This window comes from Homalodisca vitripennis, chromosome 3 (assembly GCF_021130785.1).
Source record: "Homalodisca vitripennis isolate AUS2020 chromosome 3, UT_GWSS_2.1, whole genome shotgun sequence".
NCBI lineage: Eukaryota > Metazoa > Arthropoda > Insecta > Hemiptera > Cicadellidae > Homalodisca > Homalodisca vitripennis.
In genome coordinates, this window is record NC_060209.1 from 192,416,790 (window position 1) to 192,488,878 (window position 72,089).

Consider the following 72,089-nt stretch of genomic DNA (forward strand, 5'->3'; position numbering starts at 1 on the left):
ATTGACGTATTGCTAATATTCAGTTTGAGAAGCTCGCATTAGGTTTATTTTCGGTGACTGTAACACTTGCTGCAACACTCTGTGGTGGTTTTCATTTGTACAGGCAGTAGTTTGACGACCTGAAAAGCCCTTTCACTGTGTCAAAACACTACCTGTTCTTCAAAATTTTTCAACAGCACTAACAATCACAGCATTACCAGGCGGGTTTTTGAGGAAAAGTTCCTGAAAACGTAATACAGTGTATGACAAGCTTGGCCCACCCGCACGTCCAATTCCGTATGAGCGAAAATAATGTTCTACGATAAAAACTTTCTCTACCGTTGTTGGCACCATGTTAGCTAAAACTAACCTCAAATGAGAAAGAAGTAATGAACACGAAGCCGTGGCAACAACTGACAATTGAACAGCTGATCGAGAAGGCAACTACAGCTGATTCAGTTTCAGTACTGTTTATTATGGCTAATACTGTATTTAAAATTGGCTGACCTGTCAGTTTTATACCCATTGTGTAGACCCCAGTTAATTATTTTTCTCAATTTTCGATTCGGCATAGTGTCACCTGTAACGTACAGAGCAAGATGTGCATAAAATAAAATCCAAAACCTAACCTAAAAAAGAATGTTCTATTATAATTTCTTTTACAATAACTGATTTTAGGTTTTTCCCTTTAGCATTCATCTCTGCTAAACAACCCCTTTTAATGATGCACATCTTGAGCTAGGCGTACGGTAAAATCTCCTAGTAGACCATTCTAGATTAGATTCAAATTCAGATTTTATTCACCGTTAAATAATATCTCGTATTACAATAGGTTTCGTCATTGGTACATAAAAGTACTAAAACTATGTTAAAATATCTAAACAATCAGAAATTAAAAATTCATCAGTAGTGTAAAAGGCTTTAGATATAAGCCACTTAGAAATATAAATTTTAAACTTATTAATAGACTGATTCTTAACTAACATTGGTAACTTGTTAAACATCTTTAACTGTTGGTAGCTAAAGCTCTTATGGCTTTTATCAAGTCTTGTTCTAGGCAAGACCAAGTTAGGCTTATACCTAGTGTCATATTCATGTATTGAACTCTGACTGTCAAATTTATTTATATTTTCTCTAACATGAATTAAATTGTTATAAATATATAGGGAAGCAAGGGTCATAATATTCAGGTTTGTAAAACTGACTCGACAGGAATCATTGTAACCAAGTCCAGCTATAATTCTTACTGCTTTTTTCTGCCATAGAAAGAGTTTTTTTGCAGAACTTGAACTAGCCCATAGTCTTATTCCATGAATTAAATGAGTATTATAAAGGCCAAAATATGTCATTAACAGTACATCTAGACTTACAATAGGTTTTAACTTACGCAACAGGTAGTTTATTCTTGCTAATTTCCTACAAATATTATTTACATGTACATCCCACGTTAATGTGGTGTCAATATGTATACCTAAAAGTTTCACACGTTTGGCAAAGTAACTATCAATAGACAGATTTTTATTTAAAGAAAAGATTATGTTTTCTGTTTTGCTTTCATTAATAACTAAACTATTAGCTAAAAACCAAGTTTTTGACAATTCAATTGCATTAGATAATTTATCTTTAACCTTATCTGCATTGTTACCCGAACAGAGTAACGTTGTGTTATCAGCGTATAATACAGAGAAGGTAGGTACATTAAAACTAAAATCATTCACAGAGACTAGAAAAAGGAAAGGTCCAAATACTGAGCCCTGAGGTACACCAGGAGAGACATTTAGAAATTCAGATTTACATTTATTTACTACTACCATCTGTTTTCTATCGGAGAGGTAGCTTTGGATTAGTTCCAGTTCTAAGCCCGTAACTCCATAAAATTTAAACTTATCAAATAAAATAGTATGATTGACTAGATCAAAGGCTTTACTTAAATCTAATAAACTAGACCCAACAGTTTTTTTATTTTCTAACTCACTTAAAATATACTCAACAATAGTTTCCAGACCAAGAGAGGTGGAATGCTTAGGCCTAAAACCATACTGATGTCTGTACATTAGATTATTGGCAATAAAATAATCATACAATTGAGTCATGAAACATGATTCTATTATTTTACTAAACACAGGAATGATGGCAATGGGGCGATAATTTTCCGCAAGGCGATTATCCCCCTTCTTAAAAATAGGTGTTATCTTAGGAAATTTTAAACAAGTTGGAAACTGACCCTGGAACATAACTAGATTAATTAAAAATGTAAGTGGTTCTATAATTGATTCAATGATGTTCTTAATTAAATAATTTGAAAGCCCATTGGCATCCTCACTACGAGGTTACTAAGTTTAACAACAATATTTTAACCGTTTTAACAGCTACAATTTTCCACCTAAAACTATGAGAAACATTTGCATTAGACAAATTACGCACTAAATCCATATAATGTATCTTATTATTAACATTAGTTTGGTTACAGGAATTCATATTAACAGGTACATTGACAAAATAATTATTTAACTCGGTCGGGGAAATGGGTATTTTACATTTTCCATTGACTAGGTTCCCATTTACTGTGTTGTGAACAATTTTCCAGGCAGCTTTGCATTTATTATGCGAGTTCTTAATAAATAAATTGTTTGCAGCTAATTTAGCATCATGTATTGATTGGTAATACAATTTTCGAAACTTCTTAAAAACTACTTTGTCCACACATGGACGAGGTTGATTTCCACTTATCATACAACACTAACATATAAGAACGCATTAATTTTAATTCCTGTGTGTACCAATTAGTCGACATCTTAGATTTAGCATTATTTTTACAAGTAACAATAGCACAATACATATTGAAATTTTGAAAACTTTCGAAAATATGTGGGCATAAATATTGCCAATAATTTTTTGTTGTATGGTTTTGTGTATGTATTTTGCATTAGTTTATTGAACACTTTTGTTCGAATTACAGTTGTCCCCACCTAGAAACTTTTAACTGGTTAAGACTGTCTAACGAACTTATCCAAGATAAGTGTTGCCTTTGTACAAAGTAAAATCTACATATTTACCTAATCGTAGTAGATATAGATTATGGGGGTTATAATTGTAGAATATCCTAAAAATGTCTCCAGGAAATTCCGTCACAAGGGTGAGGTATATTTCTATGACGTTTAATAAAAATTTAACAATAGATCTTCTTTTTTTTAATTCATCACAATAACTGTAAAATAATTAGACAAAACATGAACGAACACTGAAAAAGCAGTATGTACATCAGTTAAACTATATGTTCCAATCAATAAAACTAAGGCTTTGGCTTAAATCACTAATCCTGTCATTATTCATTAGACGTTTATGATATGATAATGGAAGAAGGCCTATCATTATCTTTTATATTATTTAAAGTAGGCTTACTATTACAAGATGTGGTTAAAAATCCACCCACATGCCAGCATGGTCAGAAATAATATCCTGACCTAATAAGAAACATTTCGTCCACTCTTTATTAACATTTTGTGAAAACATTATCCAGGCATGCCTGATTACGTGTAGGTTTTGTATTTACAGGGTACAGATCCAAAGATCTAAAAATATTTAAGAAATAATTAACTTGTGGATTTTCTGATTTATATAGGTCAACATTGAAGTCACCTGAAAGCCCAAAGTATTTAAAAGGCCTAGATAAGAGATGGATAGCCTAAGTAATTTTTCTAAGCAGTCAATAAAATTATTAAAATCTGTGTTGGGTGTGCGATACACACTTAAGACAATAAATCTATAATCTACTAATATTACTGCTGATGCCTCACAAATATAATCTACACAGTAACTCTTAATATTTAATAATTCAAAAGAAATGCCAGTTCTGACTAAAACTGAAGTACCGCCATGCACCCGAGGAGGCTGTCGGCAGTAGCTCGCACCAACGATAAATCCCTCCGGAACATACAATGATACTTCATCATCCGCAAGCCAATGTTCCGTAAGACATATAACATGGGATTGACTGCCTTTTAAGATTAACTCCAGATGATCAACTTTATTTCTTAATGATTGAATATTTATTGAGAAAACTGTAAGTGGGCCTAGGCCTAGTCCCTCATTATGTTTACTATAATTAGGTTTATGGGAAGCTACAGTATCACTTATGAGACTCCTTCTATGAGTTGAGGGTTGGAGTTTAAAACTTCCTTGTGGGAGTTTAAGTTTCTCTTGGTCACAAATTTAGACACAAACACTGTACTGGGCCAAAAGTCAGGTGAAAAAATAGCTTTAAAACAACTTGCAGGTACACCTACCTTGAAGGAGGCATGTAGCTCTGGGCGCTTTGCATTCAGACATTCCACTATGTAATTACCATTAATTTTCGTGTTTAGGTAAGACTTTAGTTCTTCACAGGGTCTCTTGTTATCATTATTATTATGATTCTTTCGGAAATTATAATCCTGCCTTCTGTGTCTTCTTGTTTTAACTTCCGTAAAGTTAGATCCACTACCATCGTCTTCATCACCTACAACATTCTTGTGGTACTGTTGGTCGATCATATTCATGTTCCGCTGGTCCGCATCAGAATATTGATCCAGATCCGGTTCACAGACTGACACTGGTAATGGGGAACTGGTTCGTTCCTCTCTGGAATGCTTGTTGGAACGTTCCTCCTGTACACTGGAATAAAGAATTGGTGTATTGGAATAACTTGATGTAGATCTTGTTACTCTCAACGATTGGCGAGTCACGTCTTTAGGAGAACCGGCTATTGCCGAGGTGAAATGCTGATTGTTAAAAACAGAATTTGTACGATTATTACTTACAATAACACAATCCATTTCCTTAGAAATGTCGTTTTTATTACTATTTATAACTTTATTAGCATAGGAAACAATTCCCTTGTCATTTACTAAAAGGTCCCCAATGGCTTCAGTAAGGTTAGCCACAGAAAATTTTACACTTCCTATTTCATTTTTCAAAATATCATACAACTCACTTAACTGTCTTAAACTATTTGTTAATTCAAAAACTTGGTCAGTCAAAATTGTAATATGTTCAGAGCAGTTTAGTTCGTTATTTTCCTCTAATAAATCAGTTTGAATGGCCGTAGAACTCACGTTAACCTCCAAATGTCGGCACTTTTGTTGCACTCCCAAAATGCTTTGTTTACAAAAAGTCTTGGAAACACTTGTATTCTTGATTAGTTATACCGACACAATCCGAATGGTACCATACATGGCATTTACCTTCACATAGAATAGCTTTACAGTTTTTTGGGACATTTCTTCCACATGTACCACACTTGAACTTACTACCAGACGCCATCTTCAAACCGTTATGAGCACAGAACTTGCTCTACGTAGATGTTGTAATGTTTGTTACATCGGTGTACGTATACAGTAATTATGTTACTTTTATGGTCACAACCGTTTTAAAATATTATGCATTCAGCCATTAATACTCCATTAGACAAACGATAACAAATAATTTCTCTTTTAACTCTCAATTCCTCTTTTTGAGATATGCGTAATTTACTTTGTTTAGGGTAGTTCATTTTACAATAATTTTATTTTAAAATTTTTAGAACTACGTTATATAAAGCTTTACCGTGCACTTGAAGCAGAGGTTTTGCTAAACCTCTCCATTGATTTGCTAAACCTTTTCATCGTGGCCAAATGGTTACAAACTTTCGGATATGACTTTATTCCAGTGTGAAGTTTTCTGGCACCAAGCACTCTGGAATGCCTGTAGTATCCGCCGGACGCAAGTCTATTACAGGTTATGTGTATGGTTGCAGATTTGTTACAGAATGAGTTTCGTTTGGAATTTTCTTTCATTCGCAGATTGTTTTACTATGCTTTGCCTGGAACATCGCTCTCCCTCAATTTAGTTAGTAATTTCAGACCGAAAACAATGAACTCCTTTGAGGAGTTCAGAGATGTATGCGGTTCGACCATCTCCGATGGAGTTGGAAAATATTATGTGCATTTCAAATATAATCTAGCTTCTCGTGAAAATAAAGATATAGCCTGTCCAGTAACCAATGTTAAAACTTAAAATTGCCGCGAATTATTGCAAGTAATATTAAACTTGTCTGCTGCTGTTTTTGACTGAAAAGGTGGCCTGAAAATAAGTCCTTACACCACATCATTGGCCAGTTTAAATTTTCTTAATAAAACTAAATAAAAGTTACAATTATATTCATGATAACACTTATCTATTAGATGATTAGGTTACCAACAGGACTATTGGTATCGTATCTATGAATTACCAGAAGGTTCGTATCATGTCTGGTAATTGTTTATTACAATTCACTTTCAACCATATACGAGTTGTTATTATACTTCATATTAGATATTAAAGTAAAAGTGTAGTGATTTATACGTTCTCCGTATATATGAGAATTATCTTCGTTGAGCTATTTCTTTGTAAATAAAACCTAGAAATACATTGGCTAAAGCAAATCTCTATTTAAAATCATAATCGGCGAGATGGATTTTTATGAAACGAGCTAAAACTACAGTTTTTTTAAAAGGGCAAAATAATCAATTAAATATAATCTGCATAGTTTAAAACTAAGTCTTTCGTAAATAAACTGTACAACATTAACTTGCTGAGAATTCTAAAATACGACAAATCAATATGGTCTGATGTAAACTAAATCAAATATAACCATCTATCTACTGATGCACTCGTAACGTCAGGCTAGTCCATTACCGAGTATGTAAAACGTAACACTGTAACAGTTCCTTGCTTGGATTTTACCGCTTATTTATTTCCTGCAGCAGATATCTTAGCAGTTGGACACGAATTGGATTCGTATTTCCGCTCGAATTAATCTCATAATAAGATAAACTTGGATCGGGAATGTTGGAGTAGCGACCCAGTTGCAGACCTAGCAGCAGCAGCAGCAGTCTACTCCCTGCTCTACTCTTGATGTAATCGTTAGTCTCTAGAGCTCTCGTTGGTTTGTCTCCTTCACTCTTTCCTCATCTTCATTAACTGATCTTCCACCACTCACGCGTGTTCCTCCTTTCATTTTAATTCATTGCATTTTTCTTATTAACAGATTATTTATAAAACAAAACATAGGACACTTGTGTTTTTAGGGATTTTATCTTGGTTGATAAATTTAACTTGTTTCATCTAAAAATCCATCTCGCTAACTTCGATTTTAAATTGAGATTTGATTTATTTAGCTAACGTATTTATACATTTAATTTGCAGGGAAGTAGCTGAAAGAAGAAATGCCCAATATAAATCAAGAACTTTTAAAATCACTATATATATATATATATATATATATATATATATATATATATATATATTTGCAAATGAGAATCTTCTAATAAGAAGAAGTTTTAATAACGGTCAACAACAACTATGCTACTACTATATCAAGTTTTACTCATTTCACTTGGCTAATTATGATCCAAGATTATTTGCAACTGGGACCCTTAAAGTTTTGATGATGTTCAACTACACCATGAAATTACTATATCAAGTTCTATTCATAGCCAGCAACTAATTATGATCCCAGATTACTTGCAGCTGAGACCCTTAAAGTTTCGATAACGTTCAACTACAACCATGAAATTAATATATCAAGTTCAAGATTCATAGCCATCAACTAACTATGATCCAATATTACTTGCAGCTGAGACCCTTAAAGTTTTGATGACGTTCAACTACAACCATGAAATTACTATAGCAAGTTCTATTCATAGCCCTCAACTAATTATGATCCAAGATTACTTGCACCTGAGACCCTTCAAGTTTCGATAACGTTCAACTACAACCATGAAATTACTATATCAAGTTCTATTCATAGCCCTCAACTAGTAATGATCTCAGATTACTTGCAGCTGAGACCCTTAAAGTTTCGATAACGTTCAACTACAACCATGAAATTACTATATCAAGTTCTATTCATAGCCCTCAACTAATTATGATCCAAGATTACTTGCACCTGAGACCCTTAAAGTTTCGATAACGTTCAACTACAACCATGAAATTAATATATCAAGTTCTATTCATAGCCATCAACTAATTATGATCTAATATTACTTGCAGCTGAGACCCTTAAAGTTTTGATGGCGCTCTACAACTCTCATTACCCGTAGACGTCTAGGGTAAGTACTCTATGTATAAACGGTTTGATCAAGTGTTATTATTTCCTCTATGTATAAACGGTTTGATCAAGTGTTATTATTTCTTTTATCCAGTTGTTTCCATCGAAGATCTTGAAGTAAGTAGGTAATTTGCTTACGAACGTCACTTTTTTATATTTTAACTACGATCATTTCTGAAAACTTAATCCGCAAAGTGCCTCTACTTAACTTCATTAGTACGAATCACGCAAAAGAAATTACAATATTGAAAAAAGTGCCAATATCTCACGTAAGTTGTTTAGTTTCGTTTTTTACCAGGTTATAAAATCAATGAACTGTGCTTTAACAATATATTTGTATGTGTTTTTGTCTTTTACCTATAGTATTATTTGGTGCAGTGCGAAATATAATTCAATTTAAGAGGCTCTTTGCACTCAAACATGAAAAACTTGGATCTAATATTAAAAGTATTTAGAATTAGTATGCCAAAGTTGGAGAGGCCGAAGTTTAGTCAATATTCAAGGACGCCAAAAGTATTTCACATCAGGTAGGTTATTTATACTGGAAAGTCCAAAAAGCTGTTTATTACATACATATATTTCCAGTATCTGATAATACAAATTGGTGAAGTTTACTTTAAAACAAAGATTTAAGCTTCCAGTATGAACAGTGACTGTATTTTTTGTTTCATATAAGTTCAAAACAGAGTATGGAGTTTCTTTTACTACAACTGTGTTTATCATTTCATTGTTTGAGCGATTGTCAATAATTATTGCCAAGTGATGTGATAATTCGAAGAGCACTGTGCCAAATTACCCAGAGCATTTTGTTATATTTTTGATCACTGTAAAACTTAATTTGCTAAATATTTTGGTATTGGAGTTGTAAAACCTGTATAATCATAATGACCATAAGTGGATTGTTTATGTTTTTATAGAAATGCAACTATATGATGTCATTTCCCAGAAAAATGTATTCTAGATATAAAAAATATCACCCGCTTTGAGGTAGATTCTAGACCTAGAAAACATGCAAATAAATAATACACTGAATTGTAGTAATGTGAATGTACACAAAGAAATACGAATACCATAACATAGCAGTAATGTAAGTATATACAGAGTACTGAAGTACGACGTAACGAAATAATATAACTATAAAACAAGTACATACAGAAATGATTCAATAACATTGCAGTAATACGAATACATACAAAGTATACAGAATTGCAGTAATACGAGTGCACAGCAAGAAATACGAATAATACCATGGCATTGCAGTAATGCAAGTACATACAGAGTACTAATGAACGAAGTTATGAAATAAATTCACTGTAAAATAAGTACATACATAAATATAATACAATAACTTTGCATTAATACGAATACATACAAAGTTCACTGAATTGCAGTAATACGAATACATACAAAGTACACAGAATTGCAGTAATACGAGTGCACAGCAAGAAATACGAATAATACCATGGCATTGCAGTAATGCAAGTACATACAGAGTACTAATGAACGAAGTTATGAAATAAATTCACTGTAAAATAAGTACATACATAAATATAATACTATAACTTTGCATTAATACGAATACATACAAAGTTCACTGAATTGCAGTAATACGAGTGCACAGCAAGAAATACGAATAATACCATGACATTGCAGTAATGCAAGTACATACAGAGTACTAATGAACGAAGTTATGAAATAAATTCACTGTAAAATAAGTACATACATACATAAATATAATACAAATACATACAAAGTACACAGAATTGCAGTAATACGAGTGCATAGCAAGAAATACGAATAATACCATGGCATTGCAGTAATGCAAGTACATACAGAGTACTAATGAACGAAGTTATGAAATAAATTCACTGTAAAATAAGTACATACATAAAATATAATACAAATACATACAAAGTACACTGAATTGCAGTAATACGAGTGCATAGCAAGAAATACGAATAATACCATGGCATTGCAGTAATGCAAGTACATACAGAGTACTAATGAACGAAGTTATGAAATAAATTCACTGTAAAATAAGTACATACATAAATATAATACAATAACTTTGCATTAATACGAATACATACAAAGTTAACTGAATTACAGTAATACGAATACATACAAAGTACACAGAATTGCAGTAATACGAGTGCATAGCAAGAAATACGAATAATACCATGGCATTGCAGTAATGCAAGTACATACAGAGTACTAATGAACGAAGTTATGAAATAAATTCACTGTAAAATAAGTACATACATAAATATAATACAAATACATACAAAGTACACTGAATTGCAGTAATACGAGTGCATAGCAAGAAATACGAATAATACCATGGCATTGCAGTAATGCAAGTACATACAGAGTACTAATGAACGAAGTTATGAAATAAATTCACTGTAAAATAAGTACATACATAAATATAATACAATAATTAATACGAATTCATACAAAAACTTCACAGTACATACAGTAATACAAATACATACAAAGTACACAGAATTGCAGTAATACGAGTGCATAGCAAGAAATACGAATAATACCATGGCATTGCAGTAATGCAAGTACATACAGAGTACTAATGAACGAAGTTATGAAATAAATTCACTGTAAAATAAGTACATACATAAATATAATACAATAACTTTGCATTAATACAATACATACAAAGTTCACTGAATTGCAGTAATACGAGTGCACAGCAAGAAATACGAATAATACCATGGCATTGCAGTAATGCAAGTACATACAGAGTACTGAAGTACGAAGTAACGAAATACTATAACTGTAAAACAAGTACATACATAAATATAATACAAATACATACAAAGTACACTGAATTGCAGTAATACGAGTGCATAGCAAGAAATACGAATAATACCATGGCATTGCAGTAATGCAAGTATATACAGAGTACTGAAGTACGACGTAACGAAATACTATAACTGTAAAACAAGTACATACAGAAATAATTCATTAACATTGCAGTAATGCAAGTATATACAGAGTACTGAAGTACGACGTAACGAAATACTATAACTGTAAAACAAGTACATACATAAATAATTCATTAACATTGCAGTAATGCAAGTATATACAGAGTACTGAAGTACGACGTAACGAAATACTATAACTGTAAAACAAGTACATACAGAAATAATTCATTAACATTGCAGTAATGCAAGTATATACAGAGTACTGAAGTACGACGTAACGAAATACTATAACTGTAAAACAAGTACATACAGAAATAATTCAATAACATTGCAGTAATGAAAGTATATACAGAGTACTGAAGTACGACGTAACGAAATACTATAACTGTAAAACAAGTTCATACAGAAATAATTCATTAACATTGCAGTAATGCAAGTATATACAGAGTACTGAAGTACGACGTAACGAAATACTATAACTGTAAAACAAGTACATACAGAAATAATTCAATAACATTGCAGTAATGCAAGTATATACAGAGTACTGAAGTACGACGTAACGAAATACTATAACTGTAAAACAAGTACATACAGAAATAATTCATTAACATTGCAGTAATGCAAGTATATACAGAGTACTGAAGTACGACGTAACGAAATACTATAACTGTAAAACAAGTACATACAGAAATAATTCATTAACATTGCAGTAATGCAAGTATATACAGAGTACTGAAGTACGACGTAAAGATATAATATAACTGTAAAACAAGTACGTACAGAAATTATTCAATAATATTGCAGTAATACAAATACTTACAGAGAACACTGAATTGCTGTAATACTACTCACACAAATAAAAAACTAAATAATACAAAACAATTGTATTTACACTAAGATACGCAAAAGAAGAAATCCAATCAAAATTTTAATAAAACAATAATATACGAAGTATTAACTTAATAGGAGTAATATAACAGTTTCAATAACACGATAAGATACAAAGTAATAAACATAATACAAAAACTTTGAAGTAATACAAATATATACAGAGTAATACGAAGTAATACATTAAAAGTTTTCATAACATACAAAGTAATAAACATAAACATTGCAGTAGACTATGCTCCATACGGAGCAAAAAATTGTTTAACTACTATATTTTAATCCCTTTTAAACCATTGATTGTAAGGAAGTGATTTTTTTCCATTTGCCGTTGAACCCAGTAGAGGTCAACTAACCGAGAGATATCCATGTAACTTCTCCTGCAACATTCCTGTAATGATCCCCTGATCCTGTGTTCCAGAGGGCGGCTGATGGCGGAGGTGTCCGCCTCGCGCCCCAGGGACTCCGCCTTTACTTCTACTGCGCCGTCACCACCGCCTCCACTAACCGAGAGTCAATAGTCAAGTATTTATTGCGGAGATTTGTATAGCAAACGTCAAGTATCTAATAGTTTTGACACACATGCTACATCTAACTCTCATTCTTACATACATTTTGACACTCACTCTGCTCCATTCATCGCCAATTTTTTACCCACCTCAATTCGAGAGTAAGTCTTCTAATTGTGCGGTCTCCCAGTTATACGCCATAAATTCGTTCACGCTATAAAAAGCATTGGACACTAAACAGCGTTTCAAAATAGTTTTAAATATTTTATCCGTAGGCGAATTTTTAATTTCATTTGGCAAGCTGTTGATGAGATGAACTCCTGCCTGTGAGGGCAAACGTTCGTGAACTACCGTCCTGTATGTCCTGGTTCGTTAGTTTTCTCTGCCTCTTGTCTCGTACGAGTGAACATCCCGTCCGTTGGTCAAGGTGCATTTAAGCATACAGTATGACGTTGTTTCTAAAATGTAGATACTTGGCAGAGTCAACAGCTGCAATCTTTTGAAAACTGGCCTGCACGACTCTCTTAATTTTAATTTTGCAATGATGTGTATCGCTCGTTTTTGAAGCTAGAACGCTCTTAAAAATTGGTTACTTGAACATGCACCCCACAGCACTAGTCCACAGGTGAGATGTGGATAGATCAAGCCATAATAAGCCGTCATCATAACCTGAATAGGGCAGTATTTAGCTAGAGATCTCAGCACATAAATGCCTTCTAATTTTGAGCAAACGTAATCGATATGACAATTCCATGTCAAACCTTGATCAAAGTAAATTCCAAGGAATTTCGAGGAACAGACCTCTTCTAATATGGCCTCATCCAACACGATGGCCGGGCCATATTCGCAGACTGTCGAGCGCAAATATTTAGAACATTGGATTTTGAAGAATTTGTTTTTAGATTGAGGCTGTGAAAATATTGCACACAACTGTTTACTGCAACAAAGGTGTTTTGTTCTAAAACTGATTTTGTTGTATCATTAAAACATAGAGTCGTATCATACGCATACTGCACGATTCTTCCGTGTGGTAGTGATGATTCTATGTCATTGACATAGAGCAGGAACAGAATAAGGCTGAGAATTGATCCTTAACTGTCTGTGGTTAATTCAGCGACTTCAGACCACTATGGTCAAGAAGCTATAATCATCGGGAAGAAATTCAAACGCGAGCCCAAAATTGTTAAAACAGTAAGAGGCCAGAAAATATCGCCATCCTCAATGCTTCACTTGCAAAAGAAAAGTGGGAATTTTTAATTTTTTCTAAATCTGTAGAGCAGCTGTTTAAAATTTTCGACAATTGTCTTAATTTTCATCTTAATTTAGGCTGCCCTGTAAAACTGTCAAAGTTTGTCATAAAAACATGAAAAATAATTGGATTACCAAAGGCATCCTGATTTTGAGAGAAAATCTTAAATTTTTCTCCGAAATTAACAGAAATACAAAAGACAATAACTTTAAAGATTTTTTCCGGAACTATAAAAAGATTTATAGAAAAGTTATTCAAGCTGCAAAATCATATGATACATTAAATTCGATAAAGTCTTCCAGCAATCTTTCAAAAACCATTTGGGGCATTATTAAAAATAAAGTCAAAGATTCGAAAAAAGTCCAAAATAAAATTGGGGATCGAATTGTGGGTGATGAGATTGAGGTGGCAAATGAATTTAACAAGTTTTTTGCAAATGTAGCCTGTGAGCAGGCCCCTCGTCCGTCATCACATCAAGTGAAACCCACTCAAAGACGAAGTCCAGTAACCTCAATGGTCTTGACACCTGTCGTTGAGGAAGAGGTGGATAGAATCATTCAGCAGCCACAGATCTCAAGTTGTCAATGACATAGAGCAGGAACAGAATAAGGCTGAGAATTGATCCTTAAGGGACTCCATAAATAATTTTCATTGAATTATAAACAAGGTTTGAAATTTGGACAACTTGAGATCTGTGGCTTAAAAATGAACTAAGCCACAAGAGAGGCACGCCTCGGATGCCATAGGACCCCAATTTGTATGATTGTATTTGTTAAGAAACTGAAGAATTCATAAAAAAAGGCTTTTCGAATATTTTGCTTATTACAGGCAAAATCGAGACAGGCCGATAACTATTGATGAGTGTGGGGTCGTGTTTTTTGAAAATTGGGATTACTTTTGAGATTTTTCGGAGCGAGGGGAAAATTCCTGTGCGAAATGACAGATTAACTAATACAGTCAAGGGCCTCACAATATGCTTAGAGCATTGCTTGATGAGCCACATTGACATTAAATTAGTATAATTGGACTTTTTCGATGGAAGCTGCTGAATGATTCTATCAACCTCTTCCTCAACGACAGGTGTCAAGACCATTGAGGTTACTGGACTTCGTCTTTGAGTGGGTTTCACTTGATGTGATGACGGACGAGGGGCCTGCTCACAGGCTACATTTGCAAAAAAACTTGTTAAATTCATTTGCCACCTCAATCTCATCACCCACAATTCGATCCCCAATTTTATTTTGGACTTTTTTCGAATCTTTGACTTTATTTTTAATAATGCCCCAAATGGTTTTTGAAAGATTGCTGGAAGACTTTATCGAATTTAATGTATCATATGATTTTGCAGCTTGAATAACTTTTCTATAAATCTTTTTATAGTTCCGGAAAAAATCTTTAAAGTTATTGTCTTTTGTATTTCTGTTAATTTCGGAGAAAAATTTAAGATTTTCTCTCAAAATCAGGATGCCTTTGGTAATCCAATTATTTTTCATGTTTTTATGACAAACTTTGACAGTTTTATAGGGCAGCCTAAATTAAGATGAAAATTAAGACAATTGTCGAAAATTTTAAACAGCTGCTCTACAGATTTAGTAGAATTTAAAAATTCCCACTTTTCTTTTGCAAGTGAAGCATTGAGGATGGCGATATTTTCTGGCCTTGTGTCTCTTACTGTTTTAACAATTTTGGGCTCGCGTTTGAATTTCTTCCCGATGATTATAGCTTCTTGACCATAGTGGTCTGAAATCGCTGTATTAACCACAGACACTGCGACATTGGGAAGGTTGGAAATGGTATTATCGATAGCCGATTGTGACGTTGCTGTTATTCTTGTGGGGTTTTTATTCATAATTCAAGATCAAAAGACCTTAGCAAGTCGGCTAAACGTTTGGTGGATTGGTGGTTGTTGTCCAAAGCGTTAGTATTGAAAACGCCCATTACGACGAAGTCAAGGTCATGGTGAGTCAGGTCTATCAACAAGGATTCTAATTTTGAAAAAAAATGTCTTCGTTTCCACTGGGAGACCTATAGATGCCGATGACGACCAATTTTGAATTTTGGGGCTTGAAGTTTAATTCCGGCTGCTTCAAAACGTTTATCGTCCGTTTCTCTTATCGTATAGGTAACTGAAGTCAAACTTTGTTTAAACAAAATTGCAACATCCCCACCTTTAGAATCATGACGGCAATATGAGTTGGCCAATTTAAAATTTTGAATTTTGTATAGCTCAATGTTTTTATTGTTAAAACCGTTTTCGGTTACAACAAGTAGATCTGTCTTTAGATCTTCACACATGAGCTGGATTTCTTCCAATTTATTCGTTGCGAATAGGGCGTTTTGGTGGAGCAGCCTTAATATAAATGTATTTTGAAATTTTGTAATTGTTTCGCCAATTTGGTTTGAGTGTGTCAACTTTGCTCGTCGCCTTGAAATGGGGTCCCTAAAAAGAATGAGGAACTTCCGTCATCAGAGAGTGGGTCTGTTGTTGTCGTGATGGTGTTTGGAGGTTGGAAGCTTCCGTTGGAGGAGTCGGCAGGTCAGCTGGTCTTGGGCTCAGCATGTCCAGTTCTGGCGGCAGCGAACGTGGCGCTTGAGTCGATTTTTTCCTCCATCGGATCGAAGGCAAGTCAACAGCAGACGCGCGAGGACTTTCTTCCCACGAAACGTAAGATGCATCCCATGACTTGTAAATTGCTGTCTTGAGATGCCAGCGAAATCGAAAAAGTCAACACGGGGATGTCTCTCACATAGCTCCTCGATCTATGCATTTACCAGGAGAATGCGCTGGTTGATAGGATGGCATGATGGCAAGTCATGGCGGTGCGGAAGGGAAGCGACAATAATCCTAGAGGAAGACCCCAAAAGGTCCACCAAGCGTCCTTCAAGATGCTCGTAGATGACTTTCCCTCCGCCACATCGTCGGTGCCGGCGATTAATATAACACAAGATCCCGAAGATAATGTACAGCCGGATCCAACCGTTAGCAGGCCAGCTCCTGGTTTGCAAAACCCCAGGACTTTAGCTGATGGTTGCACCAAGGCTGCAAGGAACCCCGTCAGGTGACGGCCGTGGCTAACGCTGAGATATGTCAATGTAACTTCTCATGTAATATTCCTGTAATGATCCCCTGATCCTGTGTTCCAGAGGGCGGCTGATGGCGGAGGTGTCCGCCTCGCGCCCCAGGGACTCCGCCTTCACTTCGACTGCGCCGCCACCACCGCCTCCGCTGCCCACCCTCACAGAACGCGAACAGATCAGGATAGAGTTCTACAAGACCTATGACGTGATGACAGGGGTAAGTCTGAACCATGGACATACGTTGTTACAACCTATTAACACTACTAGGTTGACTTTGTCATTTTGAATTAGGAATTCTAGTGAATATTTCCATCAGCTTATAAGACGCTTCATACAGCCAGTCACCCCAGTCTTCAAGAAAACCGACCCCTTTTCAGTTCAACATTATCGTCGGATCTCAATTCTGCCAGCCTTCAGTAAGATTTTTGGAGAAGGTCTTCCTTATTCGGATTAGAAAAAACACAATCTACTGTCAAATAACTAATTCGATTTCAAAAGTGGTAAATCAACTATAGACGCAGTCATACGTCTAGTTGTTATGATAGTAGAAGGAATTGAAAGTCGAAGAGATACATTAAGTGTGTTTCTCGACTTATCTAAAGTTTTTGACTGTGTTGATCACAACGCCCTACTTTACAAACTGAAACTTTATGGGATACACGTTGGGTGCGCATGGAGAAACGTTAGTATTCATTGTTTTAGCCAATATAAAGCACCGCAGATAGAGTTCATCAATTTTGTCACACTACAGAGTGAATTTATGAAGTTGAACGGTATAGGAAAATTCTACTTCTTTCACTCTTAGATAATTGCATCACCTTAAAAAGATAACTTGTTAAAACTCCTAAATACTGTCCGATTCAAATAAACCTTTAAGTATAATTTTTGAAAATTAAACCAAATTTCAAGCAAATCTCTGATATGTTCCATAATCGTTATAGTGTTTTAACATGCAGTATACAATAATTATTAATGATAATATACAACGTAAAAATTAGGCTTGGGAATTTTTTCCTACCTTTTAAAGGACGATAAAAATAATAATCAGTTTTAACAGGGGTGGTGATGCAGTTATCGCCATTGAAGACCATAATGGTCGCAATTGCACACATGAACTGTTGTGTGTCAGTGCTTCGTTATAGCCAAAGCGGCAGTTTTCTCATTCTACCAAGAGTGATGTACTGCCAAGCACTTAAGTTTCAAAACAAATCAATTTTGAAAATCCGTCACAGACTTTTTTTAAGACAAGAAGCTTATAAATTGTTATTAAGCCTATAAGAACCTCAGCGCTGCTTCCTGAGTGACAGGATATTCGAGATGGGTAAGGTTAGGGAGTAGGGGCCGCCTCCTATCGAGATATATGAGGAAGAATTAAGCACTAATCTCAAAGTGCCCTCCCGAAAGAAGGGGAGGCCAGCTCTGAACCAGTCTATCCTGTCAAAGTAGGCAGAGAGTGGCACACCCTTGTTGAGGCTGGCAAGAACCTCTGAGGTTACGGAACAAACCCCACCAAATCCAACAGTCATCTCCCGCAGTAGACTAGATCTATCGATTGCCCTTGCTCCCCAGAATCTCGACATTTGCGGTTAGTGATGTGCCGCTCCTGGAATTTAAATGTTATGCTTACCTGGGGTGCTCATGCCAACTCTCTCTGCTCCCGTCTTTCCAGTCATTTTTTGTCTAAAGAAACTTACGTTATGTACAAGTTCTAGTTTACTTATCAATGCCTATTTTCCACTGTCACATTTTGTATGGCACTATTCTTTGGGGCAACTCTGCTGGTGCAAAGGAAAGTTTTAAATGTCAAAAAAAGCTATCCGCTGCCTCATGAACATTAATGAGAGAGATTCTTGCAGACCTTTTTTTATAGAATTAGGTTTACTAACATTGCCTAGTATCTACATTTTACAGAGCCTAGTTTATATCAAAGAAAATCTGCCCTTGTTTACTTTAAGAAATTGTGTACACTCTCATAATACCAGATCTGCAACTCTAATTGATGTGAGATACACTAGCTGAAGCAAGTCCCAACATAGCTTCGTCTAAATCGGTACAAACCTTTTCAATAAGTTACCTTATAATGTCAAAACCGTGTGCATTAAGAACTTTAAGAATGTTTTGGTTAAGTGGCTGAAAATGAAAGCTTTTTATACAGTAATAATATTGAATTTTAAAGTAATTTTAAAGAAATTTTAAACTAGTTATAAGTAATTTTTAATCTAGTGATAAGGAAATTTTAATCTAGGTGAAAGAAACTAGTACTAAGGAAATTTTAAACTAGTTATAAAGAAATTTTAATTTAGTTATAAGAAACTACTTATAATGAAATATGACAAATGATATAGCCTAAATCATGCCAATACTTTGACATTGTTAATGCTTAATGTGGGATAACAATAAAAATTCTTGATTCTTAACAACCATAACGTTGCCCAGATTTAAGTGACTCATCGGTTTTTGCTGTGCCCAGTGGTAGGTTCAACTGGAAGGTATAAACCAGCCAGAAGTGATCCCTGCTGGGTGTCACATACATACATTATGTTGTAATAGATATTAAGTAGGTGTTATCTAATTATGTTTACGTACGTTATGTTTTAAAGGTCCGCATCGCCGCCACTCTGGGAGGTTTCTTTGGGTTGATGGTGCTTCTGGTGATCTACAAGAGTAAGTGCAAGTCGCGGTCTCTGAGTGACCAGCACCTGGAGGCCGCGGTCACCGCCGTCATTGAGGAGGAGGAGGAACTCGCCCTCAACGCCCTCAACTTGTACGGACCGCGGCGCTCACTCGGCAACATGAGTGCGCCCACCGCGCCCTACCCGCGCTTCTCCTCACTGGGCGGCCACTCGCTTCTCAACCCGCCCACTCGCGTCCTGTACGGCCAGAGGGCGCGAGTCAGCATACCCTCGGCTACCACCCCTTCCCCTCGACTCACGCTCACCTCGCCTCCCCTCAAGCGGCCTTATCCTGAGGTAAGAAATACACTGGTGCTGTCATTGACATATATGAGAAACAGAATTAGACTGAGAATTGATCCCTGGGGAACCCCGTAGCTGAAATGGATTGGATTTGAAAACTGATTTGAAATTTGGACAACTTGAGTTCTGTCGTTTATAAATGGTCTAAACCTCACACGTATGACACGCCTTGGATGCCATGTGATTCCAGGTTTTCGAGCAGAGTTATGTGGTCAACAAAGTCAAATGCCTTTGATAAATCGAGAAAAGCACCTAGGATGGTATTTTGATTTTCTAAACCCTCGACAACCAAGTCGACCAGACTCACAACAGCGTCTATAGTCGATTTACCTTTCCTGGACCTAAACTGTTCATCAGAAAGTTGTTTGTGTTTATCTAAATACCGCTGCATAATTGTCAAAATTCCTTTTTCCATAATTTTGATCAAAACTGGGAAAACTGAGACAGGCCGGTAGTTGATTGTGGAATTGGGATGGTCCTTTATGAAAATTGGACCAATTTTTGCGGTTTTAAGGAGTGAGGGAAAACTCCTTGTGAAAAGAAAAACTAACGAGTTGAGTTAACGTCTCAAAATATGCTTAGAGCATTTTTTTATGAGACACATTGACATTAGTTGAGATCCTTATAAAGATCCTGGTTAAAGGAGATTATAGATCCTTAACCAGAGTTGATCACCTCGACCTTACTACCTTGCAGCTCTTAACCATCAACTGGAATCATGGTGTACGGAAACTAGTTTTTTGTTTATTTTGTTATGTATTGAAATAATTTTGTAAATCTGTTCCTTCCATGGCTTGTGCCAAACTGACAATTGTTACCAAACAAAAGTCCTCGTGACCAATGTTATAGCGATAGCCTATACAAATGGTTTGGTGGAGGGCAGAAACCCACCCAGCTATAGCTCACTTTGCAGTAGAACACCTGCCCAATGATATTTACTTTAATGGTAACGAAGTTGAAATTACTCTCCATGAAATGTTTAGAGCAATTTAATAGTGAGGGAGATTGTATCGTTAACGATATGAGTGTGATAATTGTTTTCCTAAGAAGCGATAAGGCTGGAAATTCTTTGCAGTCGGCAAATGTACATGTGACGTTATCAGTAAATTTCAGTATTGCAGCTAAGTCTGTTCTATAAATAAGTCTAGAAAACATACAACGTTGTAATCCACCATATTTCTACCACTTCTTTAACTCATGGCTGGAGACAAATAGTCTGACAAGACAAAAAAGAAGGAACGCTGATCACCCTCAATGATCATTCAAATGGTCTGAGAAATCATGTCCGTACACAAATTGTGTTTGTCTTCCCGCACGATACATTGCTCTCATTCAAAGATAATTGTGGCAAGGAAAATAAAATGCGTATTTTTAGAATAATACTAATACTTTATCCCAAAATTAGTAGTACTAATTTTTATTTTATCTATATTTATCATAGTTGTGATTTCTTCATTTTTGAACACTAAACTCATCAGGAAATGAACTATTTTAAGTTCTCTAAAACCTAATAGATCGACATTTAGATATAAAAATGTATGATTCGTTGTTAGATTATAGTGATTATTTTCTGCATTCCCAATACAAGGTAGGAGTACGCCCATCGCGTGTCACGTGACAGGCTTAGCTGAAGGTACGTGCACAGTTATAAATGTCCATTTCATTCTTGACATATCCTGCGGATTATCTGTCCAGACAAGCAATCAGGCAGAAAAGCCATTTTTCCAGCCCCTTGAGTAACATGCTTTAATTACGCTCAGCCAGATCTCATGGTGGGACACTGGGCTCAATTTTATCTATTTACGAGATGCAAATCTTATCTCGTAAAAATTCAAAGTTTCGTGTCAATTTTAAAGTCAAAAGATGAAATTATTTCGTTAATACTGCGAATAGTTAGGCTACACTGACGCTCAGCCTAATCCCGTTGAGAGAGATGGTCCTTACTAAATACGATATTGCTTACGTAGAATTGAAGTTACAAGCAAATTTTCAAGTACTTAGATCAATTCGTCCTCCAACCGAAGAAAGACAGACAGCTCGAAGAGAAATTGTGGCATTGAAATTGTACGAATCGTTATAACAAATTTACCCGATTTCAAGTTTACAGCTAAGTTCATCCTAGAAATATCCTTCTGAAAGTTATGGTACGCTAACAATGGACCAGACCTCAAGGAGGGGAATGCATCGAACTCGATGTTGCATATATAGAAATGAAGCTTCATGCAAAAATGTCATGTCAATTCGTTTTTGAGGTGTCGTACGGACAGATAGACAGGATAAATATTTTTCCAACCCCCTTATAACCCTTTTAATGTCAACGATCGCTCTTTATTTTTTATTTTATAGGTCATTTCGATAGGGATATTTGACATATCTACTCCAGACTAGCCTGGCATTATTCGCTACACTAGAAAATCAGTCTGGCACTTACTGGAGTTAATAGGCTTCGATAATGCTCAGCCAATAATTTTTCAAAGCCTATTTTGTTGATACTTTTCCTCTTTTTAGGCTACAAACAAGGGATGATTATTCGAACTTTCGATACAAACCATTTCAAATTAAAATATCTAGTGTTTAATTTTAGTAACAGTAAATAATTACATTTTGTGTAAATAGTGAGTATAATTTTTGAGATCTTATTCACCCCAATGTAATCTAGGCAATGCTAATACATACATTGTACTTCATTGTGATGTGTACATAAGCATATTTTTCAATTCATATACTCGTACGAGTATTTCGTTTTCCAGCTGACGCGATACTGAGTTGTTCATTATTCACGAAAACATTTCGCACTTGTGTATCGGATACTTGTATAACACATTGCATAACACGTGTTGCAGGAGGAGGAGGACGACGACTACCCCGACAATTTTCTACAGGTGCCGTCGCGGCGCGCGTCTCGACGCCTTAGCTCCATCACGTGTTCCAGCGCCGACAGCTCGTATCTGGAGCGACGGGGTTCAGCAGTGGAGATGGGTCGCCCCCCTCCCCCCGCCCTGCGACGTCCTCCTCTCCCTCACGAGCACTGGGACTTCTACTACCCCATCGATATACAAGTAATTGTAATACTTCTACTAATAACATTTCTCTTTAGGCGGCCCCGACGTGAAGCAAATGGCATAGAATGGAGGTGGGTTGTCTGAATCTTTACTGGAGGGGATGTCGAAGGAGATCAGTGAGGGATGGAGATCATTCATCGATCCCTTCTCGGCTTCTAAGTTCTTACAAACATGTATGGCGTATTAATAGACGTCTCCGAAAGAAATAAAAATAGTTGCATCCTAAATCCTAACTAATTAAAATATTTGTGTCGACTGAACAATCCTGATGATGGTTTGTAACTGGTTAAGGATGCGACACTGTATACTGCGACATAAAATATTTTTATCAGAGATGTTAAAAAGTTCCAGCATCAATTTTGTTCAACCCCCGATCACACGCCATGACGGCCAGACACGTGACAGTTCCGCGGTGGATTGGAAAAGCGGCCCTTGTACGCAGTAAAAGTTGTTTCTATCAATTATTTGAATTGAAATCTAGTTAAATTTTGTTCACTGTTTTCTATAAAATGGCACACAACAAGTAATGAATTTTCGGTAACAAAATGAGAATTTTCGGTATATCGCACTCTCAACAAATAACATCAAGAAAGCTCCCAAACATTTTTACCTGGTACTGTAACAGTTCACTTTTTATTTCAGAGTGAGAAATTTTGCACTTTACAGATTAAAAAAAAATAAATACTGTCCAACTGATTGTTAACAAATGGAAACACGAGTGTTGCGTTAATGACGTGCAGTTCGTGAATATTAAAAAAACAAAAAAAAAACAAAACTTCAAGCAAAAGCCGAAAATGAATGCGAATTTTGAAGAAGCTACTTTTTAAATTAGGAAATTTAGACAAGCAAAATATTTGAATACCTATTATACAACTATGTATGAAAGACTTTGAAGGCATGGGAAAGATTGTCACCACAAGGTGGTGGAAATAAAATACCAATTTTAGAAATTCAAGGTATCTATGTGACAAATTTTTCACGAAAATAAAATTATTGACTTACTTTTTTAGCTTAAACTTTGAGTTTTGAAACTACAGGTTACAACCAATGATTGAGTGTCCCCGTGTGGTTGCAGGTGATACAGCCCACACCGCTGCTGTCACCGTGCACCAGCGAGGGGACGCTGTACGACCACCCCCGAACCGACGCCGCCCCCGCGCTGTCACTGCCCAGACAGGCTCCCCTGGCCTCCATCAGCAGCTGTCAGGTCAGCTCCGCCCCCTCCCCCGCCCTGGCTTCCGACTGCCACTCGGTCGGCTCCGACTCCGTGTTCCTGGACGAGGAGTGCATGGACACCGAGGACGAGGCCGAGGAGTTCTCCACCGACAGCGACGTCGACGACTACGGAGACGAGAAAAGACAGTTCGACCCAAGAAAGCTCGGGAGTTACAGTCCGTCCAGTGTTCCTTTCGCCGAACATTTGCAAATGTCCAATTACCCGAAAACGATGGCGGGCAGGTTCCACGGTGCCCAGCCGATACGGAGGTACTCTTCCCCGTCACACAGGTCCGGGGAGGTCTGCGGGAACCCCCCGGCCTGTAGCACCTCTTGTGATACCTTCGCCGATAATAATATAGCGAGTAGGCCCCCGTTACCCCTGCCCAGTGACGCGGAAGTCAGTGGCGGCGGTGTGACGCCGCGGGTGGACGAGTGTAGACCGCGACCTGTGGCCAGTCTGTCGTGCGACCACTTGGTGCGAGCTCTGAGTCGACACGAGACCAGTTCTGTGCGGGACCTGGTAGAACACTGTTCCTGGTCTCAGGAGACCTTGTTCTAGCTCCTGTACCGGTACCGGTACCGTTCTCATCTACGCAATAATTCAGTGCACTGATCGATCTATTTTAGAAGCGTGTTGTGTTGCCTTTCATTCTTGTCTAATATAAAAAAATGGTCTCACTTCATTGTTTTCACTTGTACTACAAACAAAACACAATGTTTTTTGCAGTTCCCCAATCAGTTTATAAATAATAAAATTATTGTTCTAACCTAACACGTGTTAGTTTTTGGATTATTTAGTTTAATATAAGTAAAATAATCCGAATTTAAGGAACCCTTTTTTATTTCCAGTCATGCGAACGACTTTTATACACAGTATTAATTACAAAAGGTATTATTTTTCAATAAAAACCTGAGTGGTGAGACAAAATAGTAGGGCAACACAACACTATCTATATACAGGGACTCAATTTAAGTTACAATCAACACCAAGTATGTCTCTTACAGATGAGTTCTTAATGTAATAATTGAATTAAATCAAATACTTAATTGTACTTGAATGGGTACATAATTCAAGTGTTTTAAAATATGTCAATTAATTTTTTGTCTAAACTAAGCATTATTTATTTTGAACACTTCTAAGGTGTAAAGTACAAATAGCAAATTTTTCCGTTGTGTCGATCATTAGATCTATAACAAGATTATTTAGTACATTGAATTACATTTTGAGTTGTGCAAGAAATATTTGTGAGTCCAAACAAGTTTGGTTTTAATAATCACAATAATTGGCTAATTTCTTCAAAATTACAGACATACAGGCAAAACAAATCTAGCTTTACTACATGATATGAAGTGTATTGGATTGTAGTCTTCCATTCTGTCGTTGATTAACAGACTTCTATAAGACTGCAAGCAAACACAGGTAGAACATCCGTTACACTGTTCTAAAACTTTTCCTGTAGAGACTGTTGAAGGCTAATAGCAGTTTCATAATATTATTAACGGTTCTATTGATAAAATAACGCAAATTTTTTAGTTTTTACTCATATTATACTTTTATAAAATAATAAAATGACATATAATGGTTGAGGATAACGAGTTTAGCTCCATTTCACTAAAATCTGACTCTGTCACAGGTTTGACTCCTGGAATCTGGAGGCCATGTATGTCTGAAGAGATACAAAACATATGTGGACTCCAGATTCCATGAGTCAAACCTGTGACAGTTTCAAATTTCAGGCGCTGAAGTGAGAGGAAGGTGAAATGGAGCTAAACTCGATATTCACATTGAACCAACCCTGTAAATATTATTAACATTTTAAGAAAAATACAAAAAAGACTATTTAAATATACTTAGTCAAATAATATGTCTTTATATTAAATAAGCTTCTCAAATTAATTGAAAAATACAAATTACATATTGGTCTGCAGTGAGTTTTAATTTAGTATTCATAGATAAGTAATGTGACAAAATTGATTTATCTAAAACAAATGTTAAAAATCTTATTTTGGAAATAAACTTAAATATCTGTGTCAATAAATTCTTGACATTTTCTCAACTACACACTTCTATAACATAATATAAACTATTTTTAGAAGGAAAAAGCCTAAACCCTTACAGTAATTTGATTTGATTTAATGCAAAGACCGTGTTTAGTATTTATAAGAGAGTATTTTTATACTTATTAGTACTTTCTAAGGTAATTGTTTTCTATAGATTAATCCGCGTAGTCATACTCATAGTAAATCAATGATATTTAATATGGCCTTTATAACTGATGAATATTACAACCTTATACGAAATCTTAAAAAATCGATTTCTTGTAACCAAGTTTGTAACAATGTAACAAATCCTGTTAAAAACAAAATTTGTTTGTCCAAGAGATTTGTCCCAACTGAATGTATTTTTGTGTTGTAAATTCTGTTAGAGGTTTCACATGTATGTAATAAGCATATTTTCTCTGACTTAAGTAAGGTTCTTCAGTAAGTTTTCGGTGTGGATAATGTTTTTTATTTTAGTTTTGCTATCTGTTTTTTTCAGTCATCATCATTGAGAATGTCTTTTCTCAAAACGGAACAAGTTGAAAATTTTTTGTTATTCCAAGAGAAATTTTAGGTATTTTAAGTAGAAAATTTGGGTTCTTTTGAAACCAGATCCAAATGAAAATGTGGATATTTACAGTATGTACACAGCATTAGGGAGGTAATATTTATTCAGGATTTATGATTTACAAAAATTATATTTTATAGTCAAATTAAATTATATTTTTTAATAAAATATAATTTAAGAAAAAGTTTGTTTTGGAAATTAACAAAGTTAATATCTACAAAAAAATACCATTTCCTCTTTCGTGAAACGGTACAAACAGTAAATGAATTAATATACTTCTATAGATTTTTGGGCTTGATAAGAAGATGCCCTCAAATTCTGCCCCAATGAATGATTTACCATTCAAGTAAATGTTTTATGTTTTTTGTGCTCAGCCAAGGTATTCTGTATATCTGTAATCAACATTTTGACATAAAAATATCAAGATATTGTACCTAATATTGCTACAATATTCAGAAGGAGATTACTTGAGGAAGGCTTTCGTTCCTGTACATTACAAGATTAGTACAACTGTCTAGTATTGGATAACAGTTGTGCATCAGTTGTAACAACAGTTGTAACAACATGTTACAAATCAGCGATTTCTATATTTGAAATCCACGTTTTCACTAAACAGAATGTCACTTTCATCAGATTGTTTGTATTTCTGATAACTTATGAAGTTTTCTGGGAACTAACACTTCTTACTTTTATTTCTGAAGAAATCAACTCTTGACTGTGAATTGTAACTAATACTTTATCAACATTTATACCAACAGAAGTGTTGTAAATGTAAAATAATATGTCACAGTAGTTGCAGTTTAATCTGTCACAGTTTATTACCACATACTTTTAGATAGAAACACATATCAATGAACTGCTGTTAAATTTTACACTTCAAGATCTTCCGTATTTTTTTAAAACATTTTAGAACAGACAGATAGTTACTTAGTGTATTTTACAGGAGTACTTCCTCCCAAGTGAAATTAGGGACCATCAAAATCACTTGCCTTCTCAGAAGTGTTCATGACCGGATACACTGTCGTTCCTTCAATACATGGAATTGAGGACATAGAACTCATAGACTTTTTTATTTTTTATTATTTTTTTAGGTACTGTATTAGTGTTTTTTTTTTACTCCTAATACATTTAACCGTTTAGTTTTAATCCCCATCTAGTTGTTATGTATATGTTATGAAAACGTTGATATAATATTTAAACAATTATTATTTTTGTTACAGTGCATTCAAAATGTACTATTATGAGATATTCTAAAATAAAAGCCCTGAGTTACGAGATAACCCTGACCACACCTATTGTAAATTAGTTTATACCCTTGGATTTAATTATAATCAAATTAAATTTGTTAGGTTTTACCGCAACGAGTAAAGTGAAAGTAAAGAAACCTGTAACCAGTGAATAAAAGAGAACTAATTAGCGGCTTAACTAAGGTTTTAACACGATTAAACTCACAGAATAAACTGAAAGAACTCATCTCTAAAGAGACTTGGACAAATAAGTAAGTTAAATATATATTTTGAAAGTAGAATAGTTTAGAAGTAAGTACTCTGTGTAGAACTGTCAGTGAAAAGTTACTAAATATTTTGTTACTGTCATTTGTAAAATATTTAATAAGTTAATAAAGTAACGTCGGTATTACGGCTACTTCTGTGATGTCGTCTATAAACTCTTAGAGGCGAAGCTGCTAGTTGATATTTTGCCATGTTAGGGTTGTCTTTTTAAATGAATAAAAATGTTACTGTTGGAAAGTTGATGTACAAAAGAATGCCCTTTTTGAAATTATATGCCGAATGTCTTGCAGTGTAGCCCTAACTGAATGCTTGCCGATAAAGCAACAGTTCTAGTTTTAACCAATTATGCTTATAAGAAATAACAATGTTATATGAGTTAATAAAAAGTATTTAATAGTTTTTCCTTCCTATCTAAACACCATAATACTTTATTTTACAGAATCATCATTCTTATTGATAATTTAGATTCATAAAAATGTGCTGCAACATTATTATCTTCAAATTATCGTTCACTTTCATTAGAAATAATGTCTTTAGTTTACTTCAATGTTATTAATTATTTAAATACTTAAGTTACAAATCTATAAAATGATATATCCAAGGAAATATATGTAGATTTAAAATGTTGCCTTCTACCGATTTTGTAAAATAATGTTTGCTTTCTATACTGCTCATTGAAGTATAAATAAAAAAAGAAAATTAGTCTTCTGGTTAAACTTTGTGTACTCAACAAATTGAAGCATATTGAAATTGTTATCTACCAGTAAAACCTTAGCGTTGTTGACGATACGTTAGTAAGTACTGTACTTTACTTGATTGTGACAGTAGAGGCCGCAGAGCCTGTGAGAAGTGACTGAGGAGTACCATGTAACACTTGTTGTTGATAAGTTTGTCTTTAGCAGATTACGTACTTGTGTTGTGTATGTATGTGAAGACTGGCAACTCCATGTTGTGTTACGTATAGATGAGAGTGAAGACAGTTGTAACACATTTCAGAGTGATCCATTTGTACTGATAAGGAAAATATGTAATATCGTATATTCAGGGATCCATTTAAATAGGACTAAAAATTCCTTTTTTATTTATTAACTAGGTTTTTAACATTTTACCAGTAAAATGGAGGATATAAGTGGGGAATAGTGTTGAAATAGGAGTGGAAAGGTTTGGACGTTGGTATGCAGTACAGTGTCTCTCTCAACTTCACGGGTGGGACGTGAGATGAGTTGACGGACTGCTTTACTTTGTACAGCTCCTGCGTTTATAATGATCGTGTAGTTCTAGAGAATGTCGTGTAGCTACCTCAGAAAGCCCTTGGCGAAAGCAACTGTTTAGTTTTAATGGAATAGTCAGTCTTAGTCATCTGGAACCATCCCTAGTGTGTTCCGATTTGTAGGTACTAAGTTGTAAACCGAGTTCAGAGTATTACTAAAACCAGAACAGTTCCCAAAATTCAGTACCTAATGAAAATTGTTGAAAAGGCCACTATTGAGATAGTGATCATAAAATTGACTAACTAAAAGAATAGGAGGCAAAACATATGTACATACATATTTACCGCTATAACCGTTATATCATAATATTTTTTTTATTTAGTTTTTAAGTCCAACTTAAAAATTTTATAGCACTCGCTTAATCTGCTTCTTTTATACTTAAAGGGTGAACTTGGAGCTTTCACTAAACTAATACTTACAAAGAAAAATTTATCAATTGATAATTATTGTGTCTTAAACTATATGGGAATTAATGTTAGTACCGTATTTATATATTTGTGAACAAAAAAAAGAATTCCAATATATGTAGTTAAAATTCCTCCGCTAGGACTCCAAGGTATATTGTAAAACAGAACTTTTAGTTGTGATAACTATTACAATGGATAAGAGACACTACCTTTTCTGTTTTTATGGCAAAGAATAGCAGATTTTAGAGAACTGAGATTAGCACTATTACGATTCCTGGAACAATTATCTCGCTCCTTAACCACATTCAAATTGAAATTTTCAAAGCCAGTAAAGAACTATTAGTTGCTATAGTTAATTATTCCAAAGCCAAGACGATAAATTACCTTCTTTGCTTTCTTAAGGAAGAATAAATAGCCAATTCTCTATTTCCATTATTATATTAAAATTCCTGGAACAGACAAGAATTATCTTATTCCTAAACAATGATAAGAGTACAGTAGTCATGTTGATTCCAAGTAACAGTTTCTTAATAGGAATAATAAAATACCACTTGAAGAAAATAAAGTAAAAGCGTTCGAGCGTACAGTACTATAGTCGCCTTATATACTATAAACACGGAATACTGTAAATTTATTTCTTTCCGCTCGTACATTGTAAACCAGACTACTGAAGTTGATATCACCAGCCTTTACTCTATTACAGTTCATCAGTATATAAATACAGAAAATGAATAAATTATCATACCTTGACTAATTAATTTACTTGTTTCAACTTTTGTCCCTAACAAAACTGACTGTCGTTAGATACAATCTACCAATATCTTCCATTTTAACCGTACCTGTGTTAAGTACCATAGATAACGTGTTAAGGATTTCCGTTGTAGATGATAAATAAACTTCAACGTATCAATTAAAAGCATTTTATTTACGTGCCATTTTAACGAGTCAATTTATTTCAAGTAATTATTTTTTTTTACTTTTCAATAATACACCGAAGTTCTTAATACAGTTTTAAAATTATTTATGTGTAGTGGAAAAATTCTAAGGCCCTTCATTAATTGAGTGTTAGAAAGAGTTGCCAGTCTGTTGATGTAAATACCATCTAGGTCATGTACAGAACAAATGTCGTTGTAAATGCTATTGTAAAGCATTGTTTTTGTTACACTCTTGTACAGTTTGTATTTTTAACAACTGTTGATGATGACCTATTAGAGATTCTATTTTTTAAAACCAGACCTCTGTGATAACTGTGTGGAGTCGATAGTTTAAACTGCCTTACTCGATACAAGTGACAGTTTGGTATACAGTGTATCGTTTTTTGTGTTAAACGCACTTTGTCAGTGCACAACTGCTTTGGTACAGGTTTTTGTTACGTACATGAAGAATGCAATCATGTCTCATGTAGCTAAAATAATATGGATAATTGGTTGTTTACCAGTTACACTATTTTAGACATTTTTACAGTAAAAATATAACAAATCTATTATAATTTAATTATAATGTGTTTTTTGAATATGTTGTGTTCTTTGTACTATTCAATATTTTAACTTAAGTACTATATATTTGAAAGCTTTATAACATCTCAGTAGTACATACTACAGTATACAATATTATTGGTAGTTTTAAGTAAGTAGGCTTTCCTTTGAATAACTCTTAGTGGCGCAACTATGGCTTCGATTTGGGGAGATGAATCTGATTGAAGGGCCCACATAGGAGGCGGGGGCAGGTTTGGAATAATTATGAACAGATTTAAATTAAAATAAATTAGATAGGAACATATTTTTCTGCCTTATTTAACAACAATTTGGATTGCTGTTCTATTTTTTTTCTATTTTTAGGATTCTTTTGGGGGGGGAGTTCTTTTCCTCTCATCCCCCCATAGTTACGCCACTGACCTCACAGTTTTTAAGTATAATTTTCATTAATTTTATGGCATCACTATTTATAATAAGAGTGCACCTGAAATTACTAAGATATCATAAATGGATAATTTTAAAGTGATAAAGTATTAGTGTACACAGTCAACAACATGTGTTTAAACTAAAAGGGATGAGTTATGCGTATGGATTTAAACACATCTCATTCTAGTTATAACGCACAAAGAATCATTTGGAAACATGAAAACAACCTGATTCCAATTTAAATTTATGAAGATACTGTTGTGTTTTATGTTAGGAGTAGCGGTTAACATCCAATCAATTGGGGGTGGAGTAATTGGCTAAAACCAATTATATGTTTACTATTGTTAAATTTTAGCTAAACAGACTAGTTTTAATATGCCAATAAATGTTGTTATATTTACACGAATCAGAAATAAAATTAATGTTACTTAATATTTGAAAAATAGTGATGTTCACAAAAATTAAAACTCCTTTAATTCCTACGTACTATCTTTTAGTAAATATTTTCCAATGTACAGGGTTTGTTCAATAAGCATCGGGCTAGTTTCAAAAATCAAAATTTATTGCAGATACATTACAATTACTTAATAATCTTCAAAATGCATTCCTCCTGTATTGATACATTTAATTCAGCGTGTCTGCCACTCGTCAAAAGACCGCTGGAAATTGGTTTCCGGAGTACTGTCATGAACCTTTGTCGTTGCCTCTTGAACCACTTCGATGGAGTCGAAGCAATGTCTTTTGAACTCCCTTTTCATTTGCGGAAACAAGAAAAAGTCTGGAAAACCCATGTTTCAACGCCAGCAATAAACTTGTCGAGAAAACCTTCACCTTCCTGGGTGCAGTCCAAATTTTCTTGTGAAATTTCCACATGCGATAGGTTTTCTTCCTTGTGACTTTCAGCACCAGTTTTACGCACACTTCCCTCATCGCGATCCTCTGTTATAATGTTGTGGACGGTTCTGGCTGTAAGGCCAGTCTCCTTACTAATAAAGGCGATGGTTAAACGACTGTCAAGAGTCCAAACTGTGGCCACCTGAGCATTGGATCGAGTGGTCATTGGGGGTCCGACATGGTGATCTCTTACAAGCTCCCGGCCTTCCTTAAACTTTTTGTGCCTCTCGGAAAGTTTTGTGCGGCTTAAGGCATCATCCTCATAAGCCTGTGTAATGAGTTCAATGGTCTCGGCCGTGGATTTCCCCAAGTTTAAAGCCACAGCGTAATATGGCTCTACGGTCTGCTCCATGATGGTGTGATGACACCATCAAAAATCACATCACGAAAGTTCACATCCTATCTCAACACATGCCCGCAGGTTACTGAATTAAAATGCGCCTGAGTGGTTGGGGACCCCTCTACCGAGGATGACTAGTCGGACACCTCTCCACTACTCCCGCTCAGGATACAGCGAACCAGTCCCAATACTTATTGAACAGATCCTGTATTACAAATATGGGGTCTAATGTGAGTAATTTACATATGAGAGGACTACATTTTGATATTTAACAGAAGCATATCAACATTTTTCAGTCAATTTAGTAACACGTAATCAACACAGTTATAGTTAAGTTAATTTTGTTATAACATGTTGTAATTTGTATTAAAGTTTCTTTAATAGTATTATTGTACACATTATTATTGTTATTTTCTTTAAATTGGCCAATAGGTGAAAAGACGTCTTTAGTAAATGTAAAATAAATAAGTCATATGTTTAAAATATTTCAAAATTCCATAAACACTCTATATACCTGTTGCTAAAAAAGCATTTCAGTTTGTAGACATATTTTTATTACTTAGAGCTGTCAGTATTGGCCTAGCATAGCAATATTCTCCTATTATAATTACGTATTATGTTACTGTATTGATGATGATGAATTGTCTCGCAAATTAATGTTATTACACTTCATTATTTTTAACAGTTGAACTTGTTAGAAGACTATATGAAATTCTAATTGTATTACAGCACCATTTCATTTGTGCTTTTCCTTCTGAAGATTTTAAGAATGTAAAAATTGATAAGAATTGAAAAATATTATTTTGGATTGTGTTAGTCGTACTTCTGTACAGGTAATTGACTCATTCTCTTACAAATGTGCTCACAGCCATGTAATAGTAATAATAATGATGAATGTCAATTAAAAAGTTTACAGCTTGTAAATTTTAGCAGAGTATAGAATTCAACTGAGAATCGAGGAACGTTATACTTTATACTCCCAATATAACGAACTGGACATTTAAATAGTTGTCTAAATATAATAAAAAGCCACGCACTCCACACAGTTAACTGGGGTTCGATACTTGTTAGGCGAGGTGGTGTGACATTTGTGTCTCCAATAAAACAAACGATCAATGTTACATGTTTGTTGTTTTTTTCTGTTTTAACCCCTTTCTCCAAATCGGTAAGTACATTCTATTGTCTTTATCCAAGTCACTTTCCCACATATGCTCCAAGTAATGAAGTTTAGACACTTACTTTTTAATGCTCTAAATTGAACAAATCTGTACTATTATGAATATCAGTGGCTTAAATTAACATCTACATCTACATAATTAACATCTAGTTGAAACACTGTTTACACACTTACAATCTTGAAATATCCCAGCCTCGCTTGTGGACAGCCATCCTCAAGTTAAAACGAAATTCTTTGATTCGATGTGATCCAGAATGTTAGATTTTAGTTGTGATGTCGGCCACGTAAGCATAAGAACGAAGAACAATGGAATAGTATTATGTCGCAGGCATACTTGAATACTTCTTTTGTCAGAGCTTACATCCTTGACTAAATTAACAATTTACTATCACTTTTTTTTACGTAAAGGGAATGCATTTGCACACGGAGTGTGGGACCCACTAAACCCCCTACGGGCCACGGAGGGTCCAGGCCGGAACCCTTTCGGATGACATCTTGCCTGGTCCGTGTGTCTTATGTCCCATCCAAGACAAAACTACTTGCTTCGGAAGCTAGGGGTCAGCCAGGCATCCGTCTTCACACTTCTGATGAAGAATCGCATGTACATGAGTGGTGACTACATTCCAAGTGTCCTCACTCTGCAGCACCAGCTCCACAATGGTGTCTGCCGAAACATCGCCGACTGTGGTGGCGAGCGTTCGCCTGGCCTCGGTGAAGCGCCCGCAAGCGAAGAAGGTGTGATGAACATCATCATCTTCCTCCGGGCAGTAAGCACACCAAGGCGACCTGACTTTTCCCATTCTGTAGAGGTACTTCCTAAAGTATCCGTGCCCCGTCAGGAACTGACACAGGCAGAAATCCTGAAATATCTCCCCGTGGCCACGATCTATCCAGGGTTGAAGCTCTCGAATGAGACGGAAAGTCAGCGACCGTCCGATCCTTCCGTCCACCTCCGCTGCCAAACCTGCAGAGTCTCCACTCTGGCAGCAGCCAAGGCATCCTCTCTACCCCGCTCGGCAGCCTCCCGAAAGACGGTTTGTCTCTCGATGGCCAGCAGATCAATAGGAATCACCCCAGCCACGACCACCGCTTACTATCACTGGTAAATTAACAATGTACGAAATTGAATTGAATATCTAGAATAAAAGTACTAGGGTTATTCCTGTCTTAAATGAGGAAATATCAAAAGACTTTGAAAGTTTATTGGATTAAATATCTAAAAATGACTAAATATAATTAATTTCATTTCAGAGTAATGATAGTTTATATTCTTTGGACTGTAAAAATTAAATATAATAATGATCACATTTATAAAAAATACAACTAGTCTAACAATATCATTGTTTTAGGGATAGAGAGTGTGAGAGTGACGTACAGTTTTGCAGTCTCCATATTACAAAGAAAATTTGTTCTTGTCAATTTCGTAAACAAATTTACGCCTGATTATCAGATCCAACTTCTAGTTTTTATTTTGGAGTTCAGGTTACTGATTTTTTTATTCCAAATGTTTTATATACTCCTCAGTTTTTCCTAATTGAATTTGGCAGTTGTCTTAGATTTGTTTGCAACCTTGACAGTGATCAGTTAATCTTCATGCTACATTCCAACTGATAGTCTCTAAATGTTTCAGTTCTTTTTTTCTCAAAATATCTTTTTTCTACATGTTCCAGTTTTTTATAGCAAATCATCCATTTTTTTAAATTGTATCTAATACATCCTTTAGATCTGTTTCAGAGTTTTGTAAAGTTCATCAAGTTCCTTTACCTTATATATTGTAGAATTTTTATTTCTTCATCTTCAGATTGCAGACCTGGTGAATGTTGCATTATTGTTTGATTCCTAAAGACCACGTTCTCGGTTAGCAATCTTTATTTCCAGTGCATACAACTATGTTTCCAGACCTTGCTGGAATATATATTATCTCCCTCTCTTTGATAAATGACATAACATAAGGTCTCTTGTACTTTGGTGTGAGTTTAGCGGCTGAATAGCTAGTTATACAGACGGGTTTTCTGTAGGGTTAGGGTTTGAGGTACAGGACTTGTTACATCACTGGTAATCGTGAAGGAGTCTAAAAAATTTTTTCCAGTAATCATTCGCTGTTTTATTTTATATCGTTGTCTAAGGTCTCATGTATAAACACACTAAATAATTTCTTTTCTACATCTGGGTCTGAAGAATCTACCCGTAATCCAATCCTTTCATTTCTAAATAGCCTGCAGTTGGTCGGCCAAGGCGTTCCTTAAAAACTTGCGCCTTAATATTTTTAGGAATGAACATTTTTGATTTTATGAGGGGGTTTTTATATATCTTCGCAATTTCACTGTTGTTTCTTCCAATAAATTGTCCATTTTCGAATTTTATCTAAAGTTACATTAGAGCTACTTGATAGTTTTGTAAAGTTCTTCAAGCTCCTTTACCGAATTCGTAAATTAAGTTTGCAACTCTGACAACGATCAAATAAATCTTCTTGTAAAACATTCAAACTAGTTATTCCAGACTGTCTCAATTCTTTTTCAACACATCTTTTTTCTGCATCTTGCATTGACACTATTCTTTCTTCTAATAAATGGTAAATTTTTTAAAATTTTATCCAATGCGCCCATTAGATCATGATTCAAAGTTGGCATACCCTTTTTGTTAAGCTCCAGATTAGACTTACACACCTTTTTTGGGAAAGACTTTTCAAATAAAACCAAACATTTATTGAAGAATTTTTAAAAACAAATACAGGCATACTCATTCTGTCCCAAAGTAAAATAAACTCAGGAGATCCAAAATTAGACTGAAACCGATTATTTAAGACTGGTTTGATGAGAAAGCTAAATAATAAATAATAACAACAATTCTATTAAAAATGACTGCCACCAAATAAATAAAAGTAATAGACAATTAAAACATACTCTTATAATGGAAAAATTGTTTGAATCAGCAAACTTAAAATTATCTGGCATAATTATAAAACTAATTGTAGATCAGTGCTTGATTGGGCTTTTGAATCAATTTATTTAATAAGTTTAGAATCAATATTTATTTCTAACAAGGTAACTAGATTGAGGAAAGAGGTATCATCTGCATAAATTATGGTAAAGTTAAACCACAATTGAAACCTAAACCTGCAGACCAATTGAACCTGCAGATTGAAACTTAAGTCATTTATTAAAATTAAGAAGAATAATGGCCCCAAAACCGACCCTTGAGGGACTCCAATATTTATTTCAACAATCTTGGATCTCTTTCCTCCTATCTCAACTAATTGTTTACGATCTTTAAGGCAAGATTCCAAGACAGCTAGGTTTGTACCCTGAAAACCGTAAAATTGCAATTTTGCCAACAATGCATCATGCTGCACAGTATCAAAGGCTTTGCTAAGATCACAAAGTGACCTGAGCTGCACTACTGCCTTCTATAGTCAGTAAAATTTGTTCCATAAGAGTATCTATGGCTTGTAAAGTTGATCTTCCAGTGCGGTAGCCAAATTGATTGTTACTAAATAGATTGTGGGATTCAAAATAGTGACATATCCGAATCTTGAACACTTTCTCATAAATTTTAGCCAACACTGGTATATATATGAGATCAGAGGATAACCACTTGGTTGAATAGGGTCCCCTTTTTTGAAAATGGGTACCACTGTACTTAACTTTAAAAAATCAGGAAATGTCTCCTCTATAATATTACGATGTATACAATATGTTAGAGGCTCCAATACTTCCAAAACAACTTCTTTTAAAAGATCACTGGACATACCATAAACTTCTCTCGTTGCTGAATTTTTAAGAGATATAATTATACTATACACATAATTCAAAGACACTGTACAAAAAGTAAAATTTAAAAAACGACTGCACTGCAGTACCTTTTCCAAGACACCTCACTGCCGGACTGGGAGAAGCATTCATTTTTGAACTGATTTCTTCCACTGAGGTTTTACAAAAACTGTTGAACTCATCTGGTTGGATATTTGGTTTTTTATTGGTTGAAGAAGTCTTCCCTGCTGCTCTGTTGATGATGGTCCATGCAGCTTTACATTTGTTTGAAGAACTTTCAATTATTTCCTCATTTTTTTCCCTCTTGGCTTCCTTCAAAGCAGATCTGTAATTGCCTCTCAAATTCTTCAACAGAGTTAAAAGCTGATCATTTCCTTGTTTTCTGTACATGTCTTTACACAGTAAAATATTATTCTTTATAAGAGCAAGCTGTGGTGTATACCAATTCTAAGTTGGCTCACCCTTTTTATTAAGCTCCAGATTAAACTTACACACCTTTTTTGGGAAAGACTTTTCAAATAAAACCAAAAACTTACTGAATAATTTTTCAAAACAAATACAGGCAGACTCATTCTGTTTTAAAGTAAAATAAACTCAGGAGATCCAAAATTAGACTGAAATCGAGAATATTTAAGACTGGTTTGATGAGAAAGCAAAATAATAAAAAATCTATTAAAAATGACTGTCACCAAATGAATAAAAGTAATAGACAATTAAAAACTACTCTTATAATGGAAAAATTGTTTAAATCAGCAAACTTAAGATTATCTGGTGTAATTATAAAACTAATTATACATCAGTGCTCAGATTGGGCTTTTGACCCCTTAGGGAATGTATCAGGTACAAAAAGCCATGAAAGGTGTTTCCTTTACCTTTTTGGTTAGGATTTTTTTTAAATTTTATCCAATGCACTCATTAGATCTTCAGTTTCTTTTCGTTCTAGAGTTCAACAAGCTCCTTTGTCTTACATTTTAGAATTTTTATTTCTCTGTCTTTTTAACTTTGATCTTTTTGCTGTAACAATTTTATTTTGATTGCAGACTTGATGGATGGTGCATTATTGTTTGGTTCCAAAATATCATGTTCTATGTTTGATGGCGGAGTTGTGTCTATTTTTCATTGTCCTTTGCGAGGTTAGATGTCTTTGGATGTTTTTTCAACATTCTCCTCTACTGGACATTACAGAGATGGTGATAGAGATTGCTAATTTGATTGCGGTCACAGGGTTGCTGGAATGTGGTAATTTGTGTGTTTTCGTCATTAAGTCCAATAATAGTTTCCATGATACCTCTAGTGGAGATGTAACATTTCCTAGGCCACTTTAAATCTGATGTGTATAATATTTTTATGTATAATGTTGTTATGTAAACATTTAACTAGTATAGTAACAAGACAATATAAATTTAATAGTAAATTTGCACGCATGTAAATATTGTTTGGAAATAAATTATGATTCAATTCAATTCAACATCTTCACATTTTCATCACTTTTCCTACTATCTCCAGTTTTTCCAAGTTGGATTTGGTATTCAGTGGTAAATTTGTCCGCAACCCTGACAGCGATCAATAAATCTTGTAAAACTTTCCAACCAGCTGTTTCAGACTGTCTCAGTTCTTTTTCAACATATCTTTTTTCTGCATCTTGCAGTTACACTATTGTTTCTTCTAATAAATCGTGATTGATTTAAAAAAAAATTTTATCCAATGTGCCCATTAGATCTTCAGTTTGTGTTTTTGTTGTAAAGTTCAACTAGCTCCTATATCTTACATTTTAGAATTTTTATTCCTTCGTCTTCTTTACTTTGATCTTATTGCTGTAACGATTTTGATTGGAAACCTGTTGGACATTGTATTATTGTTCGGTTCCAAAATGTCCACATTCTATGTTAGGAATGTTCACCTTCAGTATAATGATTTCACTTGTACTTTTTGCCGGCCCATCTTCTACAGAGGCTAGTTTCTTTTCCGCTAATTCTTTTTCTTTTAATGCATTTTCTAACAGTGCTATCATTTTGTTGTTGTTTCCTAGACACGATTCAGTACTCTGAAGTTCTGCTACCTTGCTGAATTCTATATCCAGTAGTTTGTGCTATGGCAGTTCTTTCTTTGGCTATTATTAATTTGTCGACAATTTAAATCCATCCACACTGTTTTTCTTTGGCAATATGATCTACTATGCCACACAACAAAAAAAACACACAACACACAATATAAAATATAGACACACAACAGCCTTGACTAAAATCACTTTATTTAAGACTATTTTAATGAGAAAGCGAAACAATATAAAATATCACCAATTCTGTTATAATTGATTGCAATAAAGTAAATAAAGGTAATACCACAATTCAAAACTTATTTTATAGAAAAAATGTTTTAAATCACCAAAAGTAAAGTTATAATGATAAAACTAACTCTATATCAATGATATCTACACCATATTAACTAAATGTAATATCAGTAGATAAAGCTTTAGATTTAAATAATAATAAATCAACTAGATTTATTACAATTGTGATGCCCCTTTAAGTTAGTTACACTATGAGAAATAACACATTTAAAAGTTTCAACAGAGAGAGAGAATATCTTTATTTTACAATCTTCAAGATTGAAAATGGTGTCACTTAATACAATACATTTGTCATGGTAATTTCAGTCCAGAACTTGCTTTACATAGTAAAATTTGGCCAGTCCAGAAATTCACTTATGGTGTAGGACGGTCGTTGGAGCAACCAAGCTTGAAGTTTTTTCTTTAAGATAATTGGGTCAGCTCTCTTGATTGTGTCAGGAAGGATGTTGAAAAACTTGGCTCCAGCATATGAAGGCTTTGATTGAAAGCGACTACTGTGGTGAATCGGCAGAGCAAAGTCTGTGGCATTCCTCGTTTGGTAGGTGTGAGTGTCCATGTGGCGCTGCAGTTGTCTTGAGGATGCCAGGTAGATCACTTCCAGCAGGTAGATATTAGTGACTGTCAATATTCCCATTTCTTTAAAAGCACTCCTGCAGCTGTCTCTCCAGTCAAGATTAGCCAGTATTCTAATAACCTTTTTTTGAATGATGAGAACACGCTCCAGGTTGCCACTCGCCGTAGTGCCCCACAAGACAATGCCATATCTGAGATAGGACTAGAACAGAGAGTTGTAAGCTGTTCTCACTGTATCCTCTGTGCCGACATGCTTGATTCTTCTAACTGCAAAGATGGCACTACTCAGTCTGCTACACAGTTTATCAACATGGTCCATCCTCGATATTCTGTTGTCGACCACAACACCAAGATGCTCCACTGAATTTACAGAGTCAAGGTTGGGGAATCCTGACAATTGTTCTTTCAAGCTGCCAAGAGTCATTGCTTTCGTCTTTGATTCGTTAAAAACAAGGTTGTTCACTGCACAGTACTCAACAGCAACATTCAATGCAATGTATGACTGTACTTCAAGTGCGTCTCTATTCTTTCCAGAAATCAAAAGAACCGTGTCATCGGCATACATTATGGTGTTACTGTAGGGTTCCATGTATGCTGGAAAGTCAGATGTAAAGAGGACAAACAGAACAGGCCCTAGGACAGAACCCTGTGGTACACCTCTCTTTACAGGGAGTCTATTGGATCTATACAAGACTTTTATTCCTTTCATGCTCTGCTTAAGTTCAACCAGTTGGTCTCAATCCTTCAAATAGTTTGCAAACCATGACAAAGCAGTGTTCCTAAAGCCCAAGTATTCAAGCTTAGTCAGTATCATTGCATGATCCAAGCAATCAAAGGCCTTACTTAAGTCCAAGTAGAAATCTACGACGCTTTCACCCTCCTCGATCTTATTTATCATGTGTTCTACAAGATCTGCGAGTGCAGTTGTAGTAGACTTTTGCTGGATGAACCCATGTTGCCCTGATAAAAGTAGGTTATTTGCCTCCAGTTGGACCGATATTCTTGCCAATATTATTTTCTTTATCAACTTGGAGAATGTAGGCACCAACGAAATGGGCCTGTAGTTTTCGAACTTGTGTCTGCTGCCCTTCTTATGTAGGGGTACAACTTTAGAGGTCTTCATTTTACTCGGAAATAGACCCTGGCCAAGGCTGAGATTGCAAACATGTAACAATGGAGTCAATAATTCATAACGGCAGTACTTGAGCATCACTGAAGAGAAATCGTCCAGGCCAGCAGATGTCTTGCTTTTCATTGAAGAGATAATCCCAAGTAGCTCTTTCCCAGATGTTGGCGCCCATGTTGACGTGGGACTCTCCACCTCCCAGTCTTTGAACTGAAAGCGATGTTCACCCTCTCCCGGATTTGCCTTCAATGTCTCCTCTGCAATAGTGGTAAAGTACGAGTTAAATTGGTTGGCAATATCAACAGGTTCAGTCAACGATAAATCTCCAAACTCTAGGCGTCTAATGTCCGCCGGCTCATCTTTGCCTTTCCTCTCACTGTTGATCACTCTCCAAACTGCTTTGGACTTGTTGTCAGAATCAGCAATAAAAGCAGCACATGCCTCTCTCCTGAGGGTCCTAAGTTTTAAGTCATACAATTTCTTTAATTCAGATATTATTAATTCAGATATTATTTTGTCTTCATTTCGTCCACTTAGTGTAGATTCAAGATTCAAGATTTTATTCATCATTAAACATACAGTGATGCAATAGATTTCGTCAATAGCTATTGCTATTGACAATGATAAAGTAAATTGTGTTATATTTAACACAATTTACTTTATCATTGTTTGTTGAATTCTGTTTGTAACTTCTATATTTAAGTGAAAATTAAAATAAATATAGAATAACATAATAAATAGTTACAACACTATATACACTACACTGTAATATTTTTAACATTAAAAACATAAATTATTAATAGATTTAGAGACATACTATATAACCACTATATTTAAGTGAAAACTAAAACAAACATATAACATTATAAATAGTTATTACACTATATAAACTACATATTAATTCTTTAACATTAAAAACTTAAATTATTAATAGACTAAAAGACATAAATTTACAAATAAATAATTAGACAACAGTTAACAACATAAAAAACAATAAACTAATAAAATTTAAAACAATGATCAACAATGAATAGCCTATATACATTACATCAACATTTATAAAAATACATGCATTTAATTATCTAATCTGAATTCAGCTTCCAATTCAAAATTAGTAAAATATGTCCTTAAATTTAACATAATCAGTAGCTAGATAGTCACCAACCTTGTAGAAAACTTGTTCCTTTAACCATTTTTTCAAGCAATATTTGAATTTATTAACAGTGACAGTGTGAGCGGATTGTGGCAATTTGTTAAATAATCTATTTTTCATGCAAAATATGCTGTTATTTGTTTTTGTAAGTCTAGCAGGTAGTAAATCTAAGGCATAGTTATTTCTTGTGTGTTATTGTGTTATAATTATGTATATCAGATCTAATTTTATATTTATGCAAATTTTCTTTTACGTTTATTAGACAGAAATATATATAAACATGGGAGTGTCAATATTTTTAATTCTTTAAAAATGGGAAAGCAAGATTCACGATTGTCCAGTCCTTTTATGATCCGTATATCATATTTTTGCCATCTAAAAACTTGTTCCATATAAGTACTATTTCCCCATAAAGTGACACCATATACAATCTGAGAGTGAAAAAAGCGTAATACGCATTGATCAACATATCACTACTAACACAAAGTTTAAGTTTTCTTAGTAAATAAGTGATTTTAGATAGCTTTTTGCAAAGGTATTGTATATGTACATCCCATTTCAAACTGCTGTCTAAGTATAGGCCAAGTAGTTTAATAGACTCTGACTCAGTTAATTTAGTTAGTGAAAACATAATTGATTCTGTCTTTTTATTATTTATATTTAAATGATTTGTTTTAAACCAGCTCTCTGCAATATTCATTGATTCATTGATACATTCTGATCTACTTTCAATTTTTCCATGTCTTTTCCATTCCAAACTAAAGTAGTATCGTCTGTGTATAATACTGATTTGCATGGTATATTACCTGGAAAATCATTTATTGCAATTAAAAATAGGAATGGTCCCAAGACAGATCCCTGGGGAACACCAGATTTAATTAATTGAAAATTAGATCCATCATTATTTTGATATACCATTTGTTTCCTGTTACACAAGTAGGATGTCATTAAGCCAAGTTCCTTACCCCCCAAACCATAACACTGCAATTTTTTCAATAATATTTCATGAGAGACACAATCAAAAGCTTTGGTCAGGTCAATCAGAGTAGCACATGTCAATATTTTATCTTCAAAACCATTCAAAACATAATTAACAACACATTCAACGCCTTAATAATTGTATTCAAGCCTGGTATAAAACCAAACTGTTCAACACAAAGCAAATTATTATTTACAAATAAATTATATAATTGATCTTTAATACATGCTTCAAAAACTTTACTTATTACGGGGATTAATGATATTGGTCTGTAACTTGATGGTTCAGACTTTGTTCCTTTCTTATATATTGGTATTGCCTTTGTAAATTTTAACACATCTGGGAACACACCTTCAGTTAAGGCTCTATCGAACAAGAAAACCAATGGCTTAATTATAAAATCAATGATTTCTTTGATTATTCTATTTGATAACCCATATATGTCTTCACTATTAGATGTGCTAAAATTACTAACAATCTTTTTTACTTGTTGTTCAGTTATTGCATGCCAGAAAAATGTTTTCTTTTGCATTATTAGATTATTACTATGTAAGTACTGATTTACAAGTAAGGTTGCTCCCATGACATCAATAGGTTTGTTAATGTTCATTTCTGTTGGTGCATTAATGAAGTAGTCATTAAAATCGTTTGACTTGATTGGACACTCAAGATTTATACTGTTTCCACCAGATTCTACTCCTTCCTCCCATGCTGCTTTGCACTTGTTTTTAGAATTTTCAATAAATTCATTATTGTGTAACATTTTTGCCTCATTAATTTTATATCTATGTTTTTTTTTCCTTCTGATACAGTTCTTTTAATTTTTTTTTCTATCCAACTCATCATTACTACATTGGACATATAAGTTATAGCGTACAATTACTTTTTCTTTAATTTTTTTCAACTCATTGTTGTACCATATTAAAATTCATTGGTATGAGAAAATTAGAAAACGGTGTCCCACGTCTCTTCAGCCTGGCAGTGTTTTAGGTTGTTCAGCCTTCGATTATTAAAATGTTGTATAACTGATGATGATGAAGTTTTCTTCTTAACTGAAAGGTTCAGTTTGTATAACTGGCTAGTACGGTCCGAATTGCTGGTGTGGAGAACCTGCACGTATGTGTCTTGAATAATTTCACGTCAGTAGATATGAATATACCGGTTCTAGGACACTTTTGGGACAGTCAGAAAATCAATGTAAAATACTGTCCATTGAACCATAAACAAATCTGTAAATCACGAATGTTAAAATAACCGAATCTATAGCTGTTTTACTGTTCATTGTAGGCTTCTAATTTCTTAAGCTGTTTTAATGAAAAAATCCAGAAATCTTCGAAATCTTTATTCCACGAAGTTAATTGTAACACAGTCTTTATCTTTAATAGTCTTCTTTCCAGTAACAACCAAGTGTAATTTTTCATTTTTGTTCAATTCTTTAATCTTTTTTTCATCCAAAACAGTCAAAAATCTGTTTGGCAAGTGTACTTTATAATCTTCCAACTCGGCAATTATTGTAAACCCGAATTTATCTTTCATTTTCTCCAAATTCACAATTTTGTATTTCTTATTTTCTTCTAATTCTATTAATTTCTTGTATTCTTTGAATGTTAAATCACCAACCTTATTCAACTCTTGTAACAGTGCCATTTACATAGAAAAAAATTAATACTTCTACACTTTTAAGGTGAAAAATCAACACTATACTTCCAAAATACACAAAAACCGGGGTTTTGACCCTAAAAACGTAAAAACGTGTTTTTAGGGTCAAAACCACAGCTCTTAAGGTGCATACATACTAGAGTTTTTTTAAAAAATCCTGAGAAAACGAATTTCAAATGTTTCAATATCTTTGACGACAACTGTATAGCGAGTCACATGTACAAACAAAAGGTTAAATTTAACAAACCGATTTACATAGGATTTTCAGTTCTCGACCTCTCAAAATTGCTAATGTACGAGTTTTTATTACAAACAAATTAAAGAAGTTTGATCCAGATTTGAATCTGTGTTACATGGATACAGACAGTTATTTCCTAGAATTGAAACGAGATCCCTTTAAAATTATTAAAGAAAATATAGATGATTTCAATACGAGCGACTATCCAAAAGATCACGAATGTTTCACTACTAAAAATAAGAAGGTAATAGGGAAATTCAAAGACGAATTGAACGGCGAGATATTAGAAGAATTTTGTGGATTGAGATCAAAGATGTACTCGTACAAATATCTAGATAAAAACCCAGTTAGGTGTAAAGGGATTAAGAGAAGCGTTGTAAATAAAACAATAAATATCGAAAACTTGAAGAGATGTTTGTTCGAAGATAAAGAAGAATTTAGGGAGATGACAGTAATCAAAAGCTATAAACATGATTTGTATACCATCACCATAAACAAGCTGGCACTGAACGCTAAAGATGATAAGAGAAATGTCCTAGAAAATAAGATCGATACAGTACCGTATGGCTATAAAAATGAAGCAAAATCTGATATATTAGACGAATTAAATAAACTTGGAAACTTTGATATGTAAATGGAAGATGATTTAATTCACTGTCACAAGTGTAAAAAGAAAACGAAAAATATAGATTCAAAAATCGTTCAAACTCAAAACGGGTTGTATAGAATTGCAGCAAAATGTTCAAAATGTAAGACAAACAAGAGTAAGTTTATAAAGAATCCAAATCCAAAACCTGTTAAGCAAGAATTGAAGACTAAAGATGAGATAGAGATTGAAGCTAGAGAAATTCATGCACCAGTACGAAAAAAGTTTAAAAAGAGAAAAATTATAACTTTAGGAATTGACGATTTATGGGCAGCAGATTTAGTTATAATGTCTAACTATTCGGATCAAAATGATGGATTCAAGTATATGTTAAATGTTATTGATACTTTCTCAAAATATGCTTGGTCAAGAGCTATCAAAAGAAAAAACGGCAAGGATGTTTCAAAAGCTGTCGAAGATATAGTAAAAGATGCCATAAGGATCAATCACAAACCTCCTAACCTACTTCATACAGATAAGGGTTTAGAGTTTAAAAATAAAGAATTTAACGATGTTTTGAGGAAATACAACATTAAGATTTATCATACTGAAAACGAAGAGAAATCAAGTATTGTAGAGAGATATAACAGAACTCAAAATGAGAAGAATGAAAGTAATTTTTGAGATTAATAAAAAACTTTAAATGGATCGATATTCTTCAAGAAATCGTAAAGAAATATAACGATACTGTTCATAGCACAATCAAAATGAAGCCTAAAGACGTAGATAAAGATGCAGAAAAAGAGTTATTAGAGTCGGTTTTTAAGTATGTTCCACCAGAAATTCACACGAAAACTAAATTTAAAGTCAATGATCATGTAAGAATTGTTAGTAAAAAACAAACATTTTCGAACAAATATAAGAACAATTGGTCAAGAGAAATCTTTGTGATTTATCAAATTAATAACACAGATCCTGTAACTTATAGTATAAAAGATGTAAATAATGAAGAAATAACCGGAAAGTTTTTATGAATATGAATTGAGAAAGTCAAAGATTTTTTCTATATAAATGGAGGCCCAAAAGAAATGTTCAGTTTGCAAAGAAATAAAAGGTTTTGAAGCTTTTTATAAAAATAAGACTAAAAAAGACGGATTTGAATATTATTGTAAGGATTGTCGTAAAAAATATGAAAGAGATTTATACGATACAATGGAAAAATTAACTTTAGAAGAGAAAGAGTGTCACATTTGTAAAGAAATTAAGAATATTTCTGAATTTAATAATCGACATTATAGTAAAGATAGAAAGGACGCTTTTTGTAAGGAATGTGCTAGAAGAATGTACCGAGAAAGTCAAAAGAAAGAGACTCATTGTGAATGTGGAAGAACTCTTCAGTGGTTACCTTATCTTCAAAAACATTTACAAACAAAATATCATAATTCGAGAGTTTAATAAAATGTAGTAAACATTTTCATCGTGTAATTTAGATATTCTATAAATCAGTCGAGATTCTGCCATATTTGTAGTAAAATGATTTCCGTTGTATAAAATATTCAAAGATTCTTTCATTTGGTTATACAGATTGATAGAATTTGGTTCGTCATCAATGAACAAAATCTCTAATTCAGGATAATTTATTTTTAGATGTTTTAATCGGTTTGGTATTTCTCGTTTCTGAGCTCTGATAACGTAATAAGGCCATTCCCACATGTGATTCTTCTTAATTAACACAAAAACATGGTGTTTTTTTCTATTCAAAATCTTTACAAACAAGGTCTGGTTTCATCAAGTCAATTTTTACACTTTGTTTTGCGATTATTTCCGTTTTGATTTCATCTTTAATTTGCAAGTGTTTTACTTCATTCTCTAAATATTTAATCTTGTTTTCAAGTTTGTACTCACCAAGTTTTCTAATAGAGGGCAAAACTTCTTTTGTAACCCAAGTTTTGAAGATTTTTTGCCTCTTTTTTATGTGATCTCAAAATTAAAGAATAAAGTCCTGATTCATTGATGAAAATAGTATTTTTTTGAAAGTTAGAAGGTAGGGCAATCGAATGACCCACCTTATTTATTTCAGAATATGATAATTTATCATCATTATCAACATGCTCTCTAACTGCTTGTTTCGTATTTTTCATATTCTAGAATTTCTGCAACATCTTTAGCTTTAAACCAAAATTCGTAATTTTTATCCACAATCGTAAAAATATGTTTGTTTTCAAATCTAAGTTGATTATTGAGCAGGTCTACAACTGATTCCATTTAGATAGAAAAGAAATTTAACTAGTAATTTTTATTTCGAGAATAAAGGCCAGATTCATTGATAAAAACAGTGTCAGGATGAAGATTGTTAAGGGGCCATTCGAATAGCCCCTTGTTTTTTAAGTAAAAATATTGAATTTTGTCATCATCATCAACTCATTTTTATTCCTTTTTCAATCTTAAATATATTGTTGTTTTACTCTCATTATTTAATAAATTTTCCCTCAGAGTCTTGTATAGTTAGAAACGATTTTTTGAATTCTTTTAATATTTTTTCTAATTGGAATATAGTCTATTTCATTCGGTTTTTCACTAATTTTTGATCCATAAGCAACATTTGGAAAAAAAGTGTACAAAATTTCAGATTCTTTGTGAAGATGTTCGGTATGATTTTCAAAACTAGGTTCAACGAGATTACAATGTACTTCAATTACATCAAACGGTCTAAATTTTGGCGTTTTATTTCCTAAATATACCTGATTTGGCTCAATAGTTTCTTGAACAAACCCTAATAAATCTACTATAATTGCTGAAAACATTATTCTTACTGGTGATTTTATTTTAATTTTATTAGAGAGATAATTTTTTTGCATTTCAAACTTGTTTTCGTCAAAGTTTAAAGATTTATCTGATTGTTTGAATGTTTTTCAGATAATTTTTAAGGGAATTTTTTATTTGATCGAAGGTATAATATCCTTTGTTTAAACCATAATATTTTGTTATGTTCTTCTCACTAAATCCTATACAATAAGGAGAACTTTCACTAATATTTATTACAAAATTGTCAGAATAAAAACCGCTTAAAACCGATGAAATAATTTGATTCTTCCTCTAAATGAATAGGATGTTCCAAGTTTTAAAACTAATTTAGAGCTTTCTGAAGTCAACTTGAACAGCTTCATTTTCGCAAGCGTTGCTTCAAGATGAAAATCTTCTATTTAAATGGAGAAATTTTTAAAGCAAAAAGATCAGATAAAACTTCAAACGTATGAAGAAAACAAGAGAGATCAACCGATCAGACTGTTAATTGTTGGTTCAAGTGGTTGTGGAAAAACAACTTTATTATTGAATTTTATTCTACAATAGGTTGATTCCTTATTCCAATTTGTATGTTTTTAGTAAATCTTTAGAACAAGACGCCTATAAAAAATTACAAGAAAGATTTGAAAATATTGAGAAAAACTTAAACAAAAAAATATCACATTTTTATAATGCTTCTGAGGACATAGTTCCGTTAAGCAAATGTAAACCCAATTCGTTAATCGTTTTTGATGATTGTATTTTGGAAAATCAGGACGTTATTAAGGAATATTTCGTAATGTCTCGTCACAAAAACATATCTTGTATCTATCTTTCCCAATGCTTTTCAAAGGTTGATAAACAAGTTATTAGAAATAATTTGAATATGTTGTGTGTTTTTAAGCAAGACGATCACTATTCGAGAAAAAATTTACAACAATTATGTGGGATCTGATATGAGTTTTAACCACTTTAATGAATTATGTGATAAAATTTGGAAAGAAGACTACGGATTTTTAACTATTAATCTAACTTTGAAGCCTAAAAATGGTAAATATTTGAATAAATTTTCTAATATAAATGCTGTTCAGTGGTCTGACAAATCTACTTGATAAAATATTTGTTACAATTATTTTTACATTATCTTTACTTTTTATTTACATTATGAAAACAACTGAAAAACGGTAAATCTGTTCACGTTTTCACGCTTCGTGTTCACGTTTTACGTTCGTGTTTCACGTTCGTGTTTTACGTTTCGTGTTCACGTTTTTACGTTCCACGTTTATGTTTTACGTTTCGTGTTCACGTTTCAAAATTTTCCTAAATAAATGGCGAACGTAACTTCAGAAGAAGCGAAAAAACTTGATCAAATAGAAAAGAAATTAATCAAAGAATTTAAAGAACAGATTCGAATTGATGAAAAAGAACAAGAATTTATTCAAAAAATTAATCAACCTGTAACTTCTGCAATAAAAAATGTTGAGGGCAAAATTGAAAATGTTTTAAGTGATAATCAAAATTTAATGAATTTGGTTCCAGTTGTACGACAGTTTGCCGATATTTCGATACCAGAATCTGAGTTTGAATTGCCAAAATTACCATCGTCGACACCATTTAGACCTAGAATCATTGAAGAATCTACTATAGTTGAACCAATAAGTCCTGGAACAACGGATATAATAATTGGTGAAATTGGTAAAAAATTTCTTCCTAGAGCAAAGGATGATAAATTTGGTTTGTATTGGGACAGAAAAAAGAAAAGTTTTATGATTGGAAATTTGCCCGTGAATTTTGAGCATAATGATATCATTATTAATGAAAAAACATATAAAGGAACTCAAGGTTTATGGAGATTATTAACAGGCACTGATGTTCCAAAAGACGGTTTATATTCTGAAGAAGACTTGAAAAAGTATACAGAAATTTTATGGAAATCTGATTCAATTTACAAAAATAATGATCCATCAACTAAGAAACCAAAGTCAAGTAAAGGTTAAAAAATATCTCAATTTGATTAAACCAATTTGGGAAAAAACGAATCGAAGGATCAGGTGTAAGAAAATACAGTGATAATAAGATTGAGTACAGATATATCGGACGATTTGACAAAACTCGATGGAATTATTAATTATATTTATGCTCAAGAAAAGGCTGGAAACAACAATTTTTTGAATGAAAAGAAAGCAATTAAAGATTTTATTTCGAACAAACTTGACGAAATGATTGAAAAACCTGATGGAATTAAATATTTAAAACGAATTTTGCCGGCAATAAGTTCATCTATGATTGAGGGTAGTGGACTTTTGAATGATTTTATCAACAATTTACCTTTTGAATTACACGTACCAACTTATCAGTATCTGGGGCCTGGCACAAAACTCGATAAAAGACTAAAAAGAGGAGATCCTGGTATAAATAAATTAGATCAAGCTGCTATGGAACACGATATTTTTTATGCAAAACATAGAGACACAAATTCCAGACATATAGCAGATAAAGTTTTGCAAGATAAGGCAATGGATAGATTTTTATCAAAAGATGCTAGTTTAGGTGAAAGATTTGTTGCGCTTCCAACAGCTGGAGCAATGTTTTTGAAGAGAAAACTAGGAATGGGAATCGAAGAGAACTTGAAATTTTAACTATATAAATGGAGGTGAACGTAAACTTCAGCAAAAATCAGAAAGAAAAAATAAAATCCGCTTTTAAGAAGAAAATACCCGTTAGTATTCAATTTAAAATAGATCAACTAAAAAATGGCGAAGATAAGATATTTTTAACAAATAGACAATACAATAAACTCGAAAAACATAAGAAAAACAATAAAGGAACCAGAATAGAATTTTCTTATAATCAGTTGAAAGAACTTAAAAATGGTGGACTTTTGAAAGATTTATTAGATTTTGGAGAAAATATTCCAGTTGTTAAAAATGTTGTTCCTTATGTTCGTAAAGCTGCTCCAATCGTTAAAAAGGATGTGATTCCTATTGTTCGAAACATTTTAAATTGGTTAGATAAAGAGTTGGAAGATGTTACAGGATCTGGATTAGATGAAAAAACTTTGAATTACGTGAAATCAAACATTAAAAAAAATTTGAAATCAAACCTTTAACATTCGGGGAATTGGAAGAAATCTGCAAAAATATTAAACATTTTAGAGGAATCTTCATGAGAGATACATTACCTGAAAAAGTTAAGAAATTTGAATGTGGAATTGTGAATTTAGACTCGATTATGGGAAGTGGAACGCATTGGATTTGTTATTATAAAAATGATAAGAATGCATGTTATTTTGATTCGTATGGAAGAATTGAGGACAAACCACCTATAGAATTGATTAAATATTTGAAAAAATCAAGCGTCTACTACAATGATTCTCAGATTCAAGAGTATAAAGATCCCCCAATTTGTGGTCATTTATGTGTTTTTGTTTTGAATGAACTGAGTACTGGTAAAGATTTTAAAGAAGTTGTTAACAAATTATTACTTAATAAATATGGATTCACAAAATATTTTTGACGTATTTGGAACACAAATTATTCAAAATGTAGATAATAGTTTTCAATTTTGATAGTTTGAGAAATGAGTTTGATAACAAGTTAGAAAATTTATTACAAAACCTTCCAGATTCAGATATGTTTGCTGTCGAGATTGAAGATTTTAAAGCAGAATATGATAACAAACTTGCAAATTCATGAGTTCAAATGAAGTTGCTGATAAAAATAAAAAACATTGGAAAAAGAAGTTGATGATGGTGTAAAAAAATTATTTACCAATTTAATGTCTCATATCGAAAAAGCTGATAAAATTACTGAAGCGATCAAAGTTGAAAAGAATTATGTTAGTTTTGGCTAATAAAAAAAGAATTGTCGGTGTTCGACCTGGTATTGACAAACATGATGTTGTTGTTAAAGAACAAATTTTAAAACCTCTAAAATTATCAGAAAACATCGATATTGTTGATTTACATGATCCGAATGTTAAAAATGCCTTAGATTTTAAAGGAAAAAGAATTAGCAGTGTTAGTAAAGGAATTAATCCATTTGATGTTGTTGTAATGATTCAATTAGAAGATCCTATTAAAATGTTTAATGAACTAAAACAAAATTATGAGAATCATAAACAGCATGTTAAAGATTTTACAACAGAAGTCTATGAAAAGTTAGAAGCCAGAAATAGAAGATCAGTAGACGATGTTGGTGAAATTAATGAAAAACTTACTAAATTTTAAAGAGTCTTTTGATAAGTTTAGTTTAGATGCTACGAAAACTTTTGAGAATATTGGTCATAAATTTGTTGAATACAATGATTCTAATGCTGTCAAATTTCAAAAATTAGAAGAAAAAATTAATAAGTTCGAGGAAAATCTTAATATCATTTTGGAAAATATTGATAACAGATTTAATAGATTAGGCGGCTAAGATGACTAATTTTCCCTAAATAAATGGCGCTCATATATTGTGTGAGATGTAAAGAAAAAACTGCAACAAATGATATAAAATACTATGCAAATATCAATGGAGTTAAAAGAATTTCTGGAAAATGTGCTGAATGTAACGCTAAAAAGAGCCAATTTATAAAAACTTTGAAATTTTTTCTTAATAAATAGAGATGGCGGGACATTACAGTGCTTTCGATCTTTTTATAATGCAACACGAAAGAGATTTGAAAAAAGAACATTGGGATGACATTTCTCAAAAATATGAATTATCCGAAGATATGATGAGATTATACGTAAACAAATTGAATTGGTAATAACATTGCAAAATATCAAAATCTATCCCCAGAGTTCATTCAAGAAAATATACATTATCAATTAAAAGATCATATGTCTGTTCTTTGTCTCTATCAACACTTGAGTATAAAATTTTTGGATGAAAATAAAGATACAGTTGATTGGAACAATATTATAGATAGCGGTTACTATCCTGTGCAAATTTTATTGAAATATGTGACCGAGATCGCAAAATTTAAGGAAGAGAATCCCGAATATGACGAAGTAGATCATTAAAAATGACTAAAATTTATATCTTTTCTTATAAAAACATACATTAGATCGATGAAAAAATGATATCTTTCTTATACATGATGTTTAAAATTTCTAAATTTTCTCTTATTAAATGGCGGACTACAGAAAATATGCTAGTGATATTGAAAGGGCGGAGTTTAAAAATTTCTATCCAATTAGTAAACAACATTTGAATGAACCGAATAAAAGAACTGAGTTTAATATTGATTTTGGAGATAACTTTTTGCTCGTCTAACTTCCAGTTTTATATTTCTGGAACTTTAACAAAACAAGATGGTCAAGCATATCTTGGAACTGATAATGTTAGATTAATCGATAATTTTATACCGTTTTTATTTTCTAAGATTGAAGTAAGAAAACACAATAAATTGATAGAAGAAGTCGAAAACTGTGGCCAATTAAGCACTATTAAAGGAACCATTTTGTTATTCCAAAAGTGATGTATTTTCAAACAGTTTTGAATCAACTTTTAAATTTGGACAATTTGAAGCGGTCGGTGATTTAGCACATTTCGGCTTAGGATTCTTTGAAAATGTAAATTTTCCAATCTATAAAGGTGGATTTTACATTAGTTTCATAAGAGCTGAAGACGATGATGTGATTCTGAAGACTGCAACTGGAAATGTTATGCCTGTTGATGGCAAAATTACAATTAACGAGTTTTTCATTAGAGTTCCGATGATTTATTACAAAACCACGAGTAAAATTCAGTTGATTGATGAAATTACAAAATCTCAAAACATTATGTTTAATTTTCTAGATTGGCAATGTATTGAGCAAAAAGGTATTTCCGGAACAAGTTATTCGTTCGATATCACAAATATTTATAGAAATATCTTCAATCCTAAGTTTGTTATTATAGGTTTTCAAACAGATAGACAGAATAATCAAGAGAAAAATCCTTCAAAGTTTGATAGTTTGAATGTAAAAAATATCAGAGTAAAATTGAACGGTTCTTATTATCCAGATGAATTACAAAATTTAAACATTTCAGGAGGTCTTTTCAGAATCATGTATCAGATGTATCAAGATTTTAAGAAAGTTTACTACAAAAATATGGAAATGTATTATAATCCTAAAGAACTTTTAGCGAATAGACCTATTTATGTCATTGATACAACAAAGAGTTTGACAAATATTTCTGGTTCAAAGAACGATATAATTATCAATATGGATTTTCAAAATGCTGTTACAAACGCGATTTGTTATGTTGTTGTTGTTTCTGAGAAATTTTTAGCCTATGATGTGATTAAGAACGATATTAGAGAAATTCAGTAGTTAATGATGTTCATATTGTTCTCTTTCATTCCTTCTAAAACTTCAAAAATATACTCTTTCGCTGATGAAAAATCACGATTTCTTCCGGAATAATCTTTGTAATCATAGACAAAATATCCTAAATAGTTAAATAATAAAATAAAATCATTTCTTTTTATCTCGGTAGTTGAAATATAAACATAAACATTTGCGCTGAAAAATTTATATCTCGGCAGAGTTAGTTCCATACCTTCCATTTATTCTTTTTGTAAAAATGGAAGAGTATAATGCCAACTGTTACAAGTGTTATAATAGAGGAGAAATTGTTGATAAAAGATTAGTTTGTAGAGATTGTAATTTAATTTTGTATGAAAGACCTAAACCTAAGAAATTTCGAAATAAACTAACACATTTGAATAATCTGCTTACAAAATTGCAATATGGAGTGTAAAAAACAAACAAAATTTGTTACAGAATTTAGAAAACAGAATAAAAATTTTTTACTTATCTCTTGGAACCGTTGAAAAAATTTATTTTCCTTTTCAAAGAATACATTAGGTTTGTAGGTTTAAATACACGTGTTTATTATGAGAAGATTTTACCTATAATCTTTCACTATTTGGACATTGAATTTGACTACGATTTTTAAACCTGAAATCTTTGATGATTTTATAGTACATTTGGAGAAAGTAAATGAAGAACCTCGTGAAAAGAATGCGGGTTTTACTCACATTCTCCCCGACTTCTCGAGTGATTGTTAGCAAATTTTCATTTTTTTTTCTCGTTTATAGATTTTTCATTAAGATTTTCTGGATTTTTTCATTAAAACAGCTTAAGAAATTAGAAGCCTACAATGAACAGTAAAACAGCTATAGATTCGGTTATTTAACATTCGTGATTTACAGATTTTGTTTATGGTTTCAATGGACAGTATTTTACATTGATTTTCTGACTGTCCCAAAAGTGTCCTAGAACCGGCATATTCATATCTACTCACGTCAACACATATGGCATCGATTGGGGAGTGTGTATTCTGTGTAACTCTTGCTGGAGGTATGGCAACCTTTCCATTGTTGTATGTAAGGCTCATCCAGTTGTATGCTTTCAGGGCTTTTCTTCAATGAGTTGATGTTAACATCTCCAATGCTGCATGACCTTTATGCAGCTTTGACATGGTGCTGTATCTAGTAAGTCAGTGATGACTTGAATGCTTTTGGTGGGGGCTAATATACTCCCAATATGAATAAACCGAATTGTTTAGTGAGTTAAACTGTAATTGCAGACACTTCACAAATCAAAGGTAGTGGTGTATTTATGAGAGGCTATAAGGGCTGTAGCCCAGGGGGGCAAAATTTTGGGGACGGCAAAGGTTTTAATAAACATATGGAAACAATTCAATTGAGGATATTTGAGAATGAAGGGTATGTACGTTCCAAGGCCGGTTGTACTACTACACTGTTGAAATACAAAATATTACGGAGTTAGACTATCAACTGTAGTCTGTACTGTATAGGGCAGCAGAAGTATTGTAGTCTCCGTTGATACGCAGATACATCACAACTTTTCTTCATTCCCAAAAATAGAATTGGTCTTTTCCAGCTCAGGGAGGGATACCGGGGGGGAGGGGAGAGGAGTGTCGTGTGTGTGACATTCGCTGACAACTCGGCTCTCCTCACTCTGGAGGTTCTCTTCACTGTTTGTCTTAACATTATTGATGGTCAGTCTTAAACGGGCTTTAGTATAAACTTTTTTAAGGCTTTCTTAAGGATCTCTTAGATCACCAAAAAATTTTGTTATAGAATGTCTACATTTATTTTTTTTCTTAAAGGAACTTAAAGAGCAAGAATGTTCAAAAAGTATTTATAATCCCTATAAACTTTTACATGTCTACGGATTTCAAGACGTATACCCGTATGTTTGTCATTATTTTTTCATGTTAATGTTGATTTTTTTCACGATCCCGTGAAAGTGTCCAGCAGACAGATCAATTTTGGTTCTCAAACAGATAAAATCCTACAGTGAGATTGACAATGAATGAAAGCACGTTTGAGGGATGTGGCTGTTTTAATCAGTCTAATGTTTACAGCCATATCGGAAATGTTTTGTGTTACCGAGTCATTTGACAGAGGGATTTTTTTCCCTAAAGCTTCTTGGGGACTTATCACCCGTGAAAGCAGCAGGAAGTATAAATTATTGTGCTATTGTATGAGGTTTGGTGCTTTAGGCAATTTTTAATGCTACATCATGGGCATGACAGAAATGGTGAGAGAGAGCGCTGATTTGATTGCGGTCACTGGGTTACTGGAAGGTGATAATTTGTTCGTTTTCATCATTGGTCATTTCTTGTAAAGTTCATTAATACCATCCATGATTCCTCTAGTGGAGCTGTAACATCTTTATGAGTGGTAACCTAAGATTCCGACGAATTTAGATTTATCACTTTCAGACCTGTTTCTTTTACTTTCTTTTGCCTTCACTCCTTATAATATAACTAAACAAGTTTCACGTTCTTTTAAAAGTTCCATCCCTGGTTCAGATGACTGGAGATTAACCACAAGTACGTATAACATGTAAGAATTACAGTAGGGACCTCCAGAAAATGTAGTTGAGGGAGGAGCCTACTGGGCCCATAACCTTGGAGGAGCTGAGGACTGAGCAGCGTTGCCAAACTTGTTCTCCGCTCTAACCACAACCTGCACTTAACCAAACCACTACACTCTAAATAAATGTTTAAGCTGGCTTAAAAATGAACCTGATTGTTGAGTTCTGTAATCCCACCCCCCCCCCCCCCCACCCCCCCCCCCCCCCACCCCCCCCCCCCCCCACCCCCCCCCCCCCCCACCCCCCCCCCCCCCCACCCCCCCCCCCCCCCAGGAATAAGCAGAAAAAAGATGTGACAAAACAAACATTGAAATGGCTTAATATAAGATGAAAATCTCTGTTCACGGAAAAAGTTAGTGGTCTCTCTCCTTTCGTGAAGTAAATATTTCAAAACGGATTAACAAGAATTTATATGGCCATGAAGTCCAGTGCAGTAGTTGTGGTGAATAGGAGGGATACAAGGGAGGATTAAAAGCATGTTCTTCTTTCTCTTAAAATTCATTGGTTTCATGTTGAGGTAAACCCTGTGTTGTTGGACTTCCAATACATTTGTAATTGGCCTTCCCTTGTTAATCCGTTTTGAAATATTTATTTCACGAAATGAGAGAGATCACTAACTTTTTTTCCGTAAATAGGGATATCTAGTAAACCGCAAACGGGGATGAAGATAACGATCGATGGTGAGTTTTTTTTAATGCAAATACCTGAAAACTGTTTGTAAATCAACATTGAACTGGCAATAACGTTTTATAATAAAAGCACTATATAATAAAAAAATTATGGTTGCCTGTAAAGTCGGTTTTACGGGCGAAGATTTTACGTGACAACGTCTTTTTCTCGGTAGAATATTTATTGATATGAATATTATTAAATTGCACAATAGGAACAAGGAATTGAATGAAAATAAGAATTGCACAAATTTTAACTATAGAAATATATTTTGTTTACTAAAACATTGTACATAATTTGAAATTAATTAAAATTTGTTATTGTAAATGGTAAAGTTGAATAAAACATTTACTAAAATTGGAATTTGAAATTCTTGCTAAACACAGTTAAATTCTAACTCCGCGCATGGTGATTGGTCGGTTTAGTTCGCTTGTTTGGTCGCACTGTTATGACAGGTTAGAGGTTATAATTTGTTATTTTAAATGTTTGACTAGCAATACGCGCTGTTTCTTCTCAATCGACTGAATTACGATTTTCTCAACTTTTGTGTCAATCTAACAATTAATCAATCAATCATAGTTTACGATAATTAAATATCAGTGTACAATTATTTACCTTTATTGTTGTAGTTGTTGTAAATGACGAATCTAAGCACTCCACATTTTCACGAATAAACATAGTTATCTGCTTTATCCCGTGCGGCGGACCCACAGTTATCTGCTTTAATCCGTGCTGATCCCGTGCGGCGGACCCCACTGGACGGGCATCGTAACGTTACCGGGCGTTACACTTTTTCATGAGTGACTCCGAGCCGCAACCTAATTTAAGACGTTGTCACGTCAAAAATGTACTTCTCAACGAATTTCACTTTTCTTTTTTAATTTACATTTCAAAATCCTTCATAGGGAAAGTAAACCAAATCCACAATCCTACCCAAAGGACTGTACTAGACCCACAATAAATGAACAGTGTACTAAAATAAGGGTTTGCGGGCTTGGTTAACTTTAAAACTGAACCTCCATTTGTCGTTATTTTAAACAATTATCACTTTTAAAGTGACTAGGACTTTAGAGTGGTATATGATATATTACTACTGACCGCTTCTGCATCCTTGTAGCAAAACATTATAGTTACATAGAAACACATAACTGGCTTCAGATCTTCGATATTACTCGATAAATAATGCACTTTTTGCATATTTTCTAAAAATATTTCTTCATATTTAAAGCATGATATACTACTACTACTTCCTAACTCCCATTTCATTCTTTCTGAGGCTAAAAGGTATAAAATATATAAATGATTCAATCAATAAATTATAGACATGTCAAGATTCTTCAATGTATATCCCCCTACTATGACGTTTCTTTCAAAATAATTTTCATTATTAAAGAAAGAAATTATACTGTAGAAGGTTAAAACTAATCAAAACTTGTAATACTCTTTAGTATTAAAATTTTACTATACGATTGCAAAAACTGTTGATGTCTACTTTTAGAATAGACAGCAACAGTAATATTCTCAACGGTTTTGTAATTATTTGAGGTATTACACAAGTTTGAAACTTCTAAAACACTTGTCACACCTATATGTGGTACAACAAGACGTTTTTTGAACATCTTAAGTTTATATTCACTATTTTGAACATTTTAAGGAACAGTGTACTCGGCAATTTATTAAGATCGTGAAGTGTATTGTTTTTAAGAAACATAAAATGAAATTCAAGTACTGGTGCATTTATTGTATAAAGTTAAGGAATGTGTATATTATTTTTCAAAATTTTTAAAATAATTAATTCTAAAGCTGACAGCTATTACTTTATGTGAAGTTTACAACCACTTGTTCATTAAAAAGCAAATCAAGCTGTTTTTCTATTTTATTCAAACAAGCACCGCAGAGTAAGTATATAAAAAGGTTCTAGATAGTTGTACTCCGAACTACTATAGACCTATCTCATTAGTACCAGCGGCTCTTTTGAACCTTTTATGTACAAGCAACTCACTCTTTACTAGGAAAGATTACTAGGAGTTTAAGATTAACCACTCGTTTATAGACTGTTTCGGTGGGAGTCAATTTTCCCTATCTCGGCAATCTTACATTCTGTACCTGTTTCTCAAAAATATTTGACGATACCTGAATATTCTTTTCAATCATTTTTGAATTGTGTATTTAAGTTCAAGCTGAATTAAAAAGAAATCTTCAGATACATTTTGGATTTATTGTACAGTTGTAAAGGTAACATTAATTTATTGTTAAAAAATATAAAATAATGTTTGACAAAAACCTGTTTTCTGGGCTGCAATATTGAACAAAGAACAGAAAATATATATTTTTTTTAATTTGCCACTTTTAAAAGCATTCATAGTATCTATGGTACGTAAAGGTGCGTCTGGCATGAAATCTTTAAGCAATTATAGACATTCCTAGATGATGAAACGTCTGTAACATTTAAATTTGGGTCTTTAAGTATATTTAAGACCTTTGACGCCACACTGCATAAAATAAGAATTGATGAAATCGCCTACTATGTTATTTACCATATACGATATAATTCCTTAAACTTATCTAATCCAAAACCTTTTCAATATTGATATCCACAGGGATCAACTCTGGACCCATTCTGTTTATACTTCATACAAATTTCTTCTTTGGTATGCAGATTCAAATTATGCTTGATGTTATCAGCTTCCTGGTGGTATGGATGTGACTGTGAATTATAATTTTCATGACCAAGTTACAAATAACACAGGTAAGGAAGTGATAAAGTAAATTCTTTGAAAGTTATTAGTAATAATGTTATATGTGAATTAAAATAGCATAATAATATACATATCGCTGTATAATATTTACAAATATATATTACTAGCAGTTACCCGCGGCTAAGCACGCAATTCCGTACGTTTTACACCTGAATGAGCACTTCTGATTCGAGTGAATTATACATTTCTGACGCAAATGTTGAGTTTGCTTTCTTCCCAAGATCAAGAAAATGTGTTAAAAAGCGTACATTTATGGCCATTATCATTTAATCCGGTTATGGTATTTTTGTTCCATAGTTAGCATTTCTTTTTTTCCTTATCAAGAAAACATACACAGCTCTGTACAAGCCCACTTCTGTCAAATTATAACTAATATGGGTTTTATAACAGTCTTTAAATAAATAGTAAATGTTAGACAGTAACAGTCTTTTTTATCTAATACTTAATATCTACTAACTATGATTAAAAATACATAAACAATGACAATATTTACGTATTTATTTCTTTATAAACAAAAAAATTGCAATTGATACATTACACGTCATAGATATAGCCAGTTGTTCCAGTGACCGATCTCAGGAATATTGAGGATACCTTAGCGCCACAATAACGATGCCCAATTATACGTGGATTATACTCCTGTTGGAAGCTAACAACATCAAGGAATCCGAGAAGTGGTGCAAACATGTCATAGTGATAGCCATTGGTCCAGTGACCGATCTCAGGAATATTGAGGATACTTCAGCGCCACAATAACGATGCCCAATTATACCCCTGTTGGAAGCTAACAACATCAAGGAATCCGAGAAAGTGGTGCAAACATGTCATAGAGATAGCCAGTGACCGACCATTGTTCCAGTGACCGATCTCAGGAATATTGAGGATACTTCAGCGCCACAATAACGATGCCCAATTATACGTGGATACGTGGATTATACTCCTGTTGGAAGCTAACAACATCAAGGAATCCGAGAAGTGGTGCAAACATGTCATAGTGATAGCCATTGGTCCAGTGACCGATCTCAGGAATATTGAGGATACTTCAGCGCCACAATAACGATGCCCAATTATACTCCTGATGGCAGCTATCAAGACCAATGAATATGAGAAGTGGTGCAAACATTTCATAGAGATAGCCAGTGACCGACCAGTTGTTCCAGTAACCGATCTCAGGAATATTGAGGATACTTCAGCGCCACAATAACGATGCCCAATTATACATTATACTCCTGATGGCAGCTATCAAGACCAATGAATATGAGAAGTGGTGCAAACATTTCATAGAGATAGCCAGTGACCGACCAGTTGTTCCAGTGACCGATCTCAGGAATATTGAGGATACTTCAGCGCCACAATAACGATGCCCAATTATACTCCTGATGGCAGCTATCAAGACCAATGAATATGAGAAGTGGTGCAAACATTTCATAGAGATAGCCAGTGACCGACCAGTTGTTCCAGTGACCGATCTCAGGAATATTGAGCATACTTCAGCGCCACAATAACGATGCCCAATTATACTTCAGTTGGAAGCTAACAAGGGGCGTACTTCTGGACTCTGTAATATGTTGTAATGATACGGATTTCTCATATTGTATATTTTAACGAAAGTGGTATTTGTCAGGGAAGAGTGTTTCCGAGACAGGTAAGTGTCAGAGACATTAACTCCGATAACACATTATTTATAAGGGGCACAACATTTCGGTGGCTACACGAAACGAATATTATGAATTATTTGATAATGTTCCAATCTGTCTATGTGTGCGATTATACTCCGAAATTATCAACCTGTTTTACACCCTTATATTCATTTATAATACTGAGGTCAAATTTTAACGCAAAAGGAAAATCAAGGTTTTTCAATAAACAGGAATTCATTGAAATTAAAGAAAATCACACAAAATACTTCGATGTATGTCTATATTTTTTCAATTAAACGTATATTTATTCACACATAGTACAAAATAAATTCACGAAACACAATTATACAGTGATTTAAAAGAAAACACTTGAGTATAATATAAAAAAGTAACAGGTTTTATCTCGAACGTCTTGTGGAACAAAATATTCCACAAAATTCGGCAAAAATTTTGCAAACAAAAACGTTTCCTCCGCAGTAAAGTTCAGCAATTTCAACTTTGCGATTCATAAAATCTTCCAAAAACTAGGGATGTTGTGAATTTTAATAGGAAAACTGGTTAGTCTGTTAATATACAGTTCATGGTAACAGTAACTGAATTGAGAATGGGTTGGAATCCTGTATCCAGGCCACAGCCTGAGGGTTCTACTGCGATAGATTTCCAATACTTGGTCTACCCGCACATCCCGATCTCACCACAGAAGTACGTTTCAATTTGTTATAGTTGTTATCTCTAAGCCTCAGCCTGCATTGTGAGGTTCTGTAAACCCAAAACTTATGTACGTATTTAGCCTGTTCGATATGTGATCAAGTCTCTTTTGATGTTTTATATAATTCATTATTAAGAACAAAGATGATGTTTTTAGTTGTAAATATTGGCATTGTAATTTTTCCAATCCCCCATTATAATTTTGTACACCTAAAAAAGATTTCATAAAGTATCCCAGTTATTATCTAACTGTGTGTTGTCAAATGTCAGATACTCATTTTTACCATCAAACGTATTTGAACATTAAAAAACTGCAATAATAAATAAAAACTATCAGTTTTGGACATAAATGCTATGTTTCTTTGACGAGAATATGAGTCAAGCTCCAAAAGTCATTATCTTGAGCGTGCAATTTTGTAAATCACTACTTAAAACGTTTTGGTTTCAAAGCAGATATAATCTAACATGACTTGTTATTTTACATCGGCCGACGTCTGCTAATTTGAACGCACAAACCGCCTGACAGCCAACGTAGTCCAAGCGTAGTAGATAGGGTTGACCATTTAACAGGGGTATAGAATATTTTTTACATCTTGTACAAACTTTTAACTTAGAGAAAGTGCTGAGAAGAGGAGCGTTAAATTATAGCCTTTTATTACTAAAATGAAAGAGTAACCACGGATACCGATACAATAAAGGGACCCTTGTAGACGGATATTCCCTCTCGCGTTACAAATAATACCAGTGCTCCAGAAACCGAACAAACTTTTTTTTAGAGTACGGTCCAATAAAGGGACCCCTGTGACCGGATATTCCCTCTCGCGTTACAAATAATACCAGTGCTCCAGAGACCAAACAAACTTTGCAGAGTACGGTCCAATAAAGGGACCCCTGTGACCGGATATTCCCTCTCGAGTTACAAATAATACCAGTGCTCCAGAAACCAAACAAACTTTATAGAGTACGGTTCAATAAAGGGACCCCTGTGACCGGATATTCCCTCTCGAGTTACAAATAATACCAGTGCTCCAGAAACCAAACAAACTTTATAGAGTACGGTTCAATAAAGGGACCCCTGTAACCGGATATTCCCTCTCGCGTTACAAATAATACCAGTGCTCCGAAGATCTACCAAATTTTGCAGTGTACGGTGCAATTAAGGGACCCTTTTAGCCGTATATTCCCTCTCTCCCTACAAATACTACCAGAGCTCCGAAGATCTGACAAATTTTGCAGTGTACGGTGCAATTAAGGGACCCTTGTAGCCGGATATTCCCTCTCTCCCTACAAATACTACCAGAGCTCCGAAGATCTGACAAATGTTGCAGTGTACGGTGCAATTAAGGGACCCTTGTAGCCGGATATTCCCTCTCTCCCTAAAAAATACTACCAGAGCTCCGAAGATCTGACAAATTTTGCAGTGTACGGTGCAATTAAGGGACCCTTGTAGCCGGATATTCCCTCTCTCCCTACAAATACTAACCAGAGCTCCGAAGATCTGACAAATTTTGCAGTGTACGGTGCAATTAAGGGACCCTTGTAGCCGGATATTCCCTCTCTCCCTACAAATACTACCAGAGCTCCGAAGATCTGACAAATTTTGCAGTGTACGGTGCAATTAAGGGACCCTTGTTAGCCGGGATATTCCCTCTCTCCCTACAACTACTACCAGAGCTCCGAAGATCTGACAAATTTTGCAGTGTACGGTGCAATAAGGGACCCTTGTAGCCGGGATATTCCCTCTCTCCCTACAAATACTACCAGAGCTCCGAAGATCTGACAAAATTTTGCAGTGTACGGTGCAATTAATAAACCCTTGTAAGCCGGATATTCCCTCTCTCCCTACACAAATACTACCAGAGCTCCGAAGATCTGTCAAATTTTGCAGTGTACGGTGCAATTAAGGGACCCTTGTAGCCGGATATTCCCTCTCTCCCTACAAATACTACCAGAGCTCCGAAGATCTGACAAATTTTGCAGTGTACGGTGCAATTAAGGGACCCTTGTAGCCGGATATTCCCTCTCTCTCCCTACAAATAATACCAATGCTCCGAAGATCTGACAAATTTTGCAGTGTACGATGCAATTAATAAACCCTTGTAGCCGGATATTCCCTCTCTCCCTACAAATACTACCAGAGCTCCGAAGATCTGACAAATTTTGCAGTGTACGGTGCAATTAAGGGACCCTTGTAGCCGGATAATTCCCTCTCTCCCTACAAATACTACCAGAGCTCCGAAGATCTGACAAATTTTGCAGTGTACGGTGCAATTAAGGGACCCTTGTAGCCGGATATTCCCTCTCTCCCTACAACTACTACCAGAGCTCCGAAGATCTGACAAATTTTGCAGTGTACGGTGCAATTAAGGGACCCTTGTAGCCGGATATTCCCTCTCTCCCTACAAAATACTACCAGAGCTCCGAAGATCTGACAAATTTTGCAGTGTACGGTGCAATTAATAAACCCTTGTAGCCGGATATTCCCTCTCTCCCTACAAATACTACCAGAGCTCCGAAGATCTGACAAATTTTGCAGTGTACGGTGCAATTAAGGGACCCTTGTAGCCCGGATATTCCCTCTCTCCCTACAAATACTACCAGAGCTCCGAAGATCTGACAAATTTTGCAGTGTACGGTGCAATTAAGGGACCCTTGTAGCCGGATATTCCCTCTCTCCCTACAAATACTACCAGAGCTCCGAAGATCTGACAAATTTTGCAGTGTACGGGTGCAATTAGGAGACCCTTGTAGCCGGATATTCCCTCTCTCCCTACAAATACTACCAGAGCTCCGAAGATCTGACAAATTTTGCAGTGTACGGTGCAATTAAGGGACCCTTGTAGCCGGATATTCCCTCTCTCCCTACAAATAATACCAATGCTCCGAAGATCTGACAAATTTTGCAGTGTACGATGCAATTAATAAACCCTTGTAGCCGGATATTCCCTCTCTCCCTACAAATACACCAGAGCTCCGAAGATCTGACAAATTTTGCAGTGTACGGTTGCAATTAAGGGACCCCTTGTAGCCGGATTTTCCCTCTCTCCCTACAAATACTACCAGAGCTCCGAAGAATCTGACAAAATTTTGCAGTGTACGGTGCAATTAAGGGACCCTTGTAGCCGGATATTCCCTCTCTCCCTACAAATAATACCAATGCTCCGAAGATCTGACAAATTTTGCAGTGTACGATGCAATTAATAAACCCTTGTAGCCGGATATTCCCTCTCATCCCTACAAATACTACCAGAGCTCCGAAGATCTGACAAATTTTGCAGTGTACGGTGCAATTAAGGGTCCCTTGTAGCCGGATATTCCCTCTCTCCCTACAAATAATACCAATGCTCCGAAGATCTGACAAATTTTGCAGTGTACGATGCAATTTAATAAACCCTTGTAGCCGGATATTCCCTCTCTCCCTACAAAATACTACCAGAGCTCCGAAGATCTGACAAATTTTGCAGTGTACGGTGCAATTAAGGGACCCCTTGTAGCCGGATATTCCCTCTCTCCCTACAAATAATACCAATGCTCCGAAGATCTGACAAATTTTGCAGTGTACGATGCAATTAATAAACCCTTGTAGCCGGATATTCCCTCTCTCCCTACAAATACTACCAGAGCTCCGAAGATCTGACAAATTTTGCAGTGTACGGTGCAATTAAGGGACCCTTGTAGCCGGATATTCCCTCTCTCCCTACAAATACTACCAGAGCTCCGAAGATCTGACAAATTTTGCAGTGTACGGTGCAATTAAGGGACCCTTGTAGCCGGATATTCCCTCTCTCCCTACAAATACTACCAGAGCTCCGAAGATCTGACAAATTTTGCAGTGTACGGTGCAATTAAGGGACCCTTGTAGCCGGATATTCCCTCTCTCTCTACAAATAATACCAATGCTCCGAAGATCTGACAAATTTTGCAGTGTACGATGCAATTAATAAACCCTTGTAGCCGGATATTCCCTCTCTCCTACAAATACTACCAGAGCTCCGAAGATCTGACAAAGTTTGCAGTGTACGGTGCAATTAATAAACCCTTGTAGCCGGATATTCCCTCTCTCGTTTCAAACAAGAGCTTTCGGAGACCTAACAAATCACTTTGGGTACTGAAGATACAAGCTATGGAGCCTTGTTACACACTTATACCCATATAGAACTAGTACTGAACTGGTCAGATGGAACCCTTCAGGATCTATAACTTTTCCTCCGTAGTGTTCGAACCTTGATTTTGTAAGTAGTGGCTGATGAGGGAATGAACCCACTTAAATTATAATGGAAGGTACATGTGTCATATATTATATTGAAAGAAATATATAAACAAGTTATTGTAAGGTAAGTTTTATCGGACAAGACTTTTGAGAATAGCCGTTATTTCGACTCGAAAACTTTAAGTATAGATGTACAACATGTTATCAACAAGTTTTTTCCAGAATTAAAAACATTGATGGGTTTAAACTGAGGACACAGAGAGCAAGAAATAAATTGTTCTTTCCCTCGTTAGGCAGATGAAACTCTCAATGCCTTGTTTGCTTGGCGGGATTGATTCACCCCTCTTCGGTAATGGTTTATCGATACCGGAGGAGTTGATTGGTGATCCGGACTTCCTCGCCAAGTGTCGTAGTCAAGTAGTTCAGTCTGCCACTCCCTTGTAACACCATGTTAACTGTTTTAAATAAATTAGCGAATCAAGGAATACTAAACTTTAATCAAAGAAAGGTCTTTCACCACTTTCAATTAAAAAAGAGAAACAATGAAACGGAAAGTTACTATGCATGGCTATGATGCAAATAACATCTTTATGTAATTTCATGAAACCCTTTAAAAATTATAGAATTCCCCGTAATTCAACCTGGTTGACGAAGGTTTGACGCGTTTTATTTAAACGGCTTGAATTGTGGGCAGTAAGGAGCAAATTTGTAAAGTTCGGTTAACAACTAAACGTTAGTAGCTGAGATTGTAAATATTAATGAATTTGACTTATACAGGGAAAATTTTCTGTATGATGTTGGTACTCATGTATGCTCTTAAGAAGGAAAGCCCTACGAAAACAAATTTGAAAGTTTTAAACATAAGGTACATTACAAAAATAAGGTATTAATATCCTTGTACGAAAAATAGTAACCTCGTACGTAAAATCATGATATGAAAATGTTTCTGAAATCCTTGGTGAGTATATATGCAAATTCTACACAAGAATCAAATAAGAAGTACTGTGATTGAGTGAAAAGTATTGTAAAGTTAAATTTTAAATTGAATAATTACATGGTTTAATCAAGTTCACCAGTTATAAAGCGTAAAGAAATGTTAGAACTTTTTACGTAATTTTTAAATTTACATTTATCTTAAAGATATAAACGTTATGTTTTAAATCTTATCCAACATATATATTTTACTTATCAAATTCCGATAAATACAAACATTTTGCACATAGTAGTTTTAGTTTTAAAAACGAAATAAGATTCCATTATAACGATTGTTTCCAAAATATAAATTGCAACTGTAAAATAATTGAACAGGTTAAAAGTTTCAAATACTTAGGCGTGTTAATATATGAGAAATTAGGATGGAAAGACCACATTGAACAACTATTGAAAAGTTGAAGGATTAATGTAAGAAAATGTTACTATCTCAATCAAATCAAATCAAATCAAATCAAATCTTTTTATTGCGAAGACAATATTTACATTGTATGGCAAACGTCATGGGGTTTTTTAAAATTTCTAACATTCATACAACAATACACACTCACACATACAATTTTGCAGTTACGCCTCTTTCATCCATCGCCAATGCTACCCACTTAGTACAGCGGAGTCAGTCCTTCTAATTGGGCGGTCTCCCAGTCGAGAATGCCAAAAACTCACCTGCATTATAGAATGCTTGTGACACCAATAGGCGTTTAAGGCGAGTCTTTAACGCCTTAGGGCGTTGGGGCATCTTTAATTGAATTGGGCAGTCTGTGAGGAAATGAACACCCGCCTGCGAGGGCAGGCGCTCATAAACCACCGTTCTGTGTCTCCCAGTTCGGTAGTTAGCACTCCCCGTGTCTCATACATGTGTAATGTCTCGGCCTCTGGTTAAGGCACATTTACTCACACAAAAAAATGTTGTTTCCAAAAATGTAGAGGCAACGGCAGAGTCAACAGCTGCAATTTCTTGAAAGCTTCCCTGCACGACTCTCTAAATTTGATTTTGGCGATTATTCGAATTGCTTTTTTTTTGAAGTCTGAATACTCTTTGAAACTGTGTGTTTGCGCAAGCTCCCCAAAGGACCACACCGTAAGACAGATGGGGGTAAATCAGTCCATAATACGCCGAAATCAGTACCTGACTCGTGGCAGTATTTGGCTAAAGATCTCAGAACAAAAAATTCCAGAGCAGACTTTGGCGCAAACATAGTCAATATGCTCATTCCAAGTCAGCCCTCGACCAAGGTGCATTCCTAGGAATTTTGAAGAGCTGACTTCTTCCAGTGTGGAGTCATCTAACAAATGGCAGGCCCACACTGGTTTGCCTGCGGTGCGCAAGGCAAAATTCAAAACGTTGGTTTTTGAAGAGTTTGTTGTAAGATTGAGGCTGTGAAAGTAATTGGACACAGTTGTTGATATCAACATAAGCCTGTTGTTCCAACACTTCACTTGATGTTGCATTGAAAAAAGAGAGTCGTATCATCGGCAAACTGCACTAATTTTCCATGCAGAAGCGATGATTTAAGATCATTGACGTAAAGCAGGAAAAGCACAGGACTGAGGATGGATCCTTGTGGGACTCCATAACTCAGTTCTATTTGTTTGGACGACTTGCTAGATATCTGAACAACTTGGGATCTGTGAAATTAAAAACGAACAAAGCCATTTAAGAGCACGGCACGCCTCGAATACCGTGGGACTCAAGTTTGTCAAGCAGCGAGCGTACCGTGGTCAACGCAGTCGAATGCTTTGGACAGGTCTAAAGAACACACTCATTGAGTGGTTACGACATTCAAATCCCCTCTACAATCATATCGACAAGACTCACGACTGCGTCTGTTGTCGATTTGCCCTTCCTGAATCCAAATTGTTCACTGAGAGCTGATTGCATTTGTCCAAAACCGAAGCATTCTTATAAGAAAAAGCTTTTCAAAAATTTTTGCTCAGCACTGGCAAAATTGAGACAGGCCGGTAGTTAGTGATTGAAGTTGGGTCGTCCTTCTTGAAAAATTGGAACAACTTTAGCAATTTTCAGGAGAGAGGGGAACACTCCTGTTTGGAATGAATAGTTTACCCAATTGAGTTAAAGGTCTCACTAAATGCTGCAGCATTTTTTTTATGAGCCACGGGGACATTAGATTGAGGTCATTTGATTTTTTGGCTGGGAGCTGCTGAATAATTCGGTGAAGCTCATCCCTCAACGACAGGAGCCAACGCCATTGACGATGTGGGGCTCTGTCTTCGCGAGGGCCGTACTTGGGGTTTCAGATGGCCGAGGACCCTGCCCACCACAACGGATGCGAAAAATCCATTGAACTGATTGGCAATCTCTGTTTCGTCCTCCACAAGCCTATCCCCAATTTTAATTTTAATTTCTTTGTGAGCTTTTGTTTTAATTGTTAATGATGCCCCAAATTGTTTTTTGAAACGTTTTTGGAAGAGAGAATGGATTTTTGAGACATCATATGCTTTTGCGGCTTGAATCACTTTCCTGTATATTTTTTTTATAATTTTTTGAAAAAAATTTTGAATTGTTCGCTTGAAGTATTTTTTATAAACTTCGGAGAAGAATTTTAGTTTCTCTCTAGAAACTAAAAATACCCGTTGTGATCCAGTTGTTTTTTTTTATTTGTGTGCAAACATTGATCGTTTTTGTAGGGCAGCAGATGTTAATGTGGAAAATTTAGAGTGTCGTTAAACAATTTAAATTGCTGCTCTACAGGTTGAAATGAATTTAGAAAATCCCATCTTTCGTTAGAAAGGGAAATGTTGAGTTTTAGCAATGTTTTTTTTTTCTGGCCTTATGTCTCTTACTGTTTTGTTTAATTTTGGGCTCCCTTTTGAATTGTACCCCACTAATGATGGCTTCTTGGCCATAGTGGTCTGATATAGCTGTATTCACCACAG

At 34.4% G+C, this 72,089-nt stretch overlaps 2 protein-coding genes across 2 annotated transcripts; one reads left to right on the forward strand and one right to left on the reverse strand.

Annotated features, from left to right (window-relative positions):
- Positions 1-16,794: 16,794 nt before the first annotated feature.
- On the forward strand, positions 16,795-34,057 carry LOC124357935. Its single transcript, XM_046810061.1, has 4 exons — positions 16,795-16,966; positions 19,350-19,718; positions 22,568-22,783; positions 23,862-34,057. The coding sequence occupies exons 1-4, from the start codon at positions 16,826-16,828 to the stop codon at positions 24,561-24,563; spliced, it is 1,428 nt and encodes a 475-aa protein (XP_046666017.1). The 5' UTR covers positions 16,795-16,825; the 3' UTR covers positions 24,564-34,057.
- A 7,485-nt stretch (positions 34,058-41,542) lies between these two features.
- Positions 41,543-42,499, reverse strand: LOC124358532. Its single transcript, XM_046810831.1, has one exon. It carries the CDS (start codon positions 42,497-42,499, stop codon positions 41,543-41,545), a length of 957 nt encoding a protein of 318 aa, XP_046666787.1.
- Positions 42,500-72,089: the final 29,590 nt, after the last annotated feature.

Bases quoted from the DNA above. Each gene is read 5' to 3' on its own strand.
- LOC124358532 (XM_046810831.1), bottom strand. From the start codon at position 42,499: ATGAATAAAATCTTGAATCTTGAATCTACACTAAGTGGACGAAATGAA.
- LOC124357935 (XM_046810061.1), top strand. From the start codon at position 16,826: ATGGCGGAGGTGTCCGCCTCGCGCCCCAGGGACTCCGCCTTCACTTCG. The intron at 16,967-19,349 runs GTAAGTCTGAAC...TATGTTTTAAAG, and splicing joins CCTATGACGTGATGACAGGG to GTCCGCATCGCCGCCACTCT. The intron at 19,719-22,567 runs GTAAGAAATACA...CACGTGTTGCAG, and splicing joins TCAAGCGGCCTTATCCTGAG to GAGGAGGAGGACGACGACTA.